The 69128-nt window shown below is 51.3% G+C and overlaps 3 protein-coding genes across 5 annotated transcripts; 2 read left to right on the forward strand and 1 right to left on the reverse strand.

The window, feature by feature from the left end:
* The first annotated feature begins 8123 nt into the window (after positions 1–8123).
* On the forward strand, positions 8124–25321 carry SDC4 (syndecan 4). Its single transcript, XM_044262964.1, has 5 exons — positions 8124–8217; positions 19643–19781; positions 20880–20926; positions 21774–21972; positions 25005–25321. The coding sequence occupies exons 1-5, from the start codon at positions 8149–8151 to the stop codon at positions 25154–25156; spliced, it is 606 nt and encodes a 201-aa protein (XP_044118899.1). The 5' UTR covers positions 8124–8148; the 3' UTR covers positions 25157–25321.
* An 8549-nt stretch (positions 25322–33870) lies between these two features.
* Positions 33871–55575, forward strand: MATN4 (matrilin 4). Of its 3 annotated transcripts, XM_044262966.1 has the most exons (11): positions 35830–35855; positions 36608–36673; positions 45854–45967; positions 46864–47433; positions 48161–48283; positions 50202–50324; positions 50418–50540; positions 51819–52232; positions 52358–52510; positions 55186–55293; positions 55386–55575. In XM_044262966.1, the coding sequence occupies exons 3-11, from the start codon at positions 45889–45891 to the stop codon at positions 55442–55444; spliced, it is 1752 nt and encodes a 583-aa protein (XP_044118901.1). In that variant the 5' UTR covers positions 35830–35855; positions 36608–36673; positions 45854–45888; the 3' UTR covers positions 55445–55575. The 3 variants fall into 3 exon arrangements, with proteins under 3 accessions (XP_044118902.1, XP_044118901.1, XP_044118900.1); XM_044262967.1 differs by lacking the exons at positions 35830–35855; positions 36608–36673 and adding an exon at positions 33871–33952; XM_044262965.1 differs by lacking the exons at positions 35830–35855; positions 36608–36673 and having other exon boundaries at positions 45695–45967.
* On the reverse strand, positions 34515–44828 carry RBPJL (recombination signal binding protein for immunoglobulin kappa J region like). Its single transcript, XM_044262968.1, has 12 exons — positions 44768–44828; positions 43174–43282; positions 41728–41853; positions 40278–40348; positions 39992–40107; positions 39569–39743; positions 37574–37711; positions 37090–37199; positions 36638–36790; positions 35099–35254; positions 34876–34979; positions 34515–34788 (listed from the first exon to the last, which is right to left on the reverse strand). The coding sequence occupies exons 1-12, from the start codon at positions 44826–44828 to the stop codon at positions 34515–34517; spliced, it is 1593 nt and encodes a 530-aa protein (XP_044118903.1).
* Positions 55576–69128: the final 13553 nt, after the last annotated feature.

The raw sequence follows: 69128 nt of genomic DNA on the forward strand, positions 1-69128 counted from the left end.
GCAGGAAGACAATTTGGCCTCAGGGGAAGGTTTTTCTGAGGAAGTGGTAAAAGTAGTAGACCGTGAAGATGAGTGGAGTTAGCAGGGGCAAAGATGTGCCAGGGAAGGAGAAGTGTTGGTCACAGCCCCGCCGTCATGGGAGGATTCTCATTTATTGTAAGAGGAAACAGTGGTGTGGGTGGACTGCCCAATGTCATAAGTCAAATGGCTGAGGAGGCTTTAGCTGACAACCTTTACCTCATTGCCCCATTTCTGCTGCACCAACAGCTTTTGCTGTTTGCAAAGAACAGATTCTGATCTCTGTAGCATCTAGAAAATAGTTGCATTATCTCCACCTTGACTGGATGTTGGATGAAGGCCGGAAGAAAAAAACCTCGAGGGAGGGGGGCAGGGAAAGTTGAGAGGAATGGGAAAACTCAGCTGGGTGTTGATAAAGTGGGGTTCAAAGCATCCTGCTCTGCTTCCCACGCTCCAGCCTCTGGGCTGTGGCATGCGTGTCCCATGATGCTATGCCTCCCACAGGGAAGCGCTCAGATGATGGTCTCTGTCCAGGACACAGAAGAAATAGGGTGTCTGGAAGGAGCTCAGAGCTAGAAACCAAGGCATCTGGGTTTAGATGAAGCTTTGTAACCGGGACATCTCACTTCGCCTCTCTGAGCTTTATTTCCTCAGCTCTAAATTAGTTGTAATAATACCAGTCCTGACTACCTTCTCGGACAGTTTGAGGTGTGTAAATGCAATAACTTACACAAAATCCCTTTGAAGGACTGTCTAGGACTCTGTGAATGGTTGGGATTTTTATTATTTGTGCTTTTCTCTAGCTGCCAGAGTTGGGGATTGCAGGGGAAGCTTAAGTTTAGTATGCAGGAGGTTCTCAGGGACACATCTCTCAATCTCTTTCCCAGCATCTTCCTCTCTGCTCCCGGGGACGAACACCTCAAAACGTTTTTGTGGGGACAATGAGATACCACCTCACACTAGTCAGAATGGCTGAAATTAACAAGTCAGGAAATGACAGATGTTGGCGAAGATCCTGAGAAAGGGGAACCCTCCTACACTCATAGTGGGAATGCAAGCTGATGCAGCTACTCTGGAAAGCAGTATGGAGGTTCCTCAAAAAGTTGAAAATAGAGCTACCCTGTGACCCAGCAGTGGCACTACTGGGTATTTATGCTAAAGATACAAATGTAGTGATCCGAAGGGGCACATGCCCCTCAATGTTTATAGCAGCAATGTCCACAATAGCCAAACTATGGAAAGAACCTAGATGTCCACCAACAGATGAATGTATAAGGAAGAAGTGGTGTATACATACAATGGAATATAATGCAGCCATCAGAAAAAAAAAAAACCAAAATCTTGCCATTTGCAATGATGTGGATGGAACTAGAGGGTATTATGTTAAGTGAAATAAATCAATCAGAGAAAGACAATTATCATATGATCTCACTGATATGAGGAATTTGAGAAACAAGACAGAGGATCATAGGGGAAGGGAGGGAAAGACGAAACGAGAGAGGGAGACAAACCATAAGAGACTCTTAATCTCAGGAAACAAAATGAGGGTTGCTGGAGGGGAGAGTGAGTGAGGGGAATGGGGTAGCTGGGTCATGAACACATTGACTCCTCATGTGTTGTAATGAGGACTGGGTATTAGATAAGCCTGATGAATCACAGACCTGTACTTCTGAAACAAATAATATATTATATGTCAATTAACTGAATTTAGTTTTAAGAAACGTTTTTTGTGGGGAAAATAGGAATCAGAGCTATCAACTCAGTGGGACAACATAGTGAGACTGAATCAGAGAAACCTGATTTAAATCCTGTATCAGTCAGCTGTTGCTGTAGCCGCACATACAGAGAAAATGCACATAGTGCTGCCAGCCCAGAGCTTGGGATATAATATAATAGGTCCTTAGCCACCAGTAGTTACTCTTCCCTAATCAGGAACCTGCCGGAGGGCAAGGGCAGTGTCTCATTCACCAGGATTTTTCAAACAAACCTCTCACATAGAAGCTATTCATTAAATGTTGGATAGATGAGCAAATGAATGAATGCTTGTGTCTGAATCTCTAAGGACAAATAACCAAATGGCGTTCATTCATTTATCTATATGACAAATATTTACTGGACACTAACTTGGGCCGGATCTTGGGCAAGATGCTAGGGATCCCTCCATGCACAAGACCATGTTCCCGCTCTCATGGAGCTTACATCTGGTGGGGAAACAGACGATAAACGAGGAAAAGGATAAAGACATGATGTCAGGTGAGGAAAGTGTCATGACAAAAATAAATAAATAAAACAAACCAAGGAGAAAGTGAATGGAAGGGGTGCGGCTATTTTTAGAATTCTTTACCATTCTGACTCACTGTGTGGACCTTGGTTTGCCTGTCTTACAATGGGGGTGCTGTTTGGGTGAACGGTCTGGGAGGGTCGTTCCTTGTCCAGTGTTCCCGGATTCTGCGGTTATGCAAGGCAGTGGCTGGACATTCCACGGCCTCTGGAAACTCCAGGCTGTCATTATCTGGAGCTGAAGAGAAATTTGCATGGAGTGAGGAACACCAAAGAGGGTTGGCACCATTCTGGGAGAGAGAGCCCCACGCCCACTCTCTCAGCTGTTCCGAAAATAGTGACATGATTACCTGTTATTTACTTTGTGTGAGGAGCTTTTTGCAAGAAAGCTCCCCAACTCGAGACTCTTAGAGGGAGACCTCTGTGATCATAAAAAATGGGCATCCTTTTGTGGTGGGTATTGTGCTAAACACCATACAACACCAAACACATGGCTCCCAAGTTACTAAAGAGAAACTGAGGCACAGAGAGATAAAGTGTCTTGTCTTGGGTCACACAGCGAGGATGAGAGCCCAGATCTCTCTGACCCTGAAGCCTGTGCACTTAATCTCCAACATAAGAGAGAAAGGCATGGTTTTCCAAGGGGAGGGACGCAGTAACAGGGGTCTCGGGGGAGGGAGAGAGGGGAGCTAGAAGGAAAAGGCTAGAAGGTTTTGAGAAGCCTCCTAGGAGAGGAGCACTTGAGCTGAACCATGAAGGAGAGGACTAGTCGTGGTTTCTTGGGCTGGACACCTCTGGCTGCTCCAGCTGTGTGCCCAACCTCGGTGACCTCTGGCCTAGGAGGCCTGAGGAAAGGGAGAGGGTCAGGTTTACCCCAATTATAGGCCAGATCTCAGGTGCCTGCTGCCTCTTGACTCCCTGAATCACGTCTCTTTGCTTGAAAGGAAGCTGGCACCTCCACAGAACGGATGAACAATCAACTTTTGTACCAACATGGACGGGACTGGAGGAGATTATGCTGAGTGAAATAAGTCAGGCAGAGAGAGTCAATTATCATATGGTTTCACTTACTTGTGGAGCATAAGGAATAACATGGAGGACATTAGGAGAAGGAAAGGAAAATGAATTGGGGGAAATCAGAGGGGGAGACGCACCATGAAAGACTGTGGACTCTGAGAAACAAACTGAGGGTTTTGGAGGGGAGAGCGGTGGGGGGATGGGTGAGCCTGGTGGTAGGTATTAAGGAGGGCACGGATTACATGGAGCACTGAGGTAGTACGTAAACAATGAATCTTGGAACCCTGAAAAAATAAATTAAATTAAAAAAATAAATAAATTCAATTAGCCAACTTAGAGTACATCATTAATTTTTGATGAAGTGTTCAATGATTCATTAGTTGGGTGTAACACCCAGTGCTCACCACATCAAAAATAGGTTTATTTTGGGGCGCCTGGGTGGCTCAGTTGGTTAAGCCTCGGCCTTCAGCTCAGGTCATGTCTGAGGATCCTGACATCTACCAGCATCCAGCTCTCTGCTCAGCAGGGAGCTTGCTTCCCCCTCTCATTCTCTGCCTGCCTCTCTGTCTACTTGTCATCTCTGTCTGTCAAATAAATAAATAAAATATTTTTAAAAAATATGTTTATTTTCACAATCCGTATTGAGGTGCATAGGGTTGAGCAAAAGTGTGCCATATGTGTAAACTATCAAAAGTATTCTACAATTATTCATCTATTTTTTTAATATCTAAGGCTTGCAACAAATTAAGCCTTAAGCATCTGTGAAGACAAATAAATTTACATGCAATATCCTTAAAAAATTTTTTTAAAGAATGGAGTTGTATAGATTAAATGAAATAAAGCCTTGGGAGCACTTTGTAAACTGTTAATTACCTTTTTTTTTTTTTTAAGATTTTATTTATTTATTTGACACACACAGAGTGAAATCACAAGTAGGCAGAGAGAGAGAGGAGGAAGCAGGCTCCCTGATGAGCAGAGAGCCTGATGCGGTACTCGATCCCAGGACCCTGAGATCATGACCTGAGCTGAAGACAGAGGCTTAACCCACTGAGCCACCCAGACGCCCTTGTTGATTACCTTCTTTTAAAAAAAAAAAAAAAAGAAGAAAGAAAGAAAAGAAAAGAAAGGAAGGAAGCTGGCAGGAGGATCTGTGTGTGGCCCATGCCATCCCCCAGACTTCCTCCACCTCAGGGGTAGAAAATAAGGAAGCACCATAATGTAGTGGGCATGGACTTGGTACCCAGCACTTCACCTTATTTCGTCCTCCTAAGTACCCCAAAAGGTAGGTCTTTTATCCCCCATGTCACTGAGGAGCAAAGGGACTTTCAAATTTCCTCTAACTGGCAAGTGCAGGACACAGGATTTTAATCAAGAACCTCTGGCCCTTAATACGGGGTAGAGGGGAGGTTTGTTTGCTTGGTTGGCTTTTTGTTTTGTTTGTTGTGTTTTACTTCAGTACCACGTAGGGAATTGGGGACTTTAATTAAGTTCACTAAACCTTTGATTACTGCATTTTGATTTATGGAAGTCAAAGAAGAACCTATTAAAACGTCTTAAAAGGCCTTGGTCTGTTCAAATTGTTTTTAGCCTCTTGGGGGTCAGGGAGAGAGAATCTGAAGTTTCATGCCCCAGATATTTGCATAGAGACACATACCCTACGGGAGTAGTGACCATCCATGTTTCCCCTTGTCCCCAGTCCAAGAAGCACCGGTTAAAACCCCACCAATCTACAAATAACCATATTCAAATGTATTTCATGCTTCAGAGAGATTCTCAGAAATCAGAGAAGGGAAAATCAATTCCTTCATTTCAGGAGGTTGGGATGGTTTTATGGAAAAGCTTCTGCTCTCTAAGCTGTCAGTAGTCAATCTTTTTTGTTAGTGTGCTTCCCAAATCATTATTGAACAACTATGGACTTTCCTGCACATTTTTAAGTTGACAGCGAACCTTTTACCATCAAGAGTTTAAACAGGTACAAAGGCTGCAATTTCTGACATATTATAAATTTATACACTCAAAAACAAATGTTTATGTCATTCTTTTAAACATAAAATGTTTATGTCAGTTGCATTAAATATCCTAGCAATTTGATACCTACAACCATCCCTTTAAAAAAATACATGAACGGGGCACCTGGCTGGCTTAGTGGGTAGAACATGAGACTCTTGATCTCTGGGTCATGAGTTTGAGCCCCATGTTGGGTGTAGAGATTACTAAAATCAATCAATCAATCATGAATAGGCTCTTCTCTAATGATGGTTTCATATCATTCTTTTTTCTATTCAAACTCAAATTTTCACCCCATGTTTCACCACATTAAAATTTTACCATAATGTATTTTTTATTTTATTTTAAGTAGGCTCCATGCCCAATATGGGCGGCTTGAACTCATGACCCTGAGGTTAAAAGTCACATGCTCTACCAACTGAACCAGCCAGGCATTCAACCAATAATGTATTTTTTAATGCCTAAATAGCTTATTGATAGAGCTATCATATTTCTCTGCCTAAAAATACATATATGTCAATGGAATCATTATTTTACCTTCTATGACCATAAGACTAGCTTTAAAATTTTCAGTCATTATAATTATCGTAAAAATGCAATTGATCAAAACAGTGTAAATATGTTCCAAATTTTTGAAGTCCCTTGAAACGATTAAAAATGGCTTTTTTGAAATATAACTGAAATAAAATAAACTGCACATATTTAAAATGGGCAATCTGAAATATGTCTACAGTGGTAAAACCAGTTCAAAAATTTTGATAAATAATTATTAAGCAAAAAAAAGTAAAACTGGATGTTTCCTTCCCCATTAGTCCACGTGTCCCTGGAGGGCTACTGCTTGTGCAAGAATAAGACAAGCTTTAGCAATAATATTATTCCAACTTTTGATTGTTTATAGCTGTCAAGCAGTGGTGTACCAGAGTCAGATTGTACTGCTTCAATTTTTAGGAAATTTGTGGGTGATCTAGGCACCCACAGAGGCTAGGTAACTTAGGGTACATGATTATTACTGAAAATGAAATTATGTCAATTTACAGTTATTAAAAACAAAGGAAATACTTTGTACTCAAGACTCATTACTTCCTAATTATTTCACTATGTCTTCTTGTTATCTGTGCTCTTGATATTATTGTGCCTATTATTTTGCACTGTACATGGTAGAAATATTGCTCATCTCTGACCAACTCCACGTTCAATGACATCACACTGGGAGCTTGAAATCAGCTAAGTGGGAGTATTTATACCACAGATTTGGCAAATGGTACAAATTAGCACTTCCTGCCTCCCCCAATTTATTGTTAAACATTTACCAGCACACCACTGGTTCTAAGAAGTTGGTGGGAAGAAAAGGAGTTTTGTTACAGCGATGTGTTGACAGATAACCAAAATCGCATAGTGATCTATCATCAAAAATTATTTTAATGATCTATGTACTGACAACTAGATTAGGCCCTCCTTCAATTGTGTGGAAAGCAAAGATTGCAAAAAACCATCTGACTTGCAAAAGGCTGTCTTATTCTGAGATGAAATTCACTCATTTTCTCAGTTTATTTCTCAATCCTAAGGGAGTAGCTGGAAAAATTTGCTTACCTTTAAATCCGTGGGGAAAAGTATGATCGGCATTTGAAGCTTGCTTTACTGTCAAGGATCTCTGCAGCTTGAGATTTTCAACCTTTGATAATAATTAAGGGAGGAAGAGGAGAGATCACTCCCAACTCTTGACTCTGCGAAGTGTGTGAATTCACAGTTAGCCAACAGAGACCAAAATACTCTGGTTATGAAACCATGCCCCTGCCTTAGAAAGATACATGTAATACAAATCAGTAAGGGTGAGAGGTAAGTCTAGGCACCTTTGGTACTTTGATTATCATGGGAAGCTCCCCCTTAATAATTCCAACAATATCTGTATCTGGAAGCCCCAGAGGATTCCACCTCCAGCCCTTCCCTACTGCTTGGGAGGATAAGGGGTAAGGCAGGGGTAAGGCAGGCACACAACTTTCTTTACAAAGGGTGGAAGCAGATCTGAGACAGACTTGCAGACCAGTTAGAGAGATCACACTTTTTCTGAACTTCAAAATCTGGAAAAAGAATCCCGTAACACGGAGGTCAGCCATCCTAAGGCTAAAAAGGCTTTTACGTTTTTAAATCTTGGAAGGGGGGGTGGATCAAAACAAGGATGACATTTCGTGACATGTGAAAATTACATGAAATACAAATTTCAGTGTTCCATAAATACTGTGTTATTAGAACACAGCCACGTTCTTTTTTTAAGTATTTATAGCTGTTTTCGAGCTACAATGCTGGAATTCGAGTCAAAGTATTGTAAGAGATTGAATGGCCCGCAAAGAAGAAAACATTTAGCTCTTTAAAAGAGTAAGTTTGCTGCCCCCTTAAAGCTACGCACGTTCACGTCCCATGCGGAATGTGTTCCGTACCCGCAGAGGGGAGCGCACCGCGTTTGAGGAACGCGGGTCTAAAAACTGAAGACCCTGGGCAAGTCCGTATCCTCAAGTTCCCCAGGTATAAAATGGGTTTAGACACAGTGATCTCTCGGGGCCTGCCTGGCAGGGCATCAAAGAAATAAAGGGGACAGGGACTCGGGGTAGATCTCGAGCTCCAGGCGCGCGCCGGACGGATCCCTCGGGGTTTCCAGCCGCGTGGGCGGGCGCAGCGCCCCGAGGCCCAGCTTTCGCAGGGGAATTCCGGGCGGGGTGCGGCGGCGGGGCGGGGCGGGGCCGGGGCGGGGGCCGCCCACCGCCTATAAGAGGGGGGGCCACACACTCGCCCCGGTCATTCGCCTGCGCGCTCTCTGCGGACCGCGGTACCATGGCCCCTGCCCGCCTGCTCGCGTTGCTGCTGCTCCTCGTGGGCGCCCCCGCCGCCTCTGCCGAGTCGGTAGGTGCTTGGAGATCCCGGGGGGCGGGGGGGACGGCCCGGTGCCTCCTTTGTTCCTGGGGGCCTGGGATAGGGGAGCTCGGGGGGGCCGCGCCTCCCCCAACTGGACGCCGAGGCCGGGGAAACTTGCTGGAAACTTGGCTCTGGGGTCACGGGGAGGCGCCGGGCCGGGGTGGCTGCCCCGAGCGAACGTGCGCCTCAGCCTGTTGCTCTTCCCGCCTCCGCTGGCCTCGGCCCCGCCGCGCGCTACAGGCTCGGACGTGACTAAGCCGGTGTCACCTCTTCTGTCCCCACACTCGCGCCCTTCCCTGGTGATCCTGGGGCAGGCTCCGAGTCCTGGATCCCCCTGCTCGCCCTCCGTAAGCGGCTGGAGCGGCGGCTCTAGAATCCTTCGGGGCCTGGGGACGAGGGGGCTGCTTGTACTCGGAAGAGGGAGGGGGGCCCGGTTGTGCGGGGGGGGGGCTTGTTTCACACACCAGGGGGTGAAGAACTGAGCCCTGAAGGGTCTGGCCCCAGCCCTGTAACTGGCTTGTGACAGGGCAAGCCTCTGCCCCTTCTGAGTGTCAGTTTCCCTATCTGCACATTGGGCTTGGGGGAGCGCAACTGGAGATGACCAGTGCTGCTTTAGGGTCCGCTCTGATCCTTCAAGGGCGGAGGGGAGGGATGATTTGGGCTCAGCACTTCACCAAGAGTTGAACCTTAGGTTTCTGCGAGAATTCTGTTTATTTTTGTTGAACTGCACACGGGAAATCGGAGCATGCATCTTGAGTGGAGTAAAGGGGGCTGGGGGAGAGAAGGCCTCAGTGAGCCCCTAGAAGCTCTCCTCTCAATGCCTGGTTGTCCCTGTCCTAGTTTACAAAGCCCTGGGCCACCAGAAGCTCCATTCATCCCAGCAGCCAGTGGGGGAGGAGGGTGACAATCTCATCTGGGAAGTTGGGGGAGTGGGTAATTGATGGGAGAGGCTATCTGGCCCCCAGGGACTCCAGCTCTATGCCCTTTTCATGCCCGTAAGCCCCCCATTGTGGGGGAGAGAAAGTCTGTGGAGTTTAATCATTGTCGAATTCTTTATGGGGTTCCTTTCTCTTACGGGCTTCGGGGAAAGTCCTTTCTGCCTGGCAGGCTTCTGTTGAAGAATGAGTGAGACCCGGAGAAGAACCTGCCAGCATGATTGCAGGCAGGCAGTGATGAAAGCAAATATTTAGCACTTATGGTGTGCCTTATGGTGTTCTAATAGCTTTCTAATGGCTATTCTAATGGTCTGTTAAGTAGCTTAATTCTGACAACCCCGCAGTTTACTGTTCTTAAGTGGGTCCTGAGGCTGAGGAGGTTCGCTAACTTACCCGAGGTCGCACAGCTAATAAGGGGCTGAGTCACTCAAATTTAGGCAGCCAGGCTTCCAAGTTCCTGCTCTTAATGATAAGCTGCATTCTGATGCTTTCTGAGTGTCTGTCCTTGTGTCCCATCCTCAGGGCTGGCCAGCCTCGAGGAATTCTGAGGTGGAAGGGAACAGGGGCCCAGAGTGAGGGGATGACTTCTGCAAATTAAGGGCAACCTGACCGGAAGGTTAGTGCCTGAGACGGACCCCAGCCTACGCCTGCTGCTCCCTAGGCCCCCGAGAGATGTGTTGGGAGTCAAGCTGCTGGGGAGACCGTTGAAGTCCTGTCAGGTTGGGTCCAGTCACAACAGCAGTCCCGGTTCAGGGGTTGCTGAGTCGGCAGGTGCTTCATGGTGAGGAGCAGACAGCTGGGTCCTGGGGCCAGTTGGAAGGATACGGATTGGAGGAGCGCAGCTGTGTCAGCCCTGTGCATGGTGGCCCACCAGCTGGGGAGGAGTAGGCCCCGAGCAGCTGCTTCCCTTCCTCAGAGAGGTGTCCAGAGAGGTGCCCGAATCTCTTATCCTGACCTCAGCACTCCCCTTCCTGGCGAGTGTCACAGACCTTCCACCTCTCATTGTGTCACAGGACTTCCCCTTTTGCCTCCCCTGTCCCCTTCCTGCCCAGGTTGTGGCGGGAAAAATCAGACCTAGTCATAGCTGAGTAGATGATGATGGAGAGGCCTGCCTACTTTTTGCGGGTGGAGAAAACAGGCCCATGGAGAAGGGGTTTGCTGATGGCAGTTAGGATTTGTTAAGTGCTTTCCAAATGCCAGGTCTGGTGCATTTTATCCTCATGAAAAGCCCAGCATGTGGGGATTGTATTATGCCTACTTTACTGATGGGGGAACTGAGGTCTCCCTCCAGGAGAGCTGTTGAGGCCCCTCTCCAAGTTTAGCCAAAGGCCTGCCCTCTCCTTGGGTGGTACCCTACCCCTAACCACGAGGGCTTGGTGCCACAAGTTTTGGGAAGGGAACCCAGTCTGAGCAGCCAGCCTCTTCCCCGGTGGGGCTTTCTATCCCAAACCAGTTCTTCCTGTCCAGCTGGGAGCATTCCCCTGAACTGCCTTCCTGCAATTCCTTCCCCAGCCAATTAAAGACAGCCTTGTTTTGGGAGCTGGACCCCCCAACACACGCCCTCCCCTCAGGTATTGCTGCCCAGGAGCACAGCCTGCCAATGTGGCACCAGGCCCAGTGGGTTCTGGGGAAGTGTATTTTAGCTTAAGAGATGTTACTGGTCTCCGTGAGAATTCTCTCCCTTAACTGCACCAAGGTAGGAGTGGGGCAGAAGCCCAGGGGCTCTGGAACCCTTGAGTGGCCAGTGAGAACTCTTAGGAATTCTTAGAAGCCCAGAGAGCCGCTAAAGGGGATATTTGGGCCATGGTCTAGAGGGTTCTGTGAGGTTGAAATTCCGCCATCTGTAAAATGGGGTTTGAAACAAATGACCTTGAATGCCCTTTTCAGCTGAAGTATATCCCCATCCCCACCACACATAACCATTTCCACCCATGACGGAGGGGATTTCTGCTCTTTTCATCTTCAGTGAAATACTGGTCCCTTAGGACTCAGCAAATGTTTGTATGAATGAATACATGAATACATGTATTTAATGTCATTCAGAAGAGTGCGTGGAGTTTATCACAGATAGGAAGGTCTTCCAGGGATACCGTGAGGTAGGTTTTATTACCTCTATTTTTATACGAAACTGATGCTCAGAGAAGGATAGTGCCTTGCCTAGGACAGAACCGGGTCTCTTTGATAATACAAAGAGTCTGATTGGAGCATCTTCAGAGAACATTCCATATGAGGAAATCGGCTGGGTTTGAAGGCAGATACCTTGAGTTCTGCCTCTGAACTGCAAGGTGACCTTGAGCATATGAGCCCTATCTTTAGGTCTCCGTGTCCTCACCTCTGTAACAAGCCCACCTTGGGCTAAAGCCCTCCAAGGGTCCTTCCTGCCCTGAAAACACACCGCTGAGGAGTAGGGAAGCTTTCTTGGCCCCCTGGGTGAAGATCCTAAACAAGAGAAGCTGTGGGGTGCAGACATTCAGCTCTTGCCATCCCCAGCTCCTGGAAACAGAGGGCTTTTCCAAGGACTTGGAGTGCTGGGCCGTCCTGAATGCGGAGCTGGGAGAGCCAGGCTGGGCTTCCAGCCGCAGTTCCCCCTTGGGAGGAATTGGCTCCTGGTTGTTCTCAGCCTCCTGCACTGGTGGGTGTGATTTCCAAATGACCTCTTAAAATTGGGGGAAGGGGCTGGACAGGGCCTGTGAGTCACTGGAGGAGAGCAGTGGCCGGCCTGAGTCACCCATTTCCTGGCAACTCTTGGCTAGTAGGATGACTCTGGTGGGGTGTTGGAATGGGCTCCAGAGTCTTACCTTGTCCTCTGAGACCCTATTTGAGATAGTGTCCAAGCACTCTGGGCTTTGAGGGGTGCAGGAAATGCCAGCCCTAGGCCTCGGGCCTTCCAGTGCCTTGTGGGCGGGTGGGCTCTGATGGTGCAAATCCAGCCAGCCTTCAGGATTGGGCTTGGGACCTGTGCAGAGCAGGTAGAGCTGTTTGCCGGAAAGTTCTGAGCAACAAGAGCCAAGGTGGTGCAGTCCGGATAGGATGGCACCCCACGAGGCTGCTTTTTCTGACGCCCTCTCCTTGCTACCTGGAACTGGCTGGAGAGCCCTGGAATGGTGGTTTGGGCCCAGACTGACCTGACTTGCAGGGGTGTGAAGTCCACCTCTACTAGCTACAGGGCGGTGGGCACGTGGGCCAGTCTCCCCAGCCTCTGCTTCCTGGGCGTTGGGATGAAGCTGCAGGTAAATCTTAACAGTGTGTGCCTGGTAGGGAGGTTGCATTCTTAGTGACAGGACACCAGGACTAGTGACACGACCAGGTGGTCGTGTACCTTGGAGGATCCTAGTCCCAGGGCCCCTGAAACACTCTCTGCCCTACACTCCCTCCTCTTGCAACAAGGTGGGAAGGGAGGAGTCCAGGGTGGGGCGGATGGAGTTCGGATCTCCTGTTTGTTTATTTTAGAAGTGGGTTGTTCGCTAATTATCCTCTGGGTTTATATTTAAACAAGAACCAGTTCTCAGCAGCCGCACCCCTCCTGCTGGGATCTGGAGGAAGCCCTCGCTGAGCTGTTTGCCAGCAGCCCTGGAGGGTGGTGGGGTTTTGCTAAGGGTATGGGACCACCTGAACAAAGCCCCAGCAGGTCAGCCTCCCCAGCTGGAGGCGCAGAATTTCTAGGCCAGCAGAGGCTGAGTATATTGCAGGGATAGCGCTCTGGCCTTGGAGAAGGGGTGTGATGGTAGAGGGGAAGGTACAGTGTCTGAAAAGCCAGTAGGCTTTCAGTGCCAGTGCCTGGAGAGGGAGGAGAAGGCCTGTGTTCAACAGTTGGGGCCTGATTTAACCCTAGAAGGACTGGAAGCCTGACTTCTTGGGCTGGTGACCTTCAGGCACGTCCCTGTCTGTTAGAGGCAGGGTGACTAGAAGTGGTCCATTTCACAGCCAGAAAAACCCGAGTCACCATCACAGCTCTGCTCCTCACCCCGGGACATGTAGTTAGTTAATAAGTCACTTCACCAATGTGTCCTCAGTTAAACACCCGGTGTGTCACTTAAGGGTCACAATCGGTGTTTGACAAACTTGTAAAGTGCTGGCGTGATCTTAATTTATTGTGAGCAGATCGACGAGGGTTCTTCCCGGGGCCAGATGTTGGCTTCAGGGAGGTGGCATCTGAGTGCGTGCTGAAGTGCAAACCGATGGTTACAGTTCTTGGGGATCAAAACTTACTATCCTTTCCAGAGGGCTCCAGGAGTCCCCATGAGATTGCATTTTGATTTGTACGGTTCTTCCCAGCTTAAGCCTTCTACAGTCCCCACACCTATCCCTGCTACTTTTACCCTGTCTGTGCCCCCAGTTACTCTCCACCCCCACCCCCTGGCCAGTCCCTCTTACTTAGCCCCTCCCCCCGCCCCCTTTTAGTCTGCCTCTCCCCTCCCCCACTCTGCAGGCCGGGAGCTCTGCTGCCCCAGTTTCCTCTGGCACTGTAGAAGAGGCTGGCTAGTCAGGTGACACCTGGGGTAATGGAAAGGGGAGGCAGGGAGAGGCTGGTATGTGTGGAAACAGTGACTTGGTGGAGCCTGCTGGTCGTGGCCAGGCCTGTGGGACTGGCTGTACCACTCGGACCTCAGGCCATGGGGGCAGGGATGACCCGTGGCCGGTCACAGGGAGAGGGACACTCCTTGCCCCGGGAAAGACCGGCTGGGAGACGTCTGGGGGACAGACTGACCCGGTCTGGAGCAGTGGCTTCCCCACGTGGGTGTGTGTGTGGAGGGGGGAGGCTGGGAAGGGGCAGGAAGCCAGCACCCAGGGCTGATCTAATCAGCGGAGACAAGGCTATCGACTCTGCTCTGGAGAGCATGGGAGGCTTGTTTACCTCCCGCCCATGGATCCAGCAGGGACTTCGGATCTGCTGCCTAGATTACAAGTCCCAGCTTCAATACACCTCTGTCTCTGTGGCCCTCGGGGAGCTAGCCCCCCTCCCGGCTGTCTCCAGCAGTAATCGGAGCAGTGCCCAGCTTGGTTACCAGGCCCTGAGACAGAGGGAGGCTTGTCTCTTTGAGAAGCGTCTTTGACAGGTGGGCAGACTGGGGGGCAGTGGGGAAAATCCCCATCACCTGCTGGAATGCAGGAGCCCCCCCCAACCCCCATCCTAGCTGGCACCCCAGGATCCTGGAGCCCTTGCTGTGGAGTTGCCCTGGGGGGTTGGTGAAAAGTTGGCTGCTGGCAGTGCCAGGCCTGGCTTCTCTCCTGAGTGATTGTGTTCAGAGTAATCCGACCTTGGAGTGGGCAGAGCTGACATTCGAACCCCAGACCTGCCTTAACCCTTCAGGTACCAGAGCACCAGGCTGTGGATTAGTGTGTGGTTTCTTCTGCCTTTGGATTTTTTTTTTTTTTTTTTTTTGTCTCCAAGGCAGGTCAGGAAGTGCCCCAGGGGGTACAGGTCCCCAAGTAGAATGTCAGGTGTCTCTGGTCACTGCTATTTGCTGCTTTTTGGAAAAATACCACTAGTTTTCTCTGCTTCATTCTTACTAGAACGGGGACTCCCAAGTTGTATGGACCTATCTCTAGGTTCTTTGCAGTTTCAAGGGACTTGGTTGGTTGTTGAAAAGTCTGGTTCCAGAAACAAAGTAAATTCATTATAGGTATTTATTCACGATTTGCAAAGCACACTCCCCTCCACCCCCATCTCCTGACCACTTTCTAGCAATGGAACTGCTTCCACAGCTTTTCCCTGGTCTCTCTGAACCCTTTGAGCACTAATCCCTTTAGCCTGAATGAAGGCAGGTGGGGATTAATAATAGCTGCGACTCATTGAGCACCTGCTGTGTACCAGGCCATATGCTGGGTCCCTTGCACACACTGATGCATTGCACTTAATTCTCCTCATCCAGCAGGGCACTCTTAGCCCTGCTGACCAAAAGAGAAAGCTGAGGGTTCAAGATGGGACGTATGCCCCAAGACTCTGGTAGTTAGAAAGTGGCCAGACTCTGCTTTGCTGGTGGGTAACCACTCTGCTGGCAGATCCTTCATTTCTGCCGGAGTGTAGAGCTCTGATTGTGGCTCCCCAGTTTGCTCCTTCCATGGGGTACCTGACCCTTTCGAAGGGGGGATGGGGGAAGACAGTGATTGTACCAGAGGCCCCTTCTGGGGAATCTCTGGTCAGAACCACTCTGGTGGGTTCAGGAGTCGGAGTCCAGTGTCCTTGCTCCCCCCCCCTTCCACCCCGCCCCCTTGAATTGGCTTGCAGGATGGTCCTTCTGGTCTCACCTCCTGAAAGAAAGGTCAGGTGTGTCCCTGGCCCTACCTCTTCTGGGGAAGGAGCCTGAGGGCAGAGTTGGGGGAGGGGGAGGCTCTCCTCCTTCTTTTCCTCCCACTGGCTGACCAGGCCTTGACCCTGAACTTCTCTCACTGGTGCCCCAGCCAAGTTTTTGTTCTTTTGTTCAAGCAGTATCACTTTCACCTTTGTTTGCTCCCTGGTGGAGCCTGGCCTGGCACTGTAGGGTTGGGGTGGAGAGGTGACGCGTGGGTGGCAGTGAGAAATCTGGTTGTGGCTGAGGCATGATCTTGAGAAAGAGCTGAGTTCAAATGCCTGCTCCATTGCTTTCAGTTGTGTGACTTTGAATAAATGACTCCGTTACACCTGCGCTCCCTGCAGAATGGCCAGAGCGCGTTTCAAGAATATTGGGCTGGACAGATGAGCTCATAAAGGGGAGGGGAATCCAGCTTGGTTCCTGGCACGAAGTGGATATTTGAGCTGGTCACCCCAGACCCTGCTTGTGCTTTTTCCCTGAGGACTGAAGCTTTAGGACTTTGGGCTTGGGTTAGTGACCTTTTCTTAGCTTCCTGCCTGTAGTGTAAGGACTGGATGTGGAAATGTCTGGAATGACAGCTGCAGCCTGTGGATTTGCTGAGACTCTTGGTTTTGCTGTCAAAATCCTTGAAGCGGGGTGGGGCGGGGGGACAACTCCAGCCTCAAGCACGGAGACCTAGGTTCTAAGTCCAACTCTGCTGCCGAGTGCTTGGCAGTCCTTGGCAAAGTCCTTTGTCTTTTAATACGTTTGCCGGGTTACAAAATGAGACCATTTGATAACCAAGCCCAGGCCTTGGTTACCTTGTGGTGTCAGGTGTTAGTTCCTTTAGAACAGAAGCGCACCTCCCCCCTCTCCTGTGGCTGATCTGGGGAGGCATCCAGCATCTCAAGCCAGGTGCCCACCAGCCCCACGGCAAGCAGGGTCTGTGGGACCCAGGCCCACTGACCTATTCAACTGGTGATTTCTGTTGCGGTTTGTGAGAAAGGAGACCCGAGGGCCCAGAGAGGATGCCTGTGTGTGCACGCTCCCCCGTGAACACACGGTCCGCAGGCAGGGATGGGGGTGAATGGGGAACAGATGGGTAAGCTCCGCTGGGAGCACGGTAGGTCCTCTCTGGTCAAGGCTGGTTCTGGCCGCTGAGTGGCCTGGTTCTTCCACCGCAGCCTGAATGGGTCTTGTCTGCAAAGCGGGTGAGGCGAGGGCGGGCTGCTGGCTTGCTCCTCACCCCCATACACACAAAAGGAGGCTTGCCCATTGCTGACCTAGTCTTAAAGGGTTCCCGTTTGGGAATTTCCCTCTTGTCAGGAGTCGGGGGGCAAAGAGGAGCAGAGAGAAGGGTGACCTTCTGGAAGAGGGATTTGCTTTCCTGTGCCCTCCCAATAGCATGCCCCACAGAGCTGCTGCTTCCACGCCCTGGGACTTGCTGGAGGAAGGCACATTGGCCCCGCGAAGGTGTCCTGAGTGCCCTGGGACAGGTGTCTGACTGGGTGGACAGCGGGCGGTGCCGCTGACCCCTGGTGGGATCTGCCCTCTCCAGGAACCTGGTACAGAAAGGAAAGGGGAGGGATCACCAGGCAACCCCTGAGAGGGCTGCGCTGCCAGTGAATCTGGGTTTCAGCTTTGGGTTCGAGACCGTCATTCCTCTCCATCTGGCTAATGAAAAACTGAGTAACTCCCAGCCAATCAGCATGCTAATTCCGTGGGTGGTTTTGAAACACCCCTTAGCACTTTCACATAGTAAAAGAAGGGCAGGAGGGGTAAACAACATTCCAGGGCTCTGGGAGACAAGAATAGTACCTGAAACTGCCCAGTGTTGGGACCCCAGCCCCTTTCTGGGGGTCTTGGAGCTGTGACTCGCACAGGTGGTCTGGTCTCCGGGCCAGGTCAACAAGTGGCCAAAGGACCATTTTTTTTCTTCTCTGGGCTGCATTTGACCTCCACTCGCTAGGGCTCCCGGCTAGCTTGGGTGGCTGGGCATTCTGTATGCACGTGTGTTGCTGCAGGTGTTCGTGCGCACGTGGTGAAAGGCTCAGGTGACCTGTGCCTCGTTCTGGTCCAGCGTGGCTGCTCTCTGCCAACGTGACCTTGGGCAGGCCACTTAACCTTTCTGAGGCCCCGGTTCCACTTCTGCACAGGATTTATCAGGAGGATGTACTTCTGTTTGCTAAGGGCTTGAGAGGTCCTGCTCTTTGAGATTTAGAGCCTGGGGGAATTCGGGGCTGGAGATGGGGGCGGGAACACAGGGACCTCGCCCCAGGGACAGTTTCGCAACCGCCGTGAGGAGCCTTCCTCCCCGGCTGCCAAACCGAAGCCACAGGCACGGGGCTGTTTGCGGGGGCTGGAATTCCAACACCAGCAGCTCAGCAGCTCCTGATTCCCGAGTCGTGAAGTCATCCCCAAACTGGGCTTAACCCCTTCTGGCTCCCCACCCCCACGCGTGCCCAGTGTTCAGCAAAGACTGTCCCATCCGGTGGAAGAGGGCTGCGTGCCCGCTGCCTTCCCCCTAACCTGACCTTCCTCCCTTCCCGGAATCCAGCATCTATGCTTCCGGGGGGTGGGGGGGGTGGAAGAGGGCACTGGAGTCAGATCCTGCCCACCTACTCCCCGGAAGCCAGTGGAGGAAGTTGACGAGCCTGGGCCTCTCCTGCCCAGGATAGCTTGTTCTAGGAACAGATATCCACACACCACCACCCCCCCTCCGGTCACTGGCAGTCTCAGCTGGCTGAAGGGACAGCCTGGGGCAGTCAAAAAGACACTTGGCCTCTCCACTCTTGAATTGTCTGGCTGACTCAGTTTTGTGACCTTAGGCAAGTCACTCCCCTGTCCAGAGCTCACATTCTCTCCGATTCTGGGAAATGAGAGGTCGGGCCCTCCCTGGCCTTTGTAGCTGGTATTCTGGGGATTGTGAGCAGAGCCCCTAAATAGTAGGCACTTTAGTATCTGAGTAAATGGTGGTGGGGGGGGGACTTTGCTCAGGGTTGTTCTTTGGGAAGCCTTAGCACCAGAGCTAAGAGAAAGGTGGTAAGCATTCTGAATGTTTCCTACCCTTGTGAGCGCTGGGAGATGGGAACAGCGAGGCTAATGTTCTTAATCGGACCTTGATACTTTTCCCTTTGAAAGCTTCTTGGTGGAAGCGGACTTAAGATTCTGCTGTGATTGGGCGCCTGGGTGGTTCAGTGGGTTAATCTGCTGCGTTCGGCTCAGGTCGTGATCCCAGGGTCCTGGGATCGAGTCCTGCATCGGGCTCTCTGCTTTGGCGGGGACCCTGCTTCCCCCTCTCTCTCTGCCTACCTCTCTGCCTACTAGTGCTCTCTGTCTGTCAAATAAATAAATAAATTTTTAAAAAATAAAAAAAAAAAAGATTCTGCTGTGATGTGATGGGCTGGGCCCCCATGGGGTAGGGACAGAGGACATTTGTGGGTGCCAGAGGGGATGGTCCGTCCACAGGGTGCCTCATTGTGCCCTCTCCTGGGCTGGTACAGAACCGATCTATGGGAGATGCTGGAAAACTGAGTAGAAGAGTGTGCTAATGGACTTGTGAGTCACCAGGTCTGCGCAGTGCCTGGCCTGACGCTGCCCTAGGGTGTGGGTGAGCCAGCTCTGTCTGTCCCAGCCCAGTCTGAGTCAGCGGGGAAGGGTGTCCTAGACTGGGCAAGACCAGGGCTGGCAGCCCTTTCCCCGCTTCGGGTGAATCAGCTGTGACTCCAGGAGCATCCTGGAACCCTGGAGTGTTATACCCTCCAGCCTGTGTGGTTCTGTCGTCAGGCAGCTTGATGCTGAATCCTCACGCTTCAACCTGCTGCTGGTGTGAAAAGGAAATGCCTAGTTTCCTCAGTTGTAAAATGAGGTTAAATATATGCCTTAGGTGTTAAGAACAGGGACTGACATGTAATAATTGTTTAGTCAATGGTAACTAGTAAATTTAATGTTGAGTTTTAATAAATAAAAAGTTTTAATAAATAAACTTGATTAGCCCAGGTTGGGAAAGAGATTTGCCTAAGGTCACACAGCAAGTTGGGGACCAGGAGGGGTGGTCTCCAGGTTCTGGTCTGGTTACATTCCAGCACCCCAGGTTATCTTACTGAATGCCCACTTCACTGCGTTTTGGGGCTTGGGGGGTGTTACAGAGCACCGGGGGGGGGGGGCTACTGATGGGGCTGATGTGACTTCCCTTTTTCATTCTAGATCCGAGAGACCAAAGTCATTGACCCCCAAGACCTCCTAGAAGGCCGATACTTTTCTGGAGCCCTACCAGACGACGAGGATGTTGGGGCCCCTGGGCAGGAACCCGATGACTTGGAGCTGTCTGGCTCTGGAGATCTGGGTATGGAGGGTGTGTGGTGGGCTGCCTGGGGTCCTAGGGCTGGAGGGAAAGTGACCTCACGGAGCACAGGGTAGTGAGCTCGCCTGGAAACTTGGATTTGGATCGGGGTGGTTTCCTGCGGTGCTCCTCCCCTCTCAAAAAAAGAGGAAACAAAAGTAACTATCAACCCTTTTCCATTCCTGGCAACCCTCCTTGGGCAAGTTGTTTGTTGCTTGGAGTGCATTTGTAGCTCTAGGTTTTCTGAGCACCGCCTGGACCTGTCGCCTGTGGCTGGGGGCTTGGTGGCGGTGGGGCTGGAAAGACCTGACAGTGTTTTCTTCTGAAAAGGAGAAGGACCTGCTCAAAGGCCTGGGAGCATGTGTGGGCAGGCAGAGGTGCGGGTGGGGAGCCAGGAACAAGCTCCTGCTTCGGGGTGGTGGGGGAGTGGGTGAAGGGGCCCAGGCTTCCAGGCCCTGGATGATGGGGAGCTAGGGCTGTTCCTGGTCTTCTGTGACTCCCTGGCTCCTCCAGAAGCATCCTTCCTGGGTACAGAGGGGTGTGAAAGATGGGAAGTTGGAACTTCAGAGTCCCGTAGTCTTGAGTTCATGCTACCTGTACCCTGTGACCTCTGAGCCTTGGATTCCAAATGTATAAATGCTGTGAAAGATAGTCTAATATATTTTTTTAAGATTTTATTTATTTATTTGACAGAGAGATCACAAGTAGGCAGAGAGGCAGGTGGAGAGAGAGGGGGAAGCAGGCTCCCTGCTGAGCAGAAAGCCCGATGCGGGTCTCAATCCCAGGACCTGAGATCATGACCTGAGCCGAAGGCAGAGGCTTTAACCCACTGAGCCACCCAGGTCCCTGAATCCAAGAGCAGGGGTTACAGAGCAGGGGTCTGGATCTGCTCCTCTCCCTGACCAGCATTCTTGTGAAAGAACCAGGGAGCCCATTTTACAGATGAGGTAACTGAAGGTGGGGTGCAAATGGCCACTTGGTGTACCTTGAGCATAGAAGGGTTGTACATTAGGACTCCCACCAGCCGTGGCTGATAAAGGGGGAGGTCCTTTATTAAAGGGGAAGTGACCTCACACTCAAACAGCCTTTCTGACCTTCCAGATGACTCAGAGGACCCCCAGATCCTTCCTAAACTAATCGAACCGCTGGTGAGTAATTCATGCTTTTTTGCCTTTCCCCTCTTGCTCCTCTGTAACACCTGTGGGAGGGGTCCATAAATTGAGGGTCTGACCTCCTGCTGCAAGAAAGCTTTTATTTGTGGCCTCAGCTTCCTAGGGGCAGGCACAACTGTGGGTCGTGGGTGGGCCATCCTTCCTGCAGGGATAATCACTGTCAACACTTAGATGTGTTTCCAAGGTCCTTTCTGTGCATTCCTAGGTATTTCCCAACATAAATATCAAATTGTAGATAACAGTTGTGTGTGCTGTATTTTTCACTTAAAGTGGTCAGGAGTTTGAGTCTGTTTGCCCACATAATTAAATGCACTTCCTAGGCATTTATATAGGCTGCATAATCCTAGTTCACTGTTTTTCCCTTATTGATGAAAATGTTATTTATGATTTTTTGACTTCTGAAATTATAACGCTAAGCAGGCGTCTTTCACTCAAATCTCTGATTAGCAACTTGGGACAGAGTCCCGTAGGCAAAGTTACTGCCTTAAAGGGCAAGCAGCTTCTGCCTGCAGCTTTGCCACACTGCCCTCCGGGTGGCGATTCTCAAATACCCACTAACCAGCAGTGAACGGGAACACGTGTTTCCTAGCACCCTGGTCCCATTCTTCATTCCCCATTTGGGACAGATCTGGAAAGGTTGAGAGTGGGCATTCGATGGCAGAGTGGTTGAGAGGTTGGTTGGTGCTACTTTCTGTCCCAGACCCACCTGGTTCAGCCAGCAGGATGGCAGAAGCCGACTCCTTCCCTGGCTGATTGTCTTGTCCCCTGCCCGGGGTGTGTCCTGAGGCCACGCTGAGTGTCTCTCTTCTTCCACCCTGTCCAGGTGCCTCTAGATAACCATATCCCTGAGAGGACAGGGCCTGGCAGCGGGGTCCCCACTGAACACAAGGAATTGGAGGAGAACGAGGTCATCCCCAAAAGGATCTCGCCCTTCGAAGGGGACCAGGACGTGTCTAACAGGGTGTCTATGTCCAGCACTGCGCAAGGCAGCAGCATCTTCGAGAGGACCGAGGTTCTGGCAGGTGAAGTTCTCGCTAGAGACTGAAGGGGGAGGGGACTCGGAGGAGATGGTGCTGCAGACACAGATGCCTTGGGCTCCTTGGTGCCCCTTCCTTACCACCACAGGGTACCCTGGAGACTCAAGGACTACCCCTCCCTAGGGGGTGGGTCTGACCTGGCTTGTAGCCTGCTGGAGAGGGAGGAAGAATTGCATATCAAAGGCTTCTGAACAGTGTGAGAGTCGTCACTTGCTTTATTAAGTCCTGTCTTGCTTTCAAAACGTTTGCACAACCTGGGGGGTGGTTGGTACTGGGGAGTTAATTATTAAACACTGACTACCCTTGAAAGTCCCTTGAAAGCCCCAAGACTCGTTGGATTGGGTTGTCTCTCCATCCACCTGCTTGGTCACTTGACGGCCTTATGACCTTGGCTGAGAAGCTTTCCAACCCCATTGGAGGAGGAGAGCCTCAGTTTCCTCCTCTCTGAATGGGTACAGTGCTACCCCTTGGTGTAGGTGTCATAAGTCCTTGAAAATTAGAATCTGAAATTATTTGGGCACCCAGAAAGCACTTTCCTGATTTGTTGGTACAGGCTGTCATTGAGTCCTCACTGACTGAATTCTGGGTGGCATATCGAGGTCCTTCCTATGACAGATTAAGACACCGAGGCCTGGAGAGAGAGGTTCAGGGTTGGACTGACGTGAGAGCCACAGGGTTCTTGACTGGTGTGCTATTGTGGGAGCTCTGCCCCAGGGTGGGGCTTCGGGCGTGGTCTTCATTTGGGGTGGCGACTGCTCCCTTTCCCCCTCCCTGGCAGCTCTGGGTTTGCCAGAGCTGGGGCTGGGTTGTCAGAGGGAACTGTCTTTCTGACCAAGTCTTAATAGGTAGGCCAAGGGCCTGTCTGCATGAACCAACCTGGTGAATGGGTCCCCCGGGCCCAGGCTTGGTTACTCCTGTCTCCTGGCAGCCAACTGGGCCAGTACCTCCCAGGAGGCTTGTGGTACAAGGAAAGAGCCCTCTGCCCTGCATTTTGCAGATAAGGCTCCTGGGAGAATATAACCCCAGCTGACCTTGGGCCTAGCTCAGCCTTGATCCTGGCCTCCTGGTTGCTGTGCCATGTAAGAGGGGTAGTGGGTGCTGTTGGAACCAGAGAAGCCCTTAGAGACCTTTTCACCTTCTAAGCTTCTGAATATTTGGTAAAACCTCCCCCACCTTTTCAACCACAGAGTTTCGCTTTTAGCTGGCATACGTGGGATCAGCATAGGGTTTTTTCTTGCACCAGCTAAGGGTTTTGCTGCTTTTAAAGAAAAATGTTAAAACCACTGATCCAGTCCAAGCAAGCGTGTCTTATAAATGGGACAACTGAGGCCCAGAGAAAGCAAACCACTTACTTGGGTCACATAACAAGAGACAGAACCAAAGCGAGGTCATCTCTTAAGCCTTCCAGTTGAGAATTAGACATGCGTAAGATCTTCATGTGAGAAGTAGTGTAACTGTTGCACTAGTTGGGGTGAGACTGTCCGTTCCAGTAACATCCCGGTGGCACCTGGGAGTTTCTCAGGTACTTGCTAGATGCCTTATGATCCGTGTGCCTCCCTCACTAGGTCCGTACAGCCCGATCAGACAGGTACGTCTGGCTCTCTGGAAGCTCAAGAGAAGCCAAATCACATGTCCAAAGTCACAAAACTAGCCCTGGTGTTTGAACCTAGGACCACAGTCCCTTTTGAGACTGTCCTTGAACCTTGTGGAGAGAGAGGCCCAGCACAGACCAATGTCCTGATAAGAAGAGCCAGGAGGTTATCAGAGGGGAAAGGTGATAAAAAGCAGTCATGGAATTGAAACCTCATTCCATGTGCTTTTTCTGTGTTTTTTTTTTGGGGGGGGGGTCACTTTGTTGTTGCTTTTTCATAGAGTTTTAGCCAAGAAAGAACCTTCCTGGGCTCCTCTGTGCCACTCAGCCCCTGTTCTGTGCGTAGATTTGGAGTATGTGCAGGGATGGGAAATTAATCTCCTTAGCCGTAGTAAGACCGAATTAGGGGACTCAGTCTGCCCCAGCAAGGATTCTGTGAGCTATCCCTGCCCCCTCAACGAGCAGGATAGAGCCCTTCAGGCAGCCTGGCATTCTGCAAAACAGCTGTTCACCTTAGGTCAGCAGCCCGCGTCTGCCTGACCCCAGCAGGCACCTTTGGCTAGTGCTCTTCTCTGAGCTGATTGGGGAGAGTCATTTCTTAAGCACATCACTGGGGGCGCCTGGGTGGCTCAGTGGGTTAAAGCACATACCTGGCGTGCCAGGCCCAGTTCAGGGTGCTGGGGACACACGTAACCACCTGAGTTTACAGTTAGTGAGTACTGAGCCTCCACCGTACGTTGTTCTGAGTATTTGCGGTGGGTTAATTTATTTAATCCTTAGGACCCGTGCATGAGAAAGGTCCTCCTATTTGCATTTTGCAGTGAGAGAGATGAAGGCACTTGCCCAGTCGCACAGCCAGCGATGAGTAATGGGAGTGGGTTGTAGGCTCAGCCCCTGAGCTGCACACAGAGGAGAGGAAACCACAATATGTCATTGCCTGTGACACAGTAGCATGGTCCCGTGTTCGCATGCATGGCCCCGTGTTCGCGTGTCCGAGCTGTGTCTGGTAGCGTGCCTGTGTGTGGATGGAGCACTTTTGTACCTGTCCAGGCAGGTGTGCGTGCGCAAGAGTCTGCTACACAGTGCGCCATGCTCCGGCCTGGCGGGGGTGGGGCGAGTATGTAAGGCGGGTTGTCGCAGTCTGGGGGTTTGCTGGCTCCCAGCCAGTTGGTGCTAAGCTGTCGCAGGGGCATGCCTGGCTGTGGGCTGCCGCAGGTGCAGGTTGGAATGGTGGCTTTGCCACGCTCGCCCTGTGGTCTTAAGTGACTTAACAGTGACCCCCACCACCACCCCCAGTCTTGTGAATGAGGTTGTTCTGAGCATAGGTGACAGCAAGGGGGAGGCTAGATGTTAGAGAGCTGACGGGGGGGACTTGGCAGTGTGCCCAAGGTCCTGACCTGCAGTTTTTCCCATTCTTCCCCTGCAGCTCTGATCGTGGGTGGCGGCGTGGGCATCCTCTTCGCCGTGTTCCTTGTCCTGCTGCTGGTGTACCGCCTGAAGAAGAAGGACGAAGGCACCTACGACCTGGGCAAGAAACCCATCTACACGAAAGCCCCCACCAACGAGTTCTACGCCTGATGCGCCCGCCTGGGCACTGATTGGCTTGGACCTCCACAGGGGAGGGAAGCCGAAGAATTTGGAAGGGTGGACGTTAGGGTAGGGGGAGGGCTACCTAATACTGACCTTTCAGCATCTCGAGCTCTGATAATGTTTCAAGTGTCGGAAGAGACGACATCTTCTGTTCCTGCCTCTTCTTGATTCTCTGGGCCTCGGTTGTCCTGGCAGAAAAATAGGGTTACCCTTGGCCTTGCTGAAGGCAGGTCTGGGATTGGATCCTTTCTTGATCTTAAACGTAAAATATGGGCCCAGCTTACAGCCTGTCCTGAACCTGCCTCACCCAGAGCCCCTCTGAAGCTGGGACGCGAGTCCTGCTGGAGCCCTGCCCCCAGCAGCCTTCTCCTCTTGTGAAAAGGAGCCAGGAGAAGGAACTAGAACCATCTGCACCTTGAGACGTGTCCATCCAAGGGCACTCGTGACCACACTACAGGAGTCTGTGGCATACCTTGGGCCATTCTCGGCTCTTTCAAGTTGACTTTTTGGAAATCAACTTTTTTTATTTGGGGGAGGGTGTGGGGAAGGAGGGAGGTTGGGGAGAAGATTTGAAGTTCATACTGGAACGGATTTGCAGAGTATTTGCAAATCTACCTTAAGCGGGGTAGTTTTTTTCTGATTGGTTCATTCCTTGGTGTAGGGCCTCTGCCTGGGCAAGAGTGTGCCGATGCCGAGACATTCTCCGCTCTCTTGCACTTTCCATAGTACCTGCGAAGTTTGTATTTAATGGCTTTTTTTATTTTTGTTTCTCGAAAATGAGAGAAGAGATGGAGATATGATTTTTATTAATTTTTTTTTTACTATTTATAGCTTCAGATAGGGCCCTCTTTCCTCCTTTTCTTTAAATATCCTTTTTTTTTTTTTTTTTTTTTTTTTAATACTTAACACCGCCCCTTCCCCCACTGATGACCTTGGCCCTTTCTGAAGCTGCTTCCTCTTAGGAGTAGCTTTTGCTGAGACAGTTTTCTAGCAGATCCCAAAATATAATGTAGGGGATGGTGAGATATTTGTGTCTCTTTTCTTGTAATATATTATTATTCTTCCTTGGTTCTAGAAAAATAGATAAATATATTTTTTCAGGAAATAGTGTGATATGTCCCATTTGAGGTTGGCTGGATGGTTGAGTGAGTGGATTTTCATGTGGCTGAGTGGCGTTTTGCCTGCCTCTCTCTCTCTGTTGCTCTGTCTCTCTCTGTTCCTCGTGCCTTCTCCTGATTGGGCTGGAGTAGTTGAGGGTAGGCAGTTCTGCCTCCTTTGTAGCTTCTACCTTGAGCCCAACTGGTGTTCCTTTGCTGTTCCCAAATTTCCGAGAAAATTGGAGAGCTGTGCTATCCGCTACAGTGGCCACTGGCCACATGTGGCTATTCAAATCAATGAAAATTGCATAAAGTGAAAAATTCCTTCCTCATTTACACTAATGACATTTCAAGTGCTCACTTACCACATGTGACTCGTGGCTGCTGTAGTGAACAGGCAGGTAGAGATCATGTCCACCTGTTGAACCACAGTGCTAGAGAACGAAACTGACTGAACAAGTCCCAGCCCCAGCCTTGCGGTGGGGGGGAAACCTTATCTCCCCGGGCAAACCGGGAGGATGGGGAGGGCTGATGGGGCACTGGCCCTGGAGCTTGTTATCGGTGACCCTGCTGCTCCACAAAGAAGAGGCCTGGTGGCGTAGTCTGGGCACACCACCTCCTCTCCTGTCCCCACTGGCTGGGGTACAGGGGAGTTGCCCTTGCCTCCTGCATCCTTCACCCCTACAACCTGGGGTCCCAGCTGGCTGGGTCCTGTGCACTGCCCTCCTCCCCCTCGCCGTGTCCTTTTCCCTCTGGCTCTGTTGGGAGTGAGCACATCTTACAGCCACCTCACACTGTTGTCTGTTACTAAATTTTTTTTTTTATAAGATAATAAAACCTGGTACTTTCTAGATTGCCTGTCTCTGTCATTTTTAAAGTTTGTAAGAGGTCATTCTTTCTGGGTTCTGTATCCCTTGATAGCAGTGGAGCCTGAGAGAGTTGCCTGACCAGATCTGGATCCCATTCGTGGGGCCAGACACCAAAGGCAGAGATGTAAGAAGCCAAGGAAGGGCCTGGAGAGGAGGAGAAGCAGAGAGTGCAAATGGCGGGCTCCTGGGTGGCTCAGCTGGTTGGGCGACTGCCTTCGGCTGAGGTCACGATCCCAGAGTCCTGGGATTGAGCCCCACGTTGGGCTCCCTGCTCAGCAGGTAGCCTGTTTCTCCCTCTCCCCGCTCCTGCCCTCACTCACTCTCCGTCTCTTTTCAAGAAATAAATAGAAGTGCACGTGGCAACCTGTGGGCTGCTTGTGCCTGCCTTGGTGTTTTGTTCAGATGGTGCCTTGTTTCAAACAAGTCCTTGGATTAGGTGTCAACTATAGAAATGAGGGTGTTTCCCCATGTAAGTACAGATTCCCCACTACTCTGGGGAAAAACTCAAAAGATTGGGCTCCTCTCCAGCCACATGGCCACAACTGGAAGTTGCTCACAGTCAGGATCTGTCTAGACGTGGGTTCTGTGGGTTGCCATAGTCTTTGTCCACCTGCTTGGCCTCTGCAGGCATTGTGGTAGGCAGGTCTGGACAGAACCCATTGGTGCCTCTCTTGATCCTGGTAAAAGCCTTTTACCAAGGGGGAAACCTGCCCTGAGCTTGTCTGCAGAGTCAAGCCTGAATTCCAGGGCTTTGGGCTCCGGTGGCCTAACCTTGGTGCCATGCCTCCCAGTGCTTAGCTGGATCAGGGGAAGGGCTCAGAGGAACTGGCAGTAGAAGCAAACCCTCAGGTCACATGCCTGTGCCAGAACCCACTCTGCTTCACACCAGCACCCGCTTCTTTGGCACAGCAATTCCACAAAGTGGGTGCTGTCGGTGTGGCCGTTACACAGATGGGGACGCTGCCGCTAAGAGGTTACAGGAGCTAACCAAGTTAGCTACAGCAGCTAACCAAGTGTAGAGGTGGGGTTTGAACCCAGGCACTTGGGCCCTGGAGTCCACCCACAACCACATTGCCCATCAGAGCTTTTATGTGGCCCAAGGCCCCTTCACTGGAGGCTGCTTGGGACCGTTAACCCCCTCTGAAGCAGCCAGCCTGGCCTCAAGTTCCTCCGGAGTCCCAGGTGGCTTGAGCAGATCTCTGTTCCTCATAACCGGGTTCTCGAAGAAGTTCCTCACATCCGGGTTCTTGAAGAAGTTCCTCACATCTGTGAGGCCTGGTAGCTGGTGGCCACGTGGCTGTTTCAGTTGAAAGTAATTTTTTAAAAACAAACGGTTCCTCAGTTGTCCCAGCTGCATCTCAAGGGGTCAACAGTCACGTCCAGCTGCTGCCGCTCTGGGCCGTGCAGACACAGGAGAGCATTTCCACCGTTCCAGAAATCTCGGTCAGGCCTGTGTCCGGTGATGTGAGACGGTGGCTCGGGACCTCTGAACTTGGATTTCAGCTTTTACAGCTGTTACCTTGTGTGCCAGCAGCCTGCAGAGGGGGGGAGGTCAGAGCCAGGGACCGGAAGGTGCTCAACAAAAGGCGCCCTATTCTCCTCATCAGCGCCATCCTTTGGGTAAGCTTAGCTCCCAAGAGGCTCCCTCTATGACCTATCGCTGTACAAAATTACCCCCTGATGGAGGGGCTAAGGACCACTATCTCACAGAGTTTCTGCAGATCAGGAATGTGGGAGCAGCTGAGCTAGGGCATGTGGGGCCTCACGAAGTTGTCGTCAGAATGCTGACCAAGGCGTCAGTCATCTAGAAACTTGACCCGGCTTGGAGGATCCACTTCCAAGGTGGCTCACCCCCATGTCTGGCAAGTTGGTGCTGCAGGCTGTGGAGAGGAGGCCGCAGTTTCTTGCCATGTGGACCCTCAAGGGCCGATTGTGTGTCTTCATGACACGGCGACTGCCTTTCCCCAGACAGTGATCCACGAGAGCCAGGTGGAAAATACAATGCCTTTTATGGCCAAACCTCGGGTCCTGCACTGTCACTTCCACGAAGCAGCCTCTTGGTCCCACAGGTCAGCCCCATTCATTGTGAAAGGAGATTCCAGGAGGCAAGACCCCTCAGAAGCCATGTTCAAGTCTGGGTTCCATATATCCTGGCTGCTGGCCAAGTCTGGACTTAATTTTTTAAGTGCTAACTCTGAGTGCAACTTGGGATAATATTATTTCTGAGGATTGGGCACAGGATGCAAAGTAGATTTGAGACAATATTGAGCCATTTTGTTCATGATCTTGCCGTTTTCCTGAAGCAGTAAAAACATGGATTCCTGTATGGGGCAATTCCTCCATGGGGCATGGGGAGGCCTATAGGCCAAAAAGATTCCCCCTTGCCGGGAATTTGCTATGTAGTTTTGGGGCGTGAGAGAGTGAGAATTCTAAGGTGGCTCCCCGATAATTCTGCCCCCTGTTGTAGACATCTGTATATTCTTTCCCCTTGAATGTGGGCAGGACCTGTGAACATGATGGAGGCCACTCGTATGACCCGGTTACATTAGATAGGAAAGACAAAGGGGGTTTGCAGAGGTAACTGATGTCCCAAATTAGTTGAATTAGTAAAATGGGAGAGTACCTTGGGCGGGCCAGTCTTAATGATTTGAAAGCACAGATAAGAGGGTCTGGAACCTTCCTGATAAGAAAGATGTTCTCCAGTTGGCCTTGACAAAGCAACCTTCCGTGAGTCCTACAGCTACAAGGACATGAGTTTTGCCAACTGTGAACTTGGAATAGGATCCTTGGCCTCAGACAGACTGCCCTGTGAGCTCTGGCTCGCACCTTGATTACGGTCTTGGGAAAGCCTTAGCGATGACCCAGCTAAGCAATTGCTTGGACTCCCAGTCCGTGGAAACTGTGGGACAGTAAACAGGTGTTATTTTCACCCATTATATCTGTGGTATTTCGTTACATGACATAGAAAACTAATACAGGAAGGTCACCTGCCTCTGGGTCACCAGTTTCCCGGTCCGTGAAATGGAGGGGAGCACAATGTCTGGATCACCTCTAAATGTACTTCTGGAGGAATGACAATGACAGCAAGCCTCCCATATAAAGTGGGGACAGTGGGCCAGGTCCTGTTGAAAGTGTTTTACATATGTTGGTTATTTTATTCCTCATGACGCCTTGTGAAACCAATACTTCCCCCTTTACAGAAGGGGCAGCAGAAGCACTGAGCGTTTGAGCGACTTGAACTTGCCGAACCTGCCCAGCTTCAACATAAAACTTGGCCTCCAAGATGGCTGTTGTCTGGAAAGCTACCATTTGCATTCCTTGATTTTAAGGTAATCCCTCTGAAAATACATATGAATCATTAAGTGTGAGAAGGGAATAGATATATGTGTATCAGGACAAAATCAGCCAAGCCCAGGATACTTCTTGCCAGGATGAGGCGTGGACGGCACCCTTTCAGACACCAGCCAGGGCTGGGGAGGAGAGGGGGACGATTTGAACCAGATGGGGGCTGGGGAATGAGCTCTGCAGAGTAGGCTCCCCATTAGCCCTCTATCATCAAAGTGAATCCATAAAGAAGTTGGTCACAAGGCTTTGCCTTCCCTTAGAACTTTGCCTGCCTCTGGGGCTCACAGACAGCTGGAGCAGGTGTTTACCCCTTCGGCCCCTGAAAGCATTATTGTGCCACTACTGCCCTGCCTGCCTTTTCCCCTGGGGTTTGGGAAGAGAGCCAAGTTTGCCTGGAGGGCCTTTTTTTGGTGAGTATGGTCAGGGATGACTCTTACAGAACTTAGTGGACATTATCTAATTGGTTTCATTCCCCTTGAAGCTGTTTCCTCCCTCTCTTTGCTGTCTTCGCGGTCTGTGCCTTCAGCAGTCTACAGTCTTCCCCAGGGAGGAAGGTGTCTGAGAATTCTACCCACACTGCGGTTTTAATAGGTCCTCTGAGAAAACCCCACTTAAAAGAAACAAAAGAGAGAGAAACCCAAGAGTCAGTGCTGAAGCCTGTCGACTAGGTTGGTTATGGCGGAACCTCAGGCAACGTGAGCTGGTAAACTAGGAGATTTTAGAACCGAGATTTTGACTTTATTCTTGCTCTGAGAACCCCAGAGTCCCAGATTTAGCATCAAGAGTATAGGATTTAAATTAGGCTCTGCCATCAGCCTGTTCTTGGAGTTTCGTGGGTGGGCCTTCTCTCTGAGCCTGTTGCCTCGTCTGTAAAACTTAGAGAAATATGGACTAGAGCAAGAATTCTCAACCCTGGGGTTCTGATCCTGACAGTGTGAAAATGTTAAGATTAGGTGTTTTTTTTTTTTCCCCCAATTTATTTATTTTCAGAAAAACAGTATTCATTATTTTTTCACCACACCCAGTGCTCCATGCAAGCTGTGCCCTCTATAATACCCACCACCTGGTACCCCAACCTCCCACCACCCCCCCACCCCTCCACCCCCCACCCCCCGCGACTTCAAACCCCTCAGGCTGTTTTTAAGACCCGAATAGTTCTTGAATGAAAAGTAAATGAAAACTTAACTCTTGGTCGGGAAACAGTGCCACCTGCTGGCCTCACTTTGCACTTGCAAATCTCCTAATTTCCAAAGCAACGCACAGCTCTTGGTATTTATTGAGCTCCACTCGACGTTCAAAGTACGCTAGTGTGCCCTCTAGGGCACAGCCATGAGCCTCTTTCCCCAGGAGCTCACAGTCTAGAAGCGACAATCGACATGTACATAAAGCCCTTTGATCCAGGGTGGGTGGCCACAGGGTCCCCGTGAAGTTCTAGGGAAACACGGGGTGGGGCCCGGGTATGTGAATTCTATAGTCATTCAAGGCTTACTTAGCAGGGCCTGCCTTGATTTTTATGCTCCAGTGTCACTGTCTTGAAATTCTTAATGTTTGAACAAGGTGCCATACCTTTTCATTTTCTCTTCCCCTCCCCACCCCCCCACATACTTTTTCATTTTGAACTGGGTCCCACCCATAAGGTATGTAGCTAGCTGCTCCTCCCCTGGGGAAATCTTGGAAGAGGTGACCTTTGAGCTGGATTTGGAGAACAGCGTAGTAGGTGGAGGGAGAGGAAAGAAGGAGGCCTATTCTAGCGTAAGAGACACGGTGGACAGGTGGAGCCCTTAGGCCTCCATGACAGAGAGGTGTGAGGGAAGAAGCTAGGGGACGGGTTACTAGGGGATGGGAGGAGTGGACAGGGAGGGGACAAGATGTCAGAGGGATTCAGGTTCGGGGCTAGGAGGACCTCCAAGCACAGAACAGCAGCTGGAACTCAGAAGACAGGCCAGGACTGGAGCTGGGAGGTCACCGACTTCCACGTGGGCGCAAAGGTGGGACCGAGGGCACTAGTGTTCCCTGAGGGGTGTGCAAAAGAAGACAGCTGCACCGCTGGGCCTGGGCTCTTGGCTTCCAGGACTCCTGCCCTGTGGAGTGGCAGAGGAAGTCCTTGAGGGTAGAGCTGAATGGGCCCTCGTGCCCCAGCACCCTGTGTGGTGCGCTGTGAAACTCAGGCTCCTACAAGTGGCTTCCTTCTTCAACAGCATCACGGGGCCATGAGAGCAAACTCTCGTGAGGCAGGCTCTCGAGTGAGGGCTGTTTCCCATTCAACTTGTTCGCTGCATTTTGGGGCCAGGATGAGTTCTCAGGGGCATGAGGGCCCTTCAACAAGCTTCTCCTTCCTCGCCATAGCGGGTTTTAGCCGGCTGATGGCAGATGACAGAGCTTCCCGAAGACTTTGGGAGGTTTAAAGAGCAAAGGTCACCTCCTCCCCTTGGGAAATGGGCCCTTGCTCACAATTCAAGGAAGGGCAGAGAGGGGTAAGAGCTCTGAACCCGAATTTCAGATCAGTTGTCTCCACGGGCCAGCATAGGGACTGGTTCCCTGTCTCTGGCACCCAAGGTATGTCTATATCCTTGGTTCCAACGGCCAGAGCCAAGACCCTGCCTGGTTTTTCTGCTTCCCTGTAAACCACAGACTTGACAAAGTAGGGGCAGGTGGATCAGGATGGACTGTGATTTGGTCCCCAGACCCCATGCAGAGTGGCCTGGTTTTTGCCCAGTTGATCCCAGGAGTTCTGCCCGGAGTTGCCCTGTGTTTTGTATCCTGTGTTTGCCCCAGGCCCAGGGAGCATCTTTGCATGGATTGGTGGGGGTGCATAGCTAGGAGGGTAACTCATCCCCAGAGCCAGCAGGTGGGCCCTGGGGCAAGGACAGGAACTCCGGGATGCTAGCTTCTTCTGAAAGCCATTGCTTCTTCAGAAGGGGTCAAAAAGGCAGACTCTCTGTTCCATCAGAGTTGTGGTCCCTTCTTCTGTGTGTGTGAGGGTGGGAGGGAGTACACGAAGCACCCCACTCCTTGGGGAGGTGAGTCATGCAGATCAGACTCTCCCTTGGCGTAGAGGAATCCCTGATCTGCAGGACTGCATCCCACTGGACCTGCAAGACAAGTGCCTGTGGGGACGTTAAGATGGCAAGACCTGACCCCTGTCCCAGGCACCAAAGCCAGAGGCCAGAGAGCAGACACAGGCAAGGGTACTGTGCCTGGTCCAGCCATCGCGAGTTCGAGGAGGGGCAGGTCTTTGGGTTCCAGGGTGGAAGCAGGCACTCCAGGGCAGGACCCTCACGCTCCAGGAGGGGCTTGGTGCTTCCCATGGGATCCAGTGTTCAGGATCGGACCTGGTGCTCCAGCAAGCACCTGCGCCAGGTGGGACTGCGTGTGCTGGGGGAGCCCAGTGCTCCAGCGGAGACCCAGTGCTCTAGGAGTGACCTACTGCTCCAAGCGGACCCCAGCGCTCCAGGCAGCTCTGAGTGACCCAGGTAAGAGCCAGTGCTGTGGGCAGGCCCCGGGGCATTCCAGGGCAGGTCTAGCACTCCAGGTAGCCCACAATGCTCCAGGGCGTGTCTCAGGAGCCCAGGCTCCAGGCCTGCGTGGGTGACACTACATGTCTTCTCTTCAAGAGGAGACGCAATTTCATGGAGGGTAAACACCCCAGACCTGACCTCTAAGAGTGTGTGAAATTCTAGTGAGACTTGGAGGAAGAGAGAGAGAGACAAAGTTGGAGGGATAGGGACACACAAGTAGGGAGCCGTGCATAGTTACTCCAGGAGAGAGAGAGAGAGAGAGAGAGAGAGAGAGATATTGGTTGCTTGATTTAAAGAGAGAGTCAGACAAACACAGGAAGAGCCACACTCGCGTCTGGACGCAGACACACAGCATCACTCAGGTCATGTCTTGTTGGATATATAAAGATGAGTGAGTGACAGTTTCTATGGCCAGAGCGTCCCCAGACCCAGGCTTTGGCCTTCACTTGGCAGCAAAGGAGCAGGGGCCAGGGCCGGGGAGCCAGAACACCCGCCCAGGCCGGCTGTGGGCGGGGACCTAAGTCTGGATGAAGAGGTGGAAGTTGGTGCGTGTGAACTCGTGGTGGATGCTCTCCAGCAGCGCGTCGGCGTCGGGGGCGGGCTCCGGGGCGCCCGGGGGGCCGGGCCTCGCGCTGTACTCCGGGGTGTAGGTGAAGGAGAAGGCGCTGGGGTAGAAGAGGCCGTCGGCGCGCACCAGGCTCACGGGCACAGTGATGGGTGTGCGCAGCCAGCGCCAGTCGCTGCCGAAGGCGGCTACGTCGGGCACGACGCACACCAGGGACCGCGGGCTCCTGGGGGTGGCAGCGAGGTTCAGGCCTCAGGAATTCCGATGACGCGCACCCCGGTCCTCCGCGGCCCAAGGGAGGCGCCCGCTGTACCTGTACATGGTTTCCGCCTCCACGTCCCCGAACCACACCTTGAGCCCCGAGTGGAAGTTCTCACCGTGGAGTTCCAGCGTGGCCACGTCGCCCCCACCGCTCAGCTGGGGGAGAAAGGGAGCCCGTGCGGTGGCCGAGACCCTGCTGCTCTCCCTCGCCAGCCCCTCCGCCGCACCCGCAGTCAGATCCCCGCCCGCCCACGGCCGCCAGCTCCCAGAATCACCTCCAGGGTGTTGAGGAGGGGCACCGGAGTGACCGGCTCCCGCGTCCACGCCAGGCTGGTGCTGAAGGAGAACTCCACCGCCTCGGTGCCGATGATGGTCCAGCAAGAGCTGTCGTTGAGCAGCTCCCTGTTTGCCTCCTTGGGGCAGGGGGAGGCCTGCGAGGAGACGAGGGAATGGTGGTCACCCATGGGGGAGCCAGCATAGTGCCTGAGCCTTTGCATTCTGGGGTCCAGTCCTAGGCGCTGAGCTTTACCTGCTCTGTGAGCTTGGACAAGACCCTGATGTTCCCAGAGGCAAATAAGTTCGCTGAACTAGCTAGTTTCTAATAATCTATTTTCTTTTCTACTTGCTTATTTTATTTTTAAAAGACTTTATTTATTTATTTGACACAGAGAGAGATCACAAGCAGGCAGAGAGGCAGGCGGAGAGAGGGGGAAGCAGGCTCCCTGCTGAGCAGAGAGCCTGATGTGGAGTTCACTGCCAGGACCCTGAGATCATGACCTGAGCTGAAGGCAGAGGCTTAACCCACTGAGCCACCCAGGTGCCCCATTTTCTTAGGATTTTAGAATGTTATTTTTTAACATTGTGCAATTCTATTCTACATTTTATTTATTTATTTGACAGAGGGAGTGAGAGAAATATCTCAAGTAGACAGAGAAGCAGGCAGAGAGAGAAGGGGAAGCAAGCTCCCCACTGAGCAGAGAGCCCGATGCGGGACTCGATTCCAGGACCCTGAGATCATGACCTGAGCCAAAGGTAGAGGCTCAACCCACTGAGCCACCCAGGCGCCCCTATTCTACATTTTTTAAAAATATATTTTATTTATTTGACAGACAGTGAGAGAGGGAACACAAGCAGGGGGAGTGGAGAGGGGGAAGCAGGCTTCCCGCTGAGCAGGGAGCCCGATGCGGGGCTTGATCCCAGGACCCTGGGATCATGACCTGAGCCGAAGGCAGATGCTTAACCACTGAGCCACCCAGGAGCCCCCCCTCTTCTACATTTTCAGAAAATTCTTTGGGAGGGATTATTGCTCAATAATAATGTTATTTTCTACATAATTATTTTATTTCAACGTTCTATGACAATATTCTTTTGGGAGTTATACTGCTTAATAATAATAATAGTAGCAGTAATAATAATAGTAATTTTCCACATTCTATAATTCTACATTTGATCTTAGCCAAAAGGCCAAGAAGTGATCATTCTATAATTCTATGGCTTAACATTTTATATTTCTGATGCTCTCTGCACAATAATACTGAATACTATTCCTTATTGTAAATTTAAGTTTCGTTCTATAACCTTATCTCTAAACATTCTATGACTCTTAATATTCTCTGGGAAGAAACATGACTCAATGATATCATTACTATTTTTTCTTCATTCTTGGATTCTGTCCTAATAGTCTGCGGTTCCAACATTCCACGGGAGGTAGTGTTGCTTAGTAAGTAGCAGCCGTGATGGTGATGATCTTACGACCTATGATTCTCTGTGTTCTGGCTTTCTAGGATGCTTGGTGCCAGGACCCTACCCCTCACCTGGAATTGCACCACCTTGTCTGTAGCCAGGCATAAGTAAGTGCCCACCCCTCCGGGAGGATCACCAGGAAATTGGAATGCACACTTGTGCAGTTGAGAGATGGGCTCGTCCACGTCAAGGAGGGCGCACTGTTTGGCTACTTTGCGGATGATCTACAATGGAAGGGGAGCAGGGCAGTAAGGTGCTTGGGTGGCCAGAGGCTGCGCTCCCAGCTAGCTTCCCGCTATCCAATAGCCATGCGGTCACTGGTAGGCTCCTCCTACCCTGCTCCACGCCCCGCCCACCCTTTACCTCCAACCGGCTCCACAAAGCCCGGATTATGCAGAGTGAGAACAGGTGTCTTTATGCCTTGGGCTCTCAGCCTCTAGCCCTGCCCTTGTGGGTCACACCTTCTATATGCACCTGTGGGGATCCTTCCCTCTCCCCCCAGGTATGCCCTCCCTTCTCATACCATTGGAGGTAGTGTGAGGCCTGTGACAGTACAGACAAGTTGCACTAGGGAGCCATAGCGGACGTAGCCTTCTCGAGGCGGGAAGTCCCCCTGAGAACAGTGTTCATCAGCTGTGGTGAAAAAAAGGGAAGGGAAGAAAGCAAGGTTTCAGGGGTTTCAAGCTTTTGCCCCCAACCCTGCCCTCCTCGCCTCTAGCTCCAGCCCATATCACACATGGGTCTTATGGGTGGAGTCGGCATGCCGTCCTGGAGGGGTCCTCTGTGGCTATCTTTAAAAAATGTTTGTTCCTGGGATGGGGCTTGAGAGGAGAGGAGAGGGCTGGACATTGGAGCCAGAATGGCCTGGACCAGTCACAGACTCACTGGGAATTTGGGGCAAGCCTTAATTCCATGGGCAAAGTGTACTTTTCTCAAGGGGTTATAGGGAAGGTGGAGTGAACTCATGCATGCGAAGCGCCCAGCCCCGGGCCTGCTGCTGTGGTTACCCAGGTGGAGTGTGAAAGCAGCCCACTGGCGAGCGCTGGCCACGAAGGCCCCGTCCTCCACAGAGAGGTAGCGCGTGGACACGGTCTGGGAGCGCAGGCGGTTGAAGAGAGAGACCTTTGAGCCCGAGGATATGCACACTGTGAGGGGAGGTGAAATCAGCACCCAAGCCTGGCTTGGTTCCTTGTACTTGCCAGACAATTTCTGGTCCCCTGTCCCCTGTGTCAGTCCCCTCATATGCTCCCTGGCCTAGACACACTGGGCTGATTTTATGGTCATTTACCTAGCACCTGTGGTAGTCCTGCTTTTGTACTTTTGTACTTTTGCCTGTTCCTTTTTTGCTGCCTGGGCATCCCAGCTCAGCAAGTAATATTACCAACTATTCACCAAGTGCCTTCTTTCGGGCGGGCACTGTGCCGGGTACTGGGCACCAAAGGGTGAATTAGACCCAGTTTTGCTCTGGAGGAGTTCACATTCTCAGAGAGGAGGGACATATATATAAAATTTCAAAATGATGTGGTAAGGCTGGGTGAAGGAGGGCATCCTGGAGGAGGTTATACTCTCAGCTGGGGAGCAGGAAGTAGGTAGGAGTTGCTCAGGGCCTGCGTAAGCAAAGACCATGTGATGTGAGACAGCAGTGTGATCTTTCCAGGGCTTGGCACTGATCTCTTCCTGCTTATCACTCGTACTCAGAGCCATGGTTTTGTTTTCTGATTGAGCTTTGACCATCTGGGGAGAAAGCACTGGATCATCTCCCTCTCTCGCCTGCTAGGCATACCGTAGGTGCTCAATTTATACTTAGTCCAAGTTCCCATCCATTGGATAATGATGATAGCTAACATTTGCTGTGTGTCAGGTACTGTTTTAAATGCTTTATACGTGCTAGCTCACTTGATTCCCTCAACAGAGCTCTGGGGCAGACATGATCTCCATTCAAGAGAGCTACCTTCTCCACATCACAAGGCTGGCTGCTGCTTAGCAGAGTCAGGATTCAAATCCACCCATCCAGCTTCAGAATCTGCACTCCTATAGCACCTACCTGACACCAAGGGCCGGACAGAGCCTTGCCTGGGTCTGAGAGGTTCTACGGGGTTTTTTAATAGACAGAAAGTAAATATGATGTAGGGACAGGAGCTGGGCTCTGGAGGCACACTGACTCAAGTTCAAATCCTGGCTGGGTCTCTTCCTAGCTGGGCAATCTTAGCCGAGTCACCTGGATTGTCACCTGAATTGTGATAGGCCCTAGGAGTTCATAGGAGTTCATTACGTGAATGGATGAATGTTCCAGAACAATGTTCCTCCCTGACATAGGAACAATGATAGTACCCACTTCAGAGGGACACGATGAATATCAAATAGGATGATTTGTATTAATGTTGGCCAGGAAAGCTCCACCTTTCCCTAGGTCTTCCCCCACCTCCCTGCCAGGGTAGTGGTGATGTCGTCATTGTTATTCAGCCCCACCCACCTCTCAAAGCCCCCAGCCCTGGGATTTGTCACTGGGCATCTAGGGCAGGGCTTATTTCAAACTGTCTCTTTGATAAGCGATGTGTGTCCTTCTCCCCTGCTAGGCGGTGGGTCCCTCCAGAACAGACACTTGTCCTTTATTTACAGGGACGCGGCAGCTAGCACAGAGCCAGGCCTACATCAGGCACCGAATTGGTACTTTTGACTAAATTTCCGTCACTTTTAATTAATTTGTCTTTAGCTCAGTACCTGCCGGCCATTTTTGTCTGCTCTGGACGCCCGCTCCCGCCCCCTTTCCCAGGGTCTGGGCTCTGTCCCCTTTCCTCTCTGCTCTTGCTCCCCTAGTTTCTCTTTCTCCGACCTCCGCCGCACCTGCTCCCTCAGACCCCGCCCCTCTTTCGGCCCAGGCTCCACCTCCCCCGCTCTGGCCCCACCCCTACAGTCTAGGCCTCCGCCCTCCCCAGTTCCGCGGCTCCAGACCTGGTGGCCTATCCCCGCCCTGCCCGGCGCTCACGCCCCGCCCGGCTCACGGTCGGTGTTTTTCAGCGACTGCTTCTTCTGCGAGGGCTTCGAGATGACCTTGATGAGGCGGCTGTGGAAGGTGCCCAGCTCTCGGCCCCCTCTGTGCACCAGACGCAGCACCAGTCGGAAGTGCTTCCTCTTGTCTGCGTCCGAGATGTACAGGGTCTTGGCGCAACCGAATTCCTACGGGGGCGCGGGCGCGGGGCGGTCTTATCCCAGCTCTCCGCCACCAGGTCTGCCCCATCAGACGTGACATGAAGCCCCACGATCCCAGCTCCTGGGCTCACCCTCGGGGCAGAACCCCGGTTCTCCCGCCTCTCTACCTATCTCTTGGCTTCTTCGGGGAGGGTGATGGGTGCAAAGGACCCCTCCTTGCCGAGGGAGGGGCAGGGATGGGAGCAGGAATCGGCCCTTGTCCCGTGCGTTCTCACCCTGGAGTCCGGCTGCTCTTCGAAATTCAACTTTTGCGTCTCGGCGGCGCTGCCGGACGCGCCGTCCAGTCCCATGTAACCGCAGACCGTGGGCCCGGTTTCCCCTGCCTGGTGGGCTGGAAAGGGACGCGAGCGGGCTCAGGAAGGACTCAGGTGGCAGGCAAGCTGAGTCCTCGCCGCCAGAGGGCGCGGCGACACTGCGCCTGCGACCCGCCCGGCTCCCAGGCCCCGCTGCGCAGTCCCCCAGCAGGGGGAGGCGCCCGGCAGCTCAGGAGTCCGCCCTCACCTTGGCCCTGCACTGGCTTCACTCTCCAGCCGGGACCTGCGAGGTAGACACAGGGCGGGGGGCAGAAGAACCTGCGGAGACATGCAAACAAGCGCAGGACTCGCACGTCCGTCCCCCACTTGACCTTCTCTAGACTTCTCAAAGGCAGCATAAATGGGGCAGGATCCTTGATGGTTCCTCCACTTTTCCCACCGCCCTCCCGGGGCTTCTCCATGACTGTGGACCCTATTAACATCTGAACCTTCTTTTATCACTTCTTCCACTCAACCCATTAATCAGCCCTGTCTCCTCCACATTCAAAACACATCCAGAGGGGCGCCTGGGTGGCTCAGTGGGTTAAAGACTCTGCCTTTGGCTCAGGTCAAGATCTCAGGGTCCTGGGATGGAGCCCAGCATCAGGCTCTCTGCTCAGCAGGGAGCCTGCTTCCTCCTCACTCTCTGTCTGCCTCTCTGCCTACTTGTGATCTCTGTGTGTCAAATAAATAAATCTTACACACACACACACACACACCCAGAATCCAAGGGTCTCTTACCACCTCCACCTGAATCCCAACGGCTGTCAGTTTTGCCTGGACTGCAGCAACAGCCCTCCGTGGCTCTCTCCGCTTCCACCCCCCACCCCAACCTGCTTTGCACAAAGCAGTCACACCGTCTTTTCCTTTCTTTAAAAGCACTAGTCAATCATGTTGCTTTTCTTTCTAAAACCCTCCGCTGGTTTCAATTCGAACTCCTCACATAATGTGGCCCCTGCTTTGCCTCTCTGACTTTAATCCCTATAACATCCCTCTCCTTTTCTATGTCCAGCCCCTCTGACTTCTTTTGCACCAGAATAGGCCAAGCTGGTACAGCTTCAAGGTGTGCACATTTTCTTTTCTCATTAATGGGAGCACACTTCTCCTGGATTTTCTCCAGTCTGGAGTCTTTTTCGCGTTTGTCTCAGTTCAGCTGTCACCTGCTTAAAAGGCCTGCCCACCATCTTGACATTTCTAGCTCAAGTGTCCCCCCGCTTCAGCTTCTGCTACATTATGCTATTCTATCACTCTCCTACCTCTTCTCACGATCTGGAAGGATCTGGATCAGTGATCTGTGGGGAGTTTGTGGTCTGTCTCTTGCCCACTACAGTGAAGATGCCTGGAGAGCAGGTGCTGTACCTGGCACCTGGTGCTGTTATTGCTGGGCCCAGTGCTGTCCAGCGAGTCTGGCACCTGATAAATGCCCACTAAGTCCTTGGTGAATGACAGAAGGAATGAATGGATGGATGGATGAGTGAGTGGGGACTGTGGAATCACAGGGAGGTTCCAAAGTGGGAGCTAGTAGAGGCTGATGAAAAAGGCTCGTGATTGGCCAAAAGTTGAGCCCCGAGTCCTTCCCAGGGTTCTAAAAGGCACCAAACTGGGAGGCAAGCATAGAGTGGAAGGTGGCCGCTTGGAGGGGCTGCTGAGGCACCTACCGCTTCTCATTTCCGTAGGACTTCTGGGCTACCTTGGCGTGCAGGATCCGCACAGTTTGCGCACCCTGTTGCTGCAGGCACTGGCGCACGCCTTCCCTCAGGACCGTGACGCGCTCTGGGGAGGACCTGGGAGTGGGGGCAGGCCGGCGGGGCAGCAGCGATTGTTAGGGGAGAACGGGCATGGACCCCAGCAAGCAGGTTGAATGAAATGCAATGCATGGGGGCAAGGGACTAATTTAGTTCTGCTTCCGCCCCACCCCCCCACACGCCCTCTCCACCGGGGATCAGGGAGGGGAAGCGTTAGGCAAGAGAGGGGATTTGGGTGTAAGTCATGGGTTAAATACTTAGGTTGCCAGGTACTCAATGAGGCCAAACGGAACCCACCGCCCACCAGGACCACCCAGGCACCACTCCGCAGGTCTGGCGCTATGCCCGTGCCCCGTGAAGCCTGAAGCACTGCGGAGAGGCCCCAGCGGCACAAAGGCCACGCTTGTGCCCGCCTTGGGATGGAGACTGAGTATGGGAGGGTGCATGGTTTCCTTCCACTTTGAGGGGGCCCACGCCAGTGACATCTTGATGCGGGGGAGAAGAGTTTTGCTGGACCCCCGGGGCCCAGAGTGCTCTCTTGCTTGTCCTCAGAAGCCTGGAAACATGGAAGCCCCCCATCCTCCAAAGTGTCCCCAGGATCCTGGGGGGAACATTTGAGTCCTTCAGGGGTCAAAGCACCCCTCCTAACCCCCTTTCTCCCAAGAGGAGGGGCCTTTTATTGTCGTAGCCTTCCTTCCCTTAATTACAGGACCTCCACAATCAAGGGACTGGGCCAGCCAGAGTCCAGCGGCCTGGGGGTTTTGGGGAGCGAGGGTGGTGGGCGGGCCCAAGGCTTGAGCAATCGCAGAGATCCGGTGGGGGAGTCTGCGAGGACAGAGATTTGAGGGACCACCAGCGGATGGGGCCTGGGGAGCCATGCACCCTGCGGCCGCCCTTCTGAACCCTTCACCCTTGCGCAGGACCGGAGTCCGGGGCTTCTCCTTCCTCCTGGAGGGGGCAGCGGAGGGCAGGAGCCCGGCCGCGCCCTCGAAAGCGGGGCTCGGCAGCCGGCCGCGGGAGCCAGGCCCCGCTCCGCCCCTTGGGGCTCTACTCCGGGAAGGGCCTCAGAGGCTTCCGACACATTCCGGCGGCCGAGAACGGAGCCGCCCAGCCTCCCGCTGGGAGCCGAATTCCGACCCCGCAGCTCGCGCCGCCGGCTCCCGGGGTGGCAGGCGCAGGGGCGCCGCGCTGGCCCCGCCCCAGCCCTCCGAGGAAAGGGGGGCGCTCGCTGCGGGTGGGAGGGGTCGCTGCCCGCGCTCCCCCTCCCCACCGCCAGCCCCGGGTTAAATGCGGCCGCCGCCTCGGCTCGCTCCAGCCGCCTGGCAGTCCCCACCTCGGGCACGCTGCCTGCGCCGTTACCTGGTCCAATTGCCTGGGAGGCTCCGCCCGTGGGCTCCGCTCTGCGGCCGCGCCTCCGAGCTGTCCGGAAGGCTCAGGTGAGTCAAAGGGCCTGGGGGCGCTGAGGGGTCTGCGGGGGAGCAGGCGTCAAGCCAGACCCGGCGACCGTGTTTTACCGCGGCTGTACCACTGACGGAGCCCCCACATCTGACTCGCAGTGCCCCTCGTCATTTCTGTGGGGTCCTTTCCAAGTTCAACCTCCACCAACAAGGCCATCATGGGTAGGGGGACTTCCACCCAATCGCCTCCCTCGAGGAACCGCCAAGAACGTCCCAGCGGTGTTTATTCTTCAGCCAACTCTTGGGGGGTTATTCACAGACCTCTCCTCCCTTTTGAGCCCGGTCTCCGCACCATCAGGCATTTCCGAATCTTCCCAACTTTAGGATTAACCCCTCAGAGAAGCGCAGGGCTCTAGTGTCAGACCTGTCACCACACTGCTGTGTGGCTTTGGGCAAGACACTAGTCTCTGGACCTTACTTCCCCCTCCGTGGAATGAGAAGGTTGGGAAGGAGATGGGCTTTGAGGCAGTCGCTATTTTAACTCTTTAGGATTTCTGGGGTGGTGGTGGGGCGACACGTGGGCTCAGGCCAAGAGCAGGATAAGGGGGAATCTTAATCAAGATTTGGGGCCCCTGAGGCTTCTGCAGGTGGGGAAGAACGGGAGGTGACAAAGGTCCCTTCTCTTGGGCCCCTCACGCCCCAGAGGTGCTGGCCCTGGCTATGGCCCAAGCTAGGGAAGGCCTTCCGCACCCTCCAGTTTCCAGCGGCAGCTGACACATCTGGCTTACTCAACCTCCCACCATGGGCCCTGCCAGAGGGATTTTTGTTCTTCTACTAGGCCTGAAAGGCGAGGGCGGAGAGGATCCGGGTCGGAAAGGCCGCCTGGAGTGAGCGAGCTGTAGGCACCCGACCTTGCTCAGAATAGGCCCATTCACGGAATTGGGGGAGGGGGGTAGAGGGGCTGCGGTTGGGTTAAGGCAGCTGATCCCCTCTGCCAAGAAACAAGCAACAGAAAAACGGCTAAGGCAGGGGCGCCTGGGTGGCTCAGTGGGTTAAAACCTCTGCCTTCGGCTCAGGCCATGATTTCAGAGTCCTGGGATTGAGCCCCACATTAGGCTGTCTGCTCTGCAGGTAGCCTGCTTCCTCTTCTCTCTCTCTCTCTCTCTCTCTCTGCCTGCCTCTCTGCCTACTTGTGATCTCTGTCTGTCAAATCAATAAATAAAATCTTTTTAAAAAATAAAAGAAAAAGAAAAATGGCTAAGGCAGCTTCAGCATGGGGCGGGGGTGGAGCGGGGTACAGAGCAGTAGGAGTGGGGTACAGAGCAGTAGGAGGAGATGTAAGGAAGAGAGGTTTAATGACTCCGAGGAGTCAGGTTGCTAGGCAGCCAGGCAGCCCAGAAGGGAGAAGGGAAGCCAGGAGTCCCAGGTTCTAGTCGCAGGTTCCTTTACAGCTCGGCGGGCAGCCTTCTTGGGCCTCAGTTTCCCCATCTGTACACGGAAATCCTTCGGGATTATCAAGGGCCGTCGCCAAGGGCAGTGGAAGAGTGAGCGCTCACCTGTTGCCCGTACAGGGTCCATGGCCACACTCGGGCCCCACTCACCGCCCTCCGGGCTCATCCAATGCAGCTGTCCCCGGAACCCTGCGCGCCCCTGCTTCTTGGCCCTTGTGCGGGATATATCCTGCCCCGGGCTTATCTCCAAGGCCTCCGGGCTCCCGGCCACTGTTTGCTCTGGGCAGGGGCACCTGCTAGGCAGATGTGGGCTTCCCACGGCCACCTAGTCAACGCAGCCAGACCCAGGAAGACGCCCCCTGGCGGCCTCTCCTGAAAGCAGGAGGGAAGCGGAGGCGCCAAACTTGGTGGCGGGGTTTGGCCTCGGTGCTGCGGGTCCCCAACCCTCACAGACCCGTGAAAGGGCGCGGCTCTCCCCGGCGGCCTGAGGCTTGGCGATGCATGTTTGAGTGTGTACGTTCGTGTGTGTGCGCGCGTGCGTGTGTTGGAAGGACGGCCACACAGAAGTGCCTTATGTGAGGAGGGGAAGGGGGCGAGGAGCGGGAGTGGCTGGCTTTAGTCTGCAGAGGTTCTCCCGGGAGGAGGGCGCGCGGAGTGGAACACGCCGCTGGTTTGGGGAACCGCTTCAGCATAGGACTGTACCGTGGTGAACCACTTTCTTGCCAAGCGACTTTGGGTGCCAGAGTTTACCTTTTCTGTGACTGTTTCCTTATCTGTACAATGGGAACAATAACGGTCTTAGTCTCATAGAATTGCCGAGAGGATTAAATGTCCGAGTGCATAAGAAGCATTTAACACTGTGCTCGGTATTCAGAAAGGTCTTTTTTCTTTTTCATTTATTTTTGTTTTTGTTTCTTTTAGAGGGTCTTTTCTTTTTAAATGTTTTATTTTTAAAATCTACTTTCTATTTATTTACTATTCTGCAATTCGGCAGACTAGAATTCCTTGTATTGCCCAGCACTGTAAATGCAATATTTTTTTATTATGACAAACTTCAAACATACACAAAGGTAGAGAGATTAGTAAAAAAAAAAAAAAAATCCATAATTCTTCTCCCCCTCCAAGTGCCCATGACCCAGAATAAGAGTTCCATAAACATTATTGCTTTGCTTTTTTCTTTGTACCCTCCAGGCTCCAACACTTCTGTTCCCTGCCACTCAAGCGCCATGAGGGGCCTTCTGTGCTCACCACTGCTCATGTTGCTGCTTTTTCTCCAGCCCTGGGCAACCCAGCTCCAGTTTGCAGGTGAGTGGGGCTCAGCCCTCACCAACAGGGGGAAGGGAGCAAAAACTGATTATCCCTCTGCAGCCAGCTAGGTCTGCTGGGGAGAGAAAAAGCAAAGGTTCTGAAATCATAAAGGGGCTGGGTTCTAGTTCACAGCTTCCCCTCTCTGGAACTCAGGTTTCCTTACCTGTAGGATGTGGCTTAGAGGTGACAAAGTTGTGCTCACGCAAAACTGCCCATTGGTGTTTAATTTAATTTAATTTAAATTTTAAAAGATTTTATTTCTTTATTTGACAGACGGAGATCACAAGTATGCAGAGAGGCAGGCAGAGAGAGGAGGAAGCAGGCTCCCTGCTGAGCAGAGAGCCTGATGTGGGGCTAGATCCCAGCACCCTGGGATCATGACCAGAGCCGAAGGCAGAGGCTTTATTTAACCCACTGAGCCACTCAGGCGCCCCTCATTTTAAAAAAGTTAATTAAAAAATCAGGAGACTTCACATACAAATCCCGATTTGGGACTTCTCTTGAAAAATCCAGGGATCTGTTAACTTGGGGTCCACATTTGGCCGTAGGAGGGATACGGGTGTCCGCCTGTCTAACCCAACCAGTTCACTCATTTATGTTACCTGCCTGGTCCCTATAGACATTTGAGATTGCCATATCCCTTCACCTACTCCCGAATTGTAGAATACCTCTTCAGAACATCCCTAAGAGCTGTAGGATAGAGAATTGGGGGAAATCTGGCCCAGGCCCTTAGCAAATGCTAAGTGAATGTATCTAACTCGCATCTGCTAGGTTAATTCTGCGCTAAGCGCTGTGACCCCTGGGATGGCACCACTTCGCCCTGGGTTTCTTGGGGATCTCCTCCAAGATGAGGTTTTGCAGACCTAGGAAAGTCCTTCCTGATCTTCTCGAAGGTCCCAGGTGCCGGACGGGACCCCTGGATTTGGTGTTCGTGATTGACAGCTCGCGCAGCGTGCGCCCCTTTGAGTTCGAGACCATGCGGCAGTTCCTGGTGGGCCTGCTCCGCGGCCTGGACGTGGGGCCCAATGCCACGCGCGTCGGCGTGATCCAGTACTCGAGTCAAGTGCAGAGCGTCTTCCCACTCGGCGCCTTCTCGCGACGCGAGGACATGGAGCGCGCCATCCGAGCGCTGGTGCCGCTAGCTCAGGGCACCATGACCGGGCTGGCAATCCAGTACGCCATGAACGTGGCCTTCAGTGTGGCCGAGGGCGCGCGCCCGCCGGAGGCGCGCGTACCGCGCGTCGCTGTCATCGTGACCGACGGGCGGCCCCAGGATCGCGTGGCTGAGGTGGCGGCGCAGGCGCGCGCCAGGGGCATCGAGATCTACGCGGTGGGTGTGCAGCGCGCCGACGTGGGCTCCCTGCGGGCCATGGCGTCTCCCCCGCTGGACGAGCACGTCTTCCTCGTTGAGTCCTTCGATCTTATCCAGGAGTTTGGCCTGCAGTTCCAGGGCCGACTGTGTGGTGAGTTAGGGGAGCGCTGGAGCGAGGCGCGCACTCCCCAGCCGCTCGGATGCGGCTTCCCTCCATGTAAATAACATTCCGTCACGGGAGGCACCGCCCACTCCTGCGTTAGCTCCGCCCACCAGATGGTGGCGAGCCGCCGGGCTGCCGCAGGCTGTTTCAAATTCCAGCTCTGCCCACTTTTGCTTAGGCTTCGCCCACAAGAAACAACATTTAGCGTGCCTGCTCACCCGGATGAGCTATTGTGGTTTACCACAGGCCTAAGGTCAAACTCCAAAATCGCCCTCGACACAAAAAGCACCGCCTTTCGAAGCTGAGAACAATCGCCCACCCGAAAGAGCCATGTCCCGCCCACATGGGCATGGCCCCGCCCACTGACACTTAAGTTTCTCCCACAATGCTGCAGGTCTGGTCTAGTCAGGCCTTGAATTAATTCACCCACCTTGATTTAGTACCTCTCCACCTCCTCTGTCTTGTCCCTGAGCATTCCTGCCCTATGTCACTGACGCATTTAGCCCGGTAACCCCTTCTGAGCCTATTCATGGGAGCTACACAGGCCCTGTTCTTTCTTTAAGCCCTCCCATCTGGCCTGGTCCTCTCAAATGAGACTTGTCCCCTCTAAAGTTGTACCTGAGTTTGGTGCCTGCCTCTGACCCCACCCAGCTTTTTCTTGTTGGAGGGTTCTGCCCATCTGTCCCTCGCTGATTCTACTGTTGTGTGTCCTCAGGAAAGGATCTGTGTGCTGAGGGGGGACATGGCTGCCAGCACCAATGTGTCAGCACCCCGGGCACGTTCCACTGTGCCTGCAACCCTGGCTACCAGCTAGCTGCCGATAACAAGAGCTGTTTGGGTGAGAGCTGCCCCTGCCCTGAGTCTTCTGTAGCTCCCTATTGCCCCAGGATCAGACCAATGAGTCTGGAAGGGCTTTTGGAAGTAGAAATTCAGTGCCCTTACTTTATGGGTCCAAGAAAGGGACAGTATTGCCTGCGGCCACACAATTCCTTGATGAAATCTTGACCCCACAGTTAAGAGTGCTTTTTACATCATTCTTTCCCTTATTTCAGCCTTGTCTCCTCCTGGCCTCCCAAACTTGTTTGTGAATTCTCACATGGATATCTTCTTACTGTTTCTGTTACTTAGACACTCACTGTTGCGGTCTTCAGTTAGGGTCTCCATACTCCTCCCTACACCTCTATATACACTGTTCATTTCTACTTCTGCATCTCAGCTCTTTCTGAGCTGCCCTTGCTACTTCTTTCTGCAAATGCTTCAAGGCTTGGTTCTTCATTTTTGTCTTCTGAAAAGCTATGGCACACTATGCCTTTCTTATACAAATGGAATTTGCTTTTTTGTGTGTATGTGTGTCTACTCCTTTGATCATGATGGCAGCTACCATTCACAGAGTACCGATTTAGTATTAGACAATGCACTTGAGGCTTTCAATATATCAACTCTCGATCTCATGACAACTGGAAAAAAGAAGTCATGTGTTCCCAATAATGCAGATGTCAGCTGGGGTCTTCTTATTTCCAGAACTTAGAAAAGGCTGCCTTGAAGCCTCATGTGATGACTTTTGAACATTTGAATCATTCCCCAAAATCTCTGGGAATTCCCCCAAGTGCTTACATTCTATGGTTACCTCTCATTCTGAACTTCTGGGTCCTCACTCAATTTCTCAACCCGCACATGCTTTTCTTGTTTTATGCATGTAAATCAGCCTCTTCTTTGATTTGCACACTCGTGCACACAAGGACATGTGTGTGTACATGTAAGTTGTGCATATGTCCATTTTACTAAAGATGGGGATGGACAGAGGTGTGAGTTACATCTAAGTAAATTCAAACATACACACATGAAAGAAACACCCACTATTAATAATTGAATATTAGACACCCTTGATCCCCAAAGTCCTGTCGCCCCGTTAGAAGTGATTTTTCACTGGCAACCTCAGCCCATGCAGGAACTCATGCTCACTCTCTCTCTCTCTCTTGTTCTTCCTCTCTCCACTCCCATCTCTTTTCTAGGAACCCCAAATTCTCACTTTTTTCATGCACGACAATCTGTATCTCCCCAGTTCCTATTTTCCAGCTCAGCTCTGGGCTATCTTTGCACATCTCAACCATCAAGATACTCAGCAGGCAACAATAGTTCACCCTCCTTAGAAGGAAGTTGTAAATAGCAATTTTTCTCTTCCATTATATTCCCATTTTGCAGATGGAGAAATGGAGGCTCAGTAGGTAGTGGCAAAGCCTGGTCCACCTCTGTATCAGTGAGCATCTTGAGGGCAGGGCCCCTGTCTTCTGCAATTGTCAATTCTGGTTCTTATGCCTGGCTTAGTAAGGGGCACATTAGGAGGCAGCTGGATTTTGAGTCAGGAGAGCCACCTCGCCCACTAGGAAATCGGAGATGCCTGGGTACCACCCCAGACTAATTAAGTCAGGATCTTGGCGGGTTGGGGTCCAGGCATAGGTATTTTTTTGAAAAGCTCCTCTAATGACCGTTCTTTTGGGGCTGAGAAGTGCAGCCCCTTCCAGGGCACATGCTGACCTCACCTCTTCCTCAGCCATTGACCTGTGCGTTCAAAGGACCCATGGCTGTGAGCATCACTGCATCAGCTCCCCAGGGTCCTATTTCTGTCGCTGCCGAGCTGGCTTTGTACTCCAGCAGGACCAGGGGGTGAGCGAGCCCCACCCCTTGCATCCTGGACTGAGGTCCGTGATGGCTCCAGTCAGAAGCGACACCTTGTTCTTGCTCTTCCTTCCCACCAGTCGTTGACCACTGCAGCTTTGGGAACCACAGCTGCCAGCACGAGTGTGTTAGCACCTTTGGTGGGCCACGGTGCTACTGCAGAGAGGGCCACGACTTGCTGCCTGATGGGAGGAGCTGTCAGGGTGAGGAGGGGTCTCTTGTGTTTGTGCAGAGGGGCAAGGGATCTTGGCTGGCGGAGTCCACCTTGATCCATCCTGACTCATCTCTCCTTGAAGCCCGGGACCTCTGCAATGGTGTAGACCATGGATGCGAGTTCCAGTGTGTGAGCGAGGGCCTCTCTTACCGCTGCCTGTGCCCCGAGGGCCAGCAACTCCAGGCAGATGGCAAGAGCTGCAACCGTGAGTGATGAGTGGGAGGGTGTTCTGTCTGCCCCTGCCCCCCCCCGTCCCCCCCCCCGCCCACATTATGAGCATCCTTGATTCTGTGGCTCAAGGGTGTGCTGGGAATGTGTGAGTGTTGGTGATGGTGGGGTGGGGGGTGGAGGGCGTGCTGTATCTGGCCTCCATCTCTTTCCCCTCAATCCTCTACCCTGCTGTCATGGTTAATATCAAAAGTACACATTTGCTCCTATTTCTCCCTCGCTCGAGAGTCTTCTGGGCTTGCCAATGCCTGCCCCTGAGTTTAGATGCCTTATTCCTGAGTTTTTCAGATGGTGGGTGCAGACATCTTAGTGGATAATGAAATCAAATTAAATTTTTTTAATGGAGAAAACAGAGCTTACTGCATGTGGAAAGAATAACTATTGTTTCATGAAATTTAATTATACGTGCGCATCCGAAGGGTATCCTGTTGTACTATTATTGCGACTGTGGGGTGCGATCAAAATTTTGAAATCACTGCCTCGCCCCATCTCAACCTGGTCAGCAGGTCTCCTAGCACACCTGTTCCTCCTAAAGAACAAATCAGGTGTTACCACCTCCATGCAATCTTCTTGCCCAACTCCAGGAAGAGAGAATTATTCCTGCCTTGGGCTCCCTAAATGCCCCTCTTCTAGCACTTTCCTTGGCTGTAGCATAGGGCATGTCTGACTGCTCTGTTCTGGCCTGATTTCCTTAGGATCCCAGTTATGTTAATTTATTGTTGTTACCCCCTTCAGGGCCTAGCGAAGTCTCCAGTTCAGAACAGGGGAGGTAACTTTGTAGAGTGATTTAGGAGCATGGGGTTTGGGGTCAGACCGAGCTGGCTTCAAATCCTGCTCAGTCACTATTAGCTATGGAGTCTGGAGCAAATTATCCTTCAGAACCTAAGGTTATATAAAGTGGGGATAATACCTAAGATTATTGGGAGGATTGAGAAAAAAATATATGAAGCACCTAGCCCAATTCCTGGCACACAGTAAGCTGTCGAATAATAATGTTTTTGTTTTTATTTATTGTTGTGATTGTTTATATATTAACAACATATGTTTTTCAATGTATATTATTTTGATAAATTTATTATTGTCATACAGTTTTATTAATTTATTATTATTACCATTATTATCTAGTATAGTGCCTGGCACAGGAAGGACTTCACACATGGTACCTGTTATGTAATAAATGTGAATGACCAGGTGGGTAGAGGGCAGCTGCCAGCACAGGATCGGGCCCCCAGTTGAAGCTCTTCTCACCGTACAGGGTGCCGGGAAGGCCACGTCGACCTGGTTCTGCTCGTCGATGGCTCCAAGAGCGTGCGCCCGCAGAATTTCGAGCTGGTGAAGCGCTTCGTGAACCAGATCGTGGACTTCCTGGACGTGTCCCCCGAGGGCACGCGCGTGGGGCTGGTGCAGTTCTCGAGCCGCGTGCGCACCGAGTTCCCGCTGGGCCGCTACGGCACCGCGGCCGAGGTCAAGCAGGCGGTCCTGGCAGTGGAATACATGGAGCGCGGCACCATGACGGGGCTGGCGCTGCGTCACATGGTGGAGCACAGCTTCTCCGAGGCGCAGGGCGCACGGCCCCGCGCCCTCAACGTGCCTCGCGTGGGTCTGGTCTTCACCGACGGCCGCTCCCAAGATGACATCTCGGTGTGGGCCGCAAGGGCCAAGGAGGAAGGTGGGCTCGGCGCGGGACGCACTGGCCTGGGGTTAGGTGGGATGTGGAAGGCGGTCTTAACTGAGGCCTGGGGCGCCCCCTGTGTCTCTCCATCTCCCCCCGCCCCGCAAACCCCTACCCTGTAGGCATCGTCATGTACGCTGTGGGCGTGGGCAAGGCGGTGGAGGAGGAGCTCCGGCAGATCGCCTCGGAGCCGGCAGAGCTGCACGTGTCCTACTCCCCCGACTTTGGCACCATGACGCACCTGCTGGACAACCTCAGAGGCAGCATCTGCCCGGGTGAGCGCATCTGACTTCACTCAGTGCCCAGCCTCCGAGCTTCCTCTCTCCTATCCAGCCCCGTTGCCTTGGTAGAGTTATAGCTAGGGGTCGGACTCACTAGTTAGACCCCTGTTACTCCAAGTGTGGTCCCTGGACCAGCGGCAGACGTGTCACCTGGTGGCTTGTTAGAACCGCAGCATTTCCAGAGCTCTCCAGACCGAAAGAATCAGATTCTGTACTTTAACCAGACCCTTGGGTGATTCCCAAGGACGTCAGAGCTAAGCACTAGACTGGGCTGGCTTTCTGCCCTTCACATTAGTGGGTGTTCACAGTAGTCTGAGGAAACTTTTTCCAAGGCCAGAGTCCTTGCTAGCAGAGTCACCTCACATGTTCTTTTCTGACGTATTGGAATTCAGCCACAGGGAGCCGGCAAAGTGACAGGACTGAGTGTTCCGAGTCTGCAAAGACATGTATTTTTAATTTTTAATTTTTTTTTACAATATCGCCCATAAATTCAGTCCCTCTACTTCATCTGGTGCTCAGTTGAAGAAAAAGGGACCAACTCTCTATATGGAGGAGAAGCGGGCTGTTGAACCTGTGTACTGTACTTCACAGATCATATAGGGAACTTCTTGGGGGTAATTTTTACCACAGAGTCTTCAGACTCTAACCTAGGCCAGATGTGACTCTTTCATATTACCAGGCCCCTCCAGAGCTAGGTTCAGTAGCTGGCCTAGTTGGGCTGGCCTAGAGAATCTGTAGTTAAAAAAACAAAAACAAAAAAAACCTTTAAAAATATATATGTACATACACATACATACATACATTTATAAAATACATATGCATATACATATACATAAAGTATATATGTATATACATATACATCTGTGTATATACACATGTAAACACCCAGGTGTATGTCTGTGCATATACATAATACACATACACACCTACCTACCTCTGTCCCTCTTCCTCTCTCTCTCCAGGCTAATTCTAATAATTCGCTAGAGTATTGTGGAAGCACTGGATTAGCTGCTCTGTCAGGGCCCTTCCAGTCCTGATGCTTATGTCCCCTGCAGTGTGACTTTGGGCAAGTCACTTAACCTCCACCCCTACCATAACTTCCCTCTCCTGCAACAGGGGTGGGCCCTGGCTGCCCAAGCTTGCTTCCAGCTCTAAAATTCTAAGAAAAATCTGGGGTCCGTGGTAAGGCTCTTCACCAATTGGCTATGTTATCCTGGGCAGATCTTCCCCTTTCTTTGGCCCCTGGTTTCTCCGGCTGTGAAGACAGGCATCTTTGCAGGACCTTATCAGTACCATTGATGACCTATCATACAGCAAGGGTCCAACTAGACTAAGAAATTTCTCTTAAATCACAAGAACAACTCTTTTGTGAAGGTATTGTGCTGTTATATGAGAAAGGGCACACATTTACAAAATTTTGGTGAATCTAAGATACCGCCCATTATAAGACTTCCCATTATTTTATATATCGCTAAAAAAAAAAAAAAACAGGTGCCAGATTTAATTGTAAGGCACATATTTTGATTTCAGGAAATAGAGTTGGATCACTGGTTTTTGTTTGCTTGTCAGTGGTTTTTATTTTTATTTTTTTAAAAGATTATTTATTTACTTATTTGAGGGAGAGAGAGAGCATGAATGAGAGGTAGACACAGAGGGAGAAACAGTGCTTGATGATCAGGGAGCCTGATGCAGAGTTCGATCCTGAGATCATGACTTGAGGCGAAGGCAGACGCTTAACGGACTGAGCCACCCAGGGACCCTGGATCAGTGTTTTTTTAAACATCAGTGTGGAGGGTTTAAAACACCATTTGCTGGACTCCAACCCTAGAATTTATGACTCGGTAGGTCTGAGGTGAAGTCTGATAATTTGCATTTCTAATAACTTTCTAGGTGGTACTGATGGTGCTGGTCCAGGGACCACACTTGGAGAATTACTGGTCTAATTGAAATACACAATAATGTATATACTTGAACTAGGCAATACACTAGATCTTCCCTCTCTAATAAGGTGGAAACATGTGCCCACTTAAATTACTTTTAAAAGTTCAAAACTTTAGTTCTTTAATCACATTAGCCACATTTCAAATGTTAAATAGCTGCACGTGGCTTGTGGGTATGCACTGGACAGACCAGAAACAGACGATTCCCATCACCGCATGAAGTTTCATTTGGAAAGTGCCACTGTCATTTGGACTCTCCCTACTCAAAGTGTGGTCCCCAGACCAGCAGCACCAGCATCCCTCGGTAGCTAATTAGAAATGTGGAGTCTCAGCTCTTTGACCATTCAGAATCAGAATCGGTATTTTAACAAGATCTGGTGATTCCAAAGAGCACAAACGTTTGAGAAATACTCTTCTAAGATGTTCACACACGCGCGCGTGCACACACACACACACACACACAGTCACACACCATAGAATCCTCAGCACCACCAATAAATAGGTTTCCCACTGTACCCATTTTTACACAAAGGAAACTCAGGCTTAGAAAGGTTGCGTGAGTTTTGCAGTATTCACGCCTGCCTAGCTGGTATTCACCCCAGGTCAGTTTGAATCCGAAGCCCACATACTCAGCCACAGGCGGGTGCAGGTGTATCCGAGGCCCTTGCCAGGGCCGGCTCGTCCTCCTGCAGATTCTCATTCCCCTGACTTTCTGTGCCCTGCTGGCAGAGGAGGGCATCGGCGCGGGCACAGAGCTTCAAAGTCCCTGCGAATGCGAAAACCTCGTGGAGTTCCAGGGCCGCACGCTGGGGGCGCTCGAGAAGCTGACGCAGAACCATATCCTTTGAGGGCGGAGGGGAGGGGGGCCGGGCTGGAGCGCGGGGGTGTAGGAACCCCCGAGACCCCCAGCGGCTTCCTTAACCGCTCACTGGCCCAGCTGACGGCGCGCCTGGAGAATCTGGAGAACCAGCTGGCCACCCAGAAGTGAGGGCCGTCGGTGGCTGGGAGCCGGGCAGGAGCGCGGCCCCGCGGACTGTGCCTTCGGGGCGCCGTCGGGGCACCGGGGGGAGCCCCCAGGACTTGGGCTGTCGAGAAGGGGGCGCTGGCGGGCTCTCCGGAGCTGCGCTGGAGCTGGCCTCGCCGGGACCAGAAGCCGGACTGCGGGGGACCGAGGGGGCGCTACGTCCGCACGCCCTCGCTGCGTGCTGCGCTCAGTTCTTTGTTGGATTTCCTTTATGTTTTTTCTTAAAAAAATTTTTTTTGTTGTTGTTGTTTTGTTTCCACGGGGTCGGTTTGTGGGTCTTGCTGGGCCGCCAGGGGGAGGGGAGGACAGACGGAGCGCGCTCCGGCGGCGCCTGGGCGGCGGCTTTTCGGAGAAAGGCGCATTGTGTGGGGGTCGGGCTGGGGGGCAGGGGGCTGAGCGCTGCTTTCCCCCTTGTTTATTCAGCGGCGAACAGACGGCTCCTTATGCGGGCTGCGGGAAGGGCGGAGGGGCTCAGCGCGCACCCTTGGGATTTGAGCAAGACTGCGCCCCTCCATCCCCCAGCGGATGGAGCGCTTCTTTCTCTGGCCGTGCTTATCTCCTGGTGACTCCAGATTGGGCTGAAAAACTGCTAGAACTGGGTTGGGGAGTCGCTGAACTCCTAAATGGACGGGATGGGGCAGTTAGGGTGAGTGTCGCTTGGATACCTCCCTCCTCCACTACGAAGGAAGAAGAGGAGGTATCAGCCAGGATTTCTAGCCAGAGCAGCTGCTCAGGCTGTGACCCGCCCTCTTCATCCCTCCCCCGCACCCCATAAGCAAAAACAAAAGCCAACCCTCTATCAGGAGAGAGCCCAGGTGCATATAAGAAATTGCTAAAATTAAAATACTCCAGTTCTCCAGATTTTGGCCAATTACTCTGGGTTTGTTTCCTTGTCTGTAAAATGGGGCTTGAAATTGTTACCCCCAGGCGTGATGGTGAGAATGGAGGAAATTATTCCAAGGCATCTGAACTGTGCCTGGTACCTTAGGCCCTCAATTAATGGTAGCCATTAATCTTAACAAGAGTTAACATATTTTGTCTTGGGCATTACTCCAAGTGATTTGCAGATGTTTCCATTTTATCCTCAGACAACTTATGAGATAGGAATTATCGCCTTTATCATCCCCATTTTATAGGGAGGAAACTGAAGCATAGAGAACTTAAGTAAGTTTCCCAAGGTCATAGAACTACTAAGAAGCAGAACCAAGGTATATTAGTTTCCTATGGTTGCCGTGACAAATTGTCACAAATTCAGTGGCTTTATACAACACACATTAATTACCTTATAGTTCCGGAGTTCAGAAGTGTAAAACAGGCTGGCAGGGCCGCATTGCTTCCGAAAACTTCTGTTTTCTTGCCTTTTCCAGCTTCTAGGGGCTCCCGATTTGTTTTGTGGCCTGGTGTCATTTCCACCTCACCTTCTGGCATCACAACTCCTTCTGGGACTCTGACCCTCCTGTTTCCATTTTACAAGGACCCTTGTGATTATGGGGGGCTGACCCAGATAATCCACACTCTCTCCATCTCAATCTCTGACTTCATCACTGCTGCAAAATCCCTTTGCCACATCAGGTGACACAGTCACATGTTCCAGAGACTAGAGTGTGGACATCTTTGGCGGGGGGAGGGGGGCTTGTTATTCTGCCTACACACCGGTCTGAAGCCCCACACACTGACCTCAGGGCAGACCTCTGAAGCACGTCGATGCCCCGCACATTGCTAGGCTCGAAGGGGGAGAAACATAATTGAGAAAAGCCCGTGGTGGGGGCAGGGAGCTCAGGGCTGAGGCGGTGAGGTGCCCCCGACTATCCCTGCAGCAGAAGGAGGGACCTTCAGGTGAGAACATGGAGCAGGTGTATAAGGGCAGGTAAGCAGGGAGGAGGCCTGGAACCCAGACCTAATCCATGGCTGGAGTTTCTGCATGGCATGAACGGGTGGGTCAGGGGTGATGTGGGTATGAGTATGAGTATGGAGGAGCAGGGTGACTGAGATCTTCCCCACACAGGAGCGGCAGGTGAGCTGAAGTGCTAAGCACAGTGCCAGGCATGTGCTCATTGGCACACCAGACCTAGAGGACAGGATTGCCTGCCCAGGGTCACGCAGTGAGAGAACCCCAGCCAGATGAGGCAGCAGCCTGGGGAGTCTGATGAGAAGCGAGTCCTCAACAGATGAGGGGAGCAGTCAGGGCACAGGATGGCTCCTTCCTTTCCTCCTGCCCAGAACCGGCCAGGACCACCTTCTCTGGCTTTTCTTTCCTCCCCGGCTCTTTCCCCCTTTAGTCTCCCTAGTGGCCACTGGGTGGCGCCCGGAGCTCTGACTTGGAGTTGGGTCTCAGAGCCCTAATTGGCACTTGGCACCTGGCGCTTGGCCTGATGAACGGGACCTGCCCTTCCATAAGTTCCTCCTTTCCTCTGAGACCTCTTCCTCTCTCTGGAAGACCCACAACCCCAGCCTAAGAAGCTGCTTCTGTTCCTCAGGCATTGGCCATAGACCGGCCAGACTACTCAGCAGCTGTGTGTCGGTGTTGACAGCTGTTGGTTCCCTTGTCCATCTCCCAACTCGCCCTCTCTCTCATTTCCCTTTCCTCTTCTCCCCTCTACCCTTTGGATAAGAACGAATGTCCCACAGATGGAAAACTAGCCCTTGCTTCTTTGTTTGCACCCGCCTCCTTAAAAGGATCGAAGACTTACAAAGGGCTCATTGGTTCAGCAAAAAACAAATATCCATCAACCCAAGAACAGAAAATAAGAATCCAAGTAACACTGGAGGGAGAGAAACACAGCCAAGCAAGCTTAGGTTGAGAGAAGTCATGGAGTCTTCCTTGATTCCAGACGAGCAGGGAGGATATGTGGCTCTCAGAATCTGGTAGGACTGGGTACAAGGCAATTATGTTTGGGGGGCCTCTTGAGCCCAGGTGTCCTGCAGGGAACTCAGAGCCTGCAGCCCTCTTGGTTCCTTCCAGATCTGAATGTTTAAAAAGGACAGTATCTTCTGCAGAGGTTGGCCATGGAACTGTTTCTTATCCTTGATAACACGCACTAGACATGGTCTCAGATGGGAAAGCCAAGGAGGACGGGAAAGGCTGCAGCCTCAGCCAGTGCCCCCATCCCCTTTCTGAATGCCACCTCTCTCTGCATTCTCTGCCTCTCTGGTTCCCCATGATTTTTGGCATTTCTATCCTATTCTGGCTCAAAGCTCTTCTCAGTTTCTCTGGTTGGCAAAGCTGCTCTCTTCAAGGGTTATCTACTCTTCTGGATCTTTGGACCCAAAGTAGCAAGAAGAGGGAGAGAAGAAAATTATCAATCACAAAACACCAACATGCCAGGGACCATGCTATGCTTTGCACCTGCATCGTCTTGTTTAAACCCCTCAACCTACAGAAGGAAAAACAGGTTCAGAAAAGCCCAGTTGTCAAGGTCACAGAACTTCAGAGCTAGGGTTTGAACCCAGGTGTCCCTGATCCCAGAGTGTGCCCCACTTGTATTTCTACCCTTCAAGCCATCAGGGATCAAGTTGAACTTTTTCAAAGAAACTTTTACTGGGAAACCTAAAGGCGGACAAAAGCAAAGCCCAGGGTATGGAAGGGAAGAGGGGGCAGGTGGTGGTTCTTTGTTGAAGGGTACATCAAGCACATTTAAAACCCCCAGGTCCACGCCATGAGTCACTGCTCCCTGCTCTTTTCTCTGCTCTGACCAGTGCCATCTCCACCTGCCCCCAGGCCCTGCTCTGCCTTTCCCAGGTCCCAGGAGAGTCTTTTTCCTGAATAAAACCTTCCGCAGTTCCCCTGGGACTCCCCTGCCCCAGCAGGGGGCACAAAGCAGGAGAAGTTTTTTTTCCTGGCAGCTGGGCAGGGGTGGGGATTCGTGGAAGGGGCTGGCAGAGGAAAGTAAGAATGCCACCATACAACACACAGAGGACAGTCAGGTCCGTTTTCTCCCAGATGAACAAGAGAATCTCAGGGTGACCTCTGTCACTATTCTTGGCAGGTGCTCGAAAAATACCTTCCCAGTGAGTATTTCTTGAACATCTAGTTCAGAGATACGTTAGCTATTATACCAGGCACTGGGGGTGCAGTGGTGAGAAAGAGAATCGTACTCCTCGTCTTCAATTTCTGTTTTAGGAAGGGAAGGCGGACAACAAATAAGTAAATGAATAAAGTTTCAAATAGTGATTAACACTAAGAAGATAATAAAATAAAGGTTGGAGCACTGCTGTCCAGGAGAATTTCTGTGGCATTGTCAAGTGCTCGCTTCGGCAGCATGTATATATCTGCGCTGTCCAATATTAGTAGCCAAACATGGGGCTACTGAGCCCTTGCAATGGGGCTTGTGTGGCTGAGGAATTGAATTTTAATATTGTCTTAATAATTCCTTCATTAATGAATTACAAGTTAAACAGCCCCACGTGGTTTTTGGCTACCGTATTTGGCAGTGTAGGGAGGGAGAGAGGGGGAGGACTTCAGGAGGGTTGGGGAAGGGAGACTGCTCCAGGTGGCAATCTTTGAGCTGAGGTCCCAGTGAGGAGAAGGAGGCCAGACTTGCAGTGTTCTGGGGAGAGTGCAAATTCAAGGCTGCAAACCAGCCCGGTGACCCCAGAGCCAAGGAAAGAAGGTCCCCCCCGGCTGGAACCTGGCGGGCAGGCCAGCGGGGTGGGAGTTGAACATGGCTGGAGAAATGCCTTGCAAAGGGAGTGGGGCTGGGTGGACTGCTGGATGTGCTCCTGGAGGCCCTGCTCCTTCACACCTCTCGGGCTCCTCCGGGGCCCCTCTATTGCCTGCCTGCTTCTGTCTCAGGGCTTGGGGAGGATCCAATAGGATGAGGTGATGTTTGAATGCTTCCTAAACTTAAAATGCTGTCCAAGCGAGAAGCCTAGAGCTCTGGTCCCGAGTGTGGAGCGTCACCCTGGAGCCTGTAGGAATGCATATTCTCAGGTCCTGCCTTAGGTCTACCACTTCACCCCTCTGGGAGTGGGCCCAGCAATCTGTGTTTCCACAAACCCCCCAGGTTTGTGAACAGCGGCCTAGGAGGGATGGCATTCGATTCCTCTTCCTCAGCCTCGTTCAAAGCTCCCCCAAACAGAGTCCCCCCACAGTATCCCCAGCAACCCCGCCCCACCCCCACAGAGCTCCTTGATGGCAGGTGTCTGTGCTCACCGGCCTCCCGAGCCTCCTCCCTGCAGGACTGGCTCCATTTTTAGCTCCACATACTCAGATTAGGAAAAAACAAAACAAAACAAACAAACAAACAAAACCTGGCAAATAAATGCTCTGTTTAAAAACATTTTTTGTAATTATAAAAATAATTCAGGCTCATTGCTAAAATAAAACTTGAATACCGCAGAGTATCAAGGGGAAAAAAAAATCCCCTCGCTCTCCTAATCCCATTCCCCAGAGGTAACCGCAGGACAACAGTTCCTTGTGATTCTTTCCAGACGTTTCCTGTGCTCACAGAGGCAGCCAGTGCAGGGCCATGAAGTCAGTCAGTCTGGTTGGTTTGGAATCCTAACTTTGTTTCTTGTTTGCCGAATGTGTTGGAACAGTTGTCTTCGTTTCCTCATTCAGAAGATGGAGTTAATAAGAGTACGACCCTCATAGAGTTGTCTTGAGGATTAAATAAATTAATTCAAGTAAACTTTTCAGTGCTCGGCCTCCAGGAAGCACTGTATAAGTGATTTCAGTATGTATTTTTATAAACTTCTTTTGGTTTATTTTTGTTTTTTTTCTAAGCCAAACTGTATGCAGCTTTATTAAAGATACTTTTCATAAACAATCATGGTATTTCAGGAAAGACATGGGCAGACGATCGTCAACAGTAGACAACAACTTTCAAACTCCCTTCTTCAATGGACTGCCACAGCCAGAACCACTGTGAAACCCAATGAAGTCTTCACGGAATGCTCTGAACAGGGAAAGTCCCGAGTGAGGGCTGACCCTTCAGATCTGGCATGTTATTCGGTAACATTTCACAAGCCAACCCTGACCTGCAGGAAATGAAAGGAAAATGGCAGAATGATCCATCTGAAGATCCACAAACTAAAAAAAAAAAAAAAAAAAAGAACTTTCTGGAAGTATGATCTCCATGGTGACACTGGAACATCCAGATTACCTGACTGGGTCAAGACTCTGTGGAGGGCAGACAGGGAGAAGAGGACATAAAAAAATGAATTTTAGTTTTTCCACACCACAAGGCATTTGTGCCAAGGTGGCTTATGTGTGTCAACAACAAGGAATCCTTCCTTCTGGGAACAAAGAGGAAGTTCTTTAAAACTAAAAAAGAAAGGTGTTTTTCCCCTGGTATTCAATCCAGATTTGGAGACATTCAATTCATGACATATGCCCTTTCCCCAGAACAACAATGAATTGTTCGGTGTACTAATGACATAGCTTAAAAAAAAAAAAAGTAAAAGAAAATTCTGAATTTTTATAAAACATGATAAAAAATGGTATTTCACACTGTACAGTTACCAGCAATGCACACACATTTCACTTGGCATCTCCTTTAAACTTCTTAAAAAATGGAATCACGCTCCACACATTAGCTGAAACCGTCCTTTTCACTTCCTGCTCTATCTGGGACATTTTTCCCAAGGCTGGACATGCATATCTACGTACAGCATGCCCCACCCATTAGGAAAGAAGGTCCGATACAGGTAGATAGAAAATGGTATTTACAAGACATATACCTGACAAGAACACTTAAATCTGACAAAGAGTGCACACAAAGTATTAAGATATGTAAAGACCATCTACAACTCAATCAAAGACTAAACACACACAAAACCACAAAGACCTGAACTGACATTTCACAAAAGAACATATATTAATGGCCAATAGCACATTAAAGATACTCAATGTCATTAGCAGAAAAATGGAAATTGAAACCACAATGAGATACCATTTCATACGTACTAAAATATCTAACAACAAAAGAAACCCCTGACAGTATCAAGTGTTGGTGAGGACGTGAAACAACTAGAATTTTTTTTTTTAAGAGAGAGTGTTGGTGGAGGGTAGGGGAGAGGAGGAAGGAGCAGAGGGAGAGGAGAGAATCTTAAGCAGCCGCCATGCTCAATGCAGAGGGCTCACAGCCCTGAGATTGTGACCTGAGCTGATATCAAGAGTCCAATGCTTAATTGACTGAGCCATCCAGGTGCCCCGGAGCGACCAGAATTCTCACACTCTTCTGGAGAGAATACAAAATGGTACAAGCACTTAGGAAGCCTGGCTGTTTATAAAAGTTCAATATACGCTTACTCAGACCAGAAATTCCATTCATAGGTGTTTACCCAAAAGAATATAAAGCAGAGGCGCCTGGGTGGCTCAGTCATTAAGCGTCTGCCTTTGGCTCAGGTCATGATCCCAGGGTCCTGGGATGGAGCCCCCACACCAGGCTCCTTGCTCATCTTCTCCCTCTCCCTCTGCCCCTCCCCCTGCTTGTGTTCCCTCTCTCCCTTTCCCTGTCCATCAAATAAATAAGTAAAATCTTAAAAAAAAAAAAAAAAGAATATAAAGCAAATATTTATGGGAAGATTTGAAAAGAACGTTCACAGCAGTCAGCTTATAACAGCCTGACACTGGAACCCATGCAAATACCCATCCACAGGAGAACGGATACACAGATCGTGGTATATCCACACGACGGAATACTGTGTAGCAGTGAAAAGGAACAAACTGCGTACATGGGGGACAACATGGATAAATCTCGAAAACATTTCATTGAGCCAAAGGAGCTGGACACAGAAGAGTCCATAAATATGATTCCATAGACCTGACATGCCAGAGCAAGCAACACTGATCTATAGCGAAAGAAGGCAGATTGTTGGCTTTCTAGGGCTGGGACCAGGGAGGGTGGTAAGATTGATTATAAAGAAACTCTCTGGGTGGCTGAAATATCCTGTATCTTATTGGGACACTGCTTACCTGTGCACATTTATCAGAACTCATCAAACAGTCATTTGACATGTGTGCATTTTATTGAATATAAATCTTAATCTTGAGTGATCTCTTCTCAGTCTTGTCAGGGACCAAAATCATTTCCTCTAGAGAGGAAACTGATTTAGCAATCTGATACGTGGGATGCCTTCTTCTGAGCCCTGGAGGGATTGCCGGAAATGCCCTGGTGCATCTCTGCCATATTCACAAATCATTGCTGGACAGGGTTATTGGTGGGGAGGGCGTTCAAGCTCTCCAGTCTGTTCACTCTTCTACCACAGAGCTGGACCTTTGCTGCCTTTGCCCCAGAGTCTAGGTCTTGCCTTTCAACACAGACAAGGAAATTCAAGGTTAAGGGGTAGAGGCATGCACTGGGTTTCCACTGGGTCTTAACCCAGAGTCCAAACCATTTTGGGATTGTGATGAGAGATATAGAGGTATGGACTCACTCCTCTGAAAAGTCACAGGCTATCTGCATACCATTTCCTGGGGTTCATAGATCCCATTAGGGATTCTTGGGGCTCAGATAAAGAAGCCTTCACAGATGTGTCAAGCCTCAGGGCCGTTCTGGAGTCAGAAGTTAGCTAGCATGTCCCCATTTGAGGAGGATCCCTTTTCTCATCTTGCCTCTGAGAGACCTCCCGGGAGCTAGCTAACATAGACCCATGAGTATGAGGGCTCTCCTCTCTTGGGAGAATGACCGTCCTGAGGTTGGGGCCCAAGAGGGTGCAGAGAGCATGGGAATTCCTATACTCTGAGGGATGTCAGTGCTAGCAGGGGTCCTCGCCTTTACCTGACCCAGTGCCCTCTTTGTACAGGTGAGGAAGCTGTGGCTCAGAGAGACAGGCTGCGCCTACATCAAGACTGTGCAGCGGGTCAGGGACAAGGTCTCAAAGATCCAGGTCTCTGAGCTGCCAGTTCCAAGAGGATGGGGCAGGAGGCAGAGGGAATCTGATCAAGGGTAAAGACGGCATCTGCTAGGTTGTGGAGAGAGGACTGTAGTCTTCGATAGAGGACGGGACCAGACGGGGTTGATGGTCACTTGGCCTGAGCAAGGCTGCCCCAGAGACAAGATCTGAGGTGACAGAAGGGCCTGACCCCTCCTTCCGAGCTCCAGACATGCAGGAAGGAAGCTATAATAAAAATGAGAGCTACTGTTTTTGACTCCCTGCCTGCCAGACACGGCGCTGGATGCCTTATGACTGTCCCGTCACTTACTTCCAACAATGGCCATAAATAAGGGATGAAGGATGAACCTATTTTATGTAGGTTCCCCAAAATAATAGAGGTCTCTTGATCTGCTGAAATCATGCAGGGAACAAGTGGCAGAGTCAGGGTTGGAGTCCAGGCCATTCGGACCCATAGTCTACCTCCGAGCCACTTTGCATCTATGTGTTTCTTTTTCGCTGTTGCCTCCCCAGCACGCACAGTGCCAAGCACTCAGGCAGCATTTTTGAGGGACTGAATGAAGAAAGAAGATCTAGAGGAGGTGTTGGAAGCTGGGTGGAGAAGCCTCGGTTGGATTCCGGGAGCTAGAGCCGGTCAGGAGAGGTATGGTAGTATAGACCAGGCTCCAGGAGAGACGTCCACCTGGCAGGTGACTTGAGCAAGGTCCCTTATCTCAGAGTCTGCTTTCTTTCTTGGAGACGTGGCTGGTTTGGCCTAGATGATCTTTGAGACCCCTTCCACTGGTAACGTGCTATGGCTTTAGGATTTAGAACTAATTATAGCCAGGTCAGGCTAGCTCTGCGCTGGGGATACAAAACTTGTTTCTGGCCTGGAGGAACCAGGGGAGATAGAGGAAAGTAACCACAAAACCAGGAAGGAGGGGCACAGAGAAGGGAAACAGAAACTTTCCATTCCGGGCAAGTTCACACACTAAAATGGGAACATATGTGCATAAAAATGATACTAGGAGGGGCGCCTGGGTGGCTCAGTCTTTAGGTGTCTGCCTTTGGCTCGGGTCATGATCCCGGGGTCCTAGGATCAAGCCCCCCCCCCCCACATCGGGCTCTCTGCTCAGCTGGAAACCTGCTTCTCCCTCTCCCACTCCTTCTGCTTGTGTTCCCTCTCTCGCTGTCATTTGGTCAAGTAAATAAATAAAATCTTTAAAAAAAATACTAATGAGAAAGCAAGTTGTTTTTGGCATTGACAGAATCAACGGAGACCCTCCATTCTTGAGCTAAGGTTAATTTTGGTTAATTTAATACAATCCATAGGGCTGAAGGTTTAGGAAACCAACTTACCCTGAGACTAATCAAATAGTTCTTCTGTTTTTCCCCGAGTCTGTTCCCCAGTGTTCAGTCATCACTATATTATTTGTTAAGAGGGAGAGAGAGCGAGAGAGCAGGGGAAGGGGAAGGGCAGAGGGAGAGGGAGAGAAGAGAGAAACTCATGCAGACTCCCTCCTGAGCCCAGAGCTGGATTTGGGGCTCAATCTCACAACTAAGAGATTATGATCTGAGCCGAAATCAAGAGTCAGATGCTTAACTGACCGAGCCACCCAGGTACCCCTTTATGACTTTATTTTTAAGGAGGGAGGGGCTCTGTTCCTTTTCCTAACCTGTGATGAGACTTGTATTCATTCCACTACTGCCTGTGAGGCAGGTTCCATGGGCACAGCCCTCTCTGTTCCTCAACACTAACCAAATCAGCCAGCTGGCCCAGTGTTTGCCCAGAGGAACTTCTCATGGATACCTTGTAATCATTTCATGTTCTAGTTGTTGCTACATGTAAGATTTATATTTCTGAAACATGAGCAAGGATCTTGCATGATTGCTTAATTGTTATACTCTATTAATGTATTTTTAAATATTTTATTTATTTATTTGAGAGAAGAGAGAGAGAGAGTGAGCATGAGTGGGGGAAGGGGCAGGGGAGAGGCAGAGGGAGAAGCAGCCTCCCCACTGAGCACAGAGCCCCATGTGGGTTCCCACCCCAGGACCCTGAGTTCATGACCTCAGCTGAAGTCAGACACTTAACTGACTGAGCCACACAAGTGCCCCTCTATTAATTTGTTTTTAAGCCAATAGAGAGAACAACAGTTTTATTTTATTTATTTTTTAAAAAGATTTTATTTATTTATTTATTTGAGAGAGAGAGAGAACATGAGAGGGGAGAAGGTCAGAGGGAGAAGCAGACTCCCCATGGAGCTGGGAGCCTGATGTGGGACTCGATCCTGGGACTCCAGGATTATGACCGGAGCCGAAGGCAGTCGCTTAACCAACTGAGCCACCCAGGAGCCCAGAAAAACAGTTTTATTGGGAGTGCCGAAGATCTGACTTATACAAGGGATTTTGATGAAGGATCTCTTGAGAAAATAGCCAACAAATTTAATAACTAAGGGATGAATTCATGAAAGGCAAAATGCAAATAACAGTCTAGTCCTCCAAATAATTTTGAAATAAGAATTTTAAGACCCTTGAGAGATTAAAGGAGTAACATTCCCAAAAAGAGAATAAGAGATTATAGAATAAAAATTGGTAGATATGAGTCAAGAACTGATGGATGTGGGAAAAAGAAAGAAAAAATACGGAAAAACCCACACACAGCTCAAGTTGTAGAGAGAAAGAAAAGCCAGAAAATAATGCAAAGAAGCAAAGGAAGAGGATTTTCCAGAAGCAAAGGTGTGAGTGTTCACACTGAAAACACATCAAGTATGGGGCAGAATGGATAAATGAACTTCCATGCAACCAGGTACTTGGCTTTGGTTACGAGTCCACAGCATTGACTGGAAGCAAGTGGAGCAGAAACTGACTACAGTTGTAAAAATATATCAGCAGGGAAATTCCAACGTTGGCCAACAGGGGCATTGCTTATTCTGGAAGGCAATCCTCAGGACCTATTGCACCGACAGCACAGGTGGGGACCCACCCGTGATGGGGATGACCCGTGGCCTTGCTCTTTCCTGTTGTGATCAAGGAAGCCTGGAAGTACCCAGAGGTGAGCATGTGATGCTTGGATCCCCCCATCCCCACCACAGCTGGGAGATGAAAGGCCAGCGCTACATGGGTGTGTAGGACAGACATGTGTTCCCATCGTGAAAGAACCAGAGGGGTCTGGTCTCAGGCAACCCACGTATGACCACAGCCTTTGGTGCCCTGGGCCATGGCTAAGAGATCATCTAGATGCCCATTTACCTCTTTAGGGAGCACCTGTTTGGCATTTCTATCTTCAACACTTTCTTCCATCACCTCAACAATTTCGCACAAGGAGATGTGGTGTACGATGTCAAATTAAGACTCAGTATTATGTGTTGCCTTGACAATGGGTAAGATTGGGGGAAACCTGGAATGTTCATACCTCAGCCTCTCCTCTCCCCCACTCTGCACCCACCAACAAAGTCTCTGAGCTAAACAAACCCTTTATCAAAGAACCAGGGAAGAGTTCCTGCTTACTCCTGAGTAGCCCATTTCAGTTCCCTGAAATTATGGACATGGAAACCAGGAGACACCCACCCTCTTGATACTACAAACCCATCCTCCCACAACCTTTGGTGGTTTGTCCTGTTTTCTAGTACAACCGTCGCATGCCAGTGTGTAGTGTCCTCCCTCAAGCTGTGAGTGTATGTAACTGGTAAGTTGCTGTTGATATCATTTGTCCAGGTTGGCAGTCATGTGTTTGGCCATCCTCATACCCTAGGGCAGGGGTCCCTCCCTTACCAACAGGATCTCCCCAAGAAGTGCCTCTACCCCAGTCCCCTCTGATCAGGGTTCTAGAAGTGAGGGCTGCTTGGGGCTGGGGAGATGGAGACCACATCCTAAAGAGCCTTGGATTTTTTTTAAAGATTTTTATTTATTTATTTGATAGACAGAGATCACAAGTAGGCAGAGAGGCAGGCAGAGAGAGATGGAGAAGCAGGCTCCCTGCTGAGCAGAGAGCCCGATGCGGGACTCGATCCCAGGACCCTGGGATCATGACCCAAAGGCAGAGGCTTTAACCCACTGAGCCACCCAGGCACCCAAGAGCCTTGGATTTGAACCTCAGCTCTGCCTTTGACAGGCATTTGACCTCAGGCAAGCCCTGTATCTCTCTTATTGTCAGTATTGGTTAAGGGCTGGTTGCAAAACCAGGAACCACTCTAGCTAGTTCAAGCAAAGAATGATTTATTAGCAGAAACTGGTATTCTAGAAAATCTCTCAGAGGGCTGGTGGAGGCTGTAGACTGAGTTTCTGGGAAAATTTCCTCTTCTGAGTCATGCTGCCTTGGCGCAGTTGGGGAAACTACCAACGGGAGAACCACGCTGCTGACCATGGTCTGTGCGCGGCGCTCTGTGTCCTTCCAGACTAAGTTTTGGTTCAGGGTTTTAAAGAGTGCATCTGGTTGGTGAAACCCAAATCACAGCCAGAACCCCAGATCTGGGGGGTCATGGAAATGTGGCTTTTTAAAATTTATTTATTTATTTGTTTGTTAGAGAGAGAGAGAGAGAGCGCATGCACAAGCAGGCAGAATGGCAGGCAGAGGTGGAGAGAGAAGCAAGTTTCTTGTCAAGCAAGGAGCCCAATGCAGGACTCGATGGCCAGGACCCTGGGATCATGACCTGAGCTGAAGGAAGTGGCTTAACCGACCAAGCCACCCAGGCCTCCTGGAAATGTAGCTTTTAACTTTCCACACTCTGTGCTTTTGAGATATATGCCAGAAGGAAAGAGGTCAAAATCAGGATGCTTGGGTGGCTCAGTCATTAAGCATCTGCCTTTGGCTCAGGTCATGATCCCAGGG

Source organism: Neovison vison, chromosome 8 (assembly GCF_020171115.1).
Source record: "Neovison vison isolate M4711 chromosome 8, ASM_NN_V1, whole genome shotgun sequence".
NCBI classification, from domain to species: Eukaryota; Metazoa; Chordata; class Mammalia; order Carnivora; family Mustelidae; genus Neogale; species Neogale vison.

Bases quoted from the DNA above. Each gene is read 5' to 3' on its own strand.
- SDC4 (XM_044262964.1), top strand. From the start codon at position 8,149: ATGGCCCCTGCCCGCCTGCTCGCGTTGCTGCTGCTCCTCGTGGGCGCC. The intron at 8,218-19,642 runs GTAGGTGCTTGG...TTTTCATTCTAG, and splicing joins CCGCCGCCTCTGCCGAGTCG to ATCCGAGAGACCAAAGTCAT. The intron at 20,927-21,773 runs GTGAGTAATTCA...CACCCTGTCCAG, and splicing joins CTAAACTAATCGAACCGCTG to GTGCCTCTAGATAACCATAT.
- RBPJL (XM_044262968.1), bottom strand. From the start codon at position 44,828: ATGAGCCCGGAGGGCGGTGAGTGGGGCCCGAGTGTGGCCATGGACCCT. The intron at 37,712-39,568 runs GTGAGCCGGGCG...CTCCCCTCACAG, and splicing joins GTCGCTGAAAAACACCGACC to TGTGCATATCCTCGGGCTCA. The intron at 36,791-37,089 runs GTATGAGAAGGG...CTTCCATTGTAG, and splicing joins GCCTCACACTACCTCCAATG to ATCATCCGCAAAGTAGCCAA.
- MATN4 (XM_044262965.1), top strand. From the start codon at position 45,793: ATGACCCAGAATAAGAGTTCCATAAACATTATTGCTTTGCTTTTTTCT. The intron at 50,325-50,417 runs GTGAGGAGGGGT...CTCTCCTTGAAG, and splicing joins TGATGGGAGGAGCTGTCAGG to CCCGGGACCTCTGCAATGGT. The intron at 52,233-52,357 runs GTGGGCTCGGCG...CCTACCCTGTAG, and splicing joins CGCAAGGGCCAAGGAGGAAG to GCATCGTCATGTACGCTGTG.